General features: G+C 31.2%; 2 protein-coding genes, 1 long non-coding RNA gene and 1 pseudogene across 4 annotated transcripts; 3 read left to right on the top strand and 1 right to left on the bottom strand.

Annotated features, from left to right (window-relative positions):
- Positions 1-8,730: 8,730 nt before the first annotated feature.
- LOC129313853 (protein FAR1-RELATED SEQUENCE 5-like) lies at positions 8,731-9,621 on the top strand. The gene has a single exon (XM_054957254.1). It carries the CDS (start codon positions 8,731-8,733, stop codon positions 9,619-9,621), a length of 891 nt encoding a protein of 296 aa, XP_054813229.1.
- Positions 9,622-30,606: 20,985 nt separating this feature from the next.
- On the top strand, positions 30,607-40,240 carry LOC129313852 (probable LRR receptor-like serine/threonine-protein kinase At1g53430; annotated as a pseudogene).
- A 1,234-nt stretch (positions 40,241-41,474) lies between these two features.
- LOC129312783 (uncharacterized) lies at positions 41,475-45,728 on the bottom strand. 2 transcript variants are annotated; one of them, XR_008593696.1, is made up of 4 exons: positions 45,594-45,728; positions 44,526-44,627; positions 42,581-42,650; positions 41,475-41,587 (listed from the first exon to the last, which is right to left on the bottom strand). It is a non-coding gene; the product is annotated as an uncharacterized LOC129312783 (long non-coding RNA). The 2 variants fall into 2 exon arrangements; XR_008593695.1 differs by lacking the exon at positions 41,475-41,587 and adding an exon at positions 41,953-42,093.
- A 3,423-nt stretch (positions 45,729-49,151) lies between these two features.
- Positions 49,152-51,647, top strand: LOC129313851 (receptor-like protein EIX2). The gene has a single exon (XM_054957253.1). The coding sequence runs from the start codon at positions 49,152-49,154 to the stop codon at positions 51,645-51,647; it is 2,496 nt and encodes an 831-aa protein (XP_054813228.1).
- Positions 51,648-72,089: the final 20,442 nt, after the last annotated feature.

Below are 72,089 nucleotides of genomic sequence, written 5' to 3'. Positions count from 1 at the left end.
ATCTAATTTTGGCAAGAAATTGTTGAATTAGAATTAAGTAGGGTTTTGGGTAATCGAAAGATATTCAAGATTAATTCCAGTGTCCCAACCTTTAAAACTAAAATTAAAATCAATTTAATCGGCAAGTTGAGTGCAATAGAGCAAATGAGGGATTAGAACTCTAGGGTGCTCTCTTAATCATTTCTTGACTTTAGAGTGCTTCAAAATCTTAGTTGCCTACCTTATATTTTTTATTTTTAATTTGAATCATTCACCATTATAAGTTGCTTGTTTGATTTAAATGAAATTGAGAATTTAATACCTTTTTGCTAATTTACTTAATTCTCTATGGGATCGACCTTGATACATTACTATATTGCATATTGACCCATATACTTGTGGTGTTCATTTAGTTTTGGTGTGCATCATAATGACTAATCTATCATGATTACATAATATTATATAATTACAACATGTAACAAATATTCATACATAACTATAAAAAGAGTAATATTTAAATAAAAATGCATTAATTCACAAAACAAAGTGAACATTTATATATAAACCACACATAACTCAGCAAAACAGAAAAAAGCACAAATTTGACTGCTATTTTTTGCATTTTTTAAAACTCAAACCAATGTCTTTTCAGGCTCAGCAAAGAGAAATAAAATAAAATAAAATTGAAAATCTAGAAATTATAATTATTGGAATTGATATTTGTAACTTTTTTCAGTAATTTTATCGGGACCTAACTATTATTAATGTTATCTTTTAAGACTTAAATTATCAGTCTCCCCCTTTTTTTTCCATAGATGAGTTGGAATTGATATTTTTAACTTTTTTCAAAAAATTTGTTGGGACCTAACTATTATTAATTTTGTATTTTAAGACTTAAATTGTCATTCTTCCCTCATTTTTTTCCATATAATTTATTTCAAGCTTCAGAATATTTATGGGTGAAGCAATTAATGGGGGGAAATAATTTTTATAAGAGTTTGAATTGAATTAATTCATTTGAAAAAATCTGGTTTGGATTGGGCATAGGCGTTTTGAATACATCAAGGTAATTTAATTAAAAGTGTGCGTAGAAGTTTCCCCTAACAAAAATTTTAAATCGCAACAACTTAAATTTATAAATGAAACCCTTCAAAGTTCAAATTAATCAAAATGATATATTACAAAGTGGGACCAGTTACGAATGATGAGAGATTGCTAAAGAAGTTTTTTGTTCAGTAATTAATTAGTTTCAAATGATGAAAGGTTTTCCATAGGATTCTTCTCTTCTTAGATTTCTCAACAGTATTGCCATCGCCAACTTCTGAAAGCATGCATAATAACTTGCTATTTTAATTAATTTTCATGCATGATCCAAAGATTGCAATTAAGCAAAAGATCAACATGTCTATTCGTTTGGCATTAGTTCAGTCTCAAACAGAATATTTTTTTTTGAATTCACGGATCATAGTCGGAGAGATAGAATTCCAATCATCAGTCCTATTTCAAGCCATAAACATGCAAGTAATCAAAGAATTTTTTACTAATTTAAAATGTTCCTTTTAAGCGTAAATTCAATTTAAATTAAAAATATTTGTTTCTTTCCCTTCCAAAAATCCGGCATACTCAATGCTCTCACAAAGAAAGAATGGGTTTGTTCTACATTCATCTTTTCTTTGGTCATTGTTTTCACAAATATTTATAAATTTGTCTTTTTCCTTAAAAAATTCCACATATATTGAAAAGCCTCCCAAAGAATGAATAAGATGGCAGGGAACTAAATTCGAATTTTATATTTTCTTTTGTCTTAATGACCTTTTCGATTGAATTATTATACACAAATGCCTATTCTAAACATCACTTCATATGAGTTGTAATAACTTAGGAATTTTAAGTAAAATATATATATATATATATATATATATTATTGTGTTTTCATTGTATTTATATTAATTTTGGGACAATTATGATAAGAGAGAGTGTTAGTATAGTAGAAGTGTGCACATAATTTATCCATCCGGAGTTCGAATCTGTTGAAGCATACACGGAGTTTTTTGAATTATTTTCAGCCTCTGAAATTACCAAAATGCCATCGTCCTATCAGATTTAATTTTCTCTTCTTCCTCTTTGTTTAATCGCGTTTGTGCATCATAGAGAGAGGGAGAGAAAAATCTGGAACCTTGTGTGCAATCTCCGTTTCTTTTGCCATCTCTGACCTCTGATCTTTCTTCTTCATTCCTTGCTGTCGCTGACTAGGGAGACGAGTTGCTGTGAGGTCATCGTCACTGGTCTGCCATGCTCACAGCTCTTTTCTGCTCTGTTCTCATCACTGAATATTTTCTTCCTCCATTCTTTCTGTTCGTGAGTGATGGGCCAGTGAAGAGTTGGTTTGATGTTGTAGGAGGACTGATTTATGAGTTGAGGCTGGTTTAATGCTGTTTTCTCCTTCCCCTGTTCGGTTGAAGGTTCTGTTCTGTGTGTGTTTCGTCAGATACTTGAGGTGAGAAGCTTCGATTTCTTTCCCGTTCCTATGTGCATGTGATTCTAGGTTGAAATGGTGAAATACTGTGAATTATCCTTCTTTTTTCTGCTACCCGTGAATGTTATAGAGTTGGGAATTTGATTTTCTTTGGGTATAAAAAAAATTTATTTATTTGTATTGAAGAATTGAAATTTGAAAGGTTGGATTATTTCAAATATGGATATTAGTAAAATTGGGGAATGAAATTTGAAGAAAGGAAGCTTGGTAACAGTCAAAAAATTCATGCCTATGAGATGTTTGATAAAATGCTTGAAGGAAATGTTTTGTTGAGTGATGAAAGTTAAAGGTGATGATTGTATTATTAAAAAATAAATTGTTATGGAAGCCAATTACCATCCATAAAAGAAGCAAAATTGAAGTACAGAGGTTTGGGAAGCGTATATTGATTAGTATTTTTAGAGCTATTTTGCTATTTATATATATATATATATATATATATTCATCTCTTCGAAGTATTTATAAAATGTTGATGAAATGTTAGAGAAAAGTGGAAGTTGAGATTTATTTGTGATGATGATGATGTGGGTTTGTGTTCTAATTGAGCTTGATTTGATTATTGATTACATTAATAATATTATGAAATTTTTGGAAAGGAAATTAAGGGGGAAGAAGTTGGTATGTGTTTAAGGATTAATGCCCATAAAGTGTTTTGATAAAATGTCTATTAGGAGAGTTTGGCTTGAATTTGAATTTACAAAAATTTCACTAAATCCTTAAAAGACATAGCTAGTCTTAGCATTATCTTGTCAATTGAGCTTGGGGTTGGCCATATAAATTTGACTATGAAGTCATTATATAGTTAGTTGAGTTCTTTGAAAATAATGTACTTTTAGTATTTTGATAAAAAATTTAATATGAGATTATATTTTAATGGAGTATTGAGCTATGGCTTTAATAGATTTTTATGTGTAGAGTCCCAATTTTAAAATTCCAAATAATTATAGTAAAATTTTGATAGTGGTAATGTTGGAAGGAAATTATTGAATTTATTGAAAGTTTATTTAAAATTTCAACATGATTTTTAGGGTGTTTGGAAAAGGAAAAATGTGATCAAAGTTTATATGGGAATTTTGCATTTTGGGAATTTCGGGTAAATGGATAATGTTCCAATTAATTTATATATTAGAAAATTTTATTTATCAAAATATTATTTTTAACAATTTTCATATACTTATATATTTCTCTTGCATTAGCTGCTTTAGTAAACAATTTATGAGATATTAGTTATGAATTTTCATACTTAGAAAGATTATGTTTTTATATGTTCTATGCTAGTTTGATATTGAGAAGAAAAATTATATTTTGAAAAATAATTATTTTCTCACATGTCTAAAAGTAGATTTAAAAAGGAACTTTTATATAGAATACTAGTTATTAACGGCAATCTTGTTAGCCCTTGGTGCGCCATGATTAGTTACTAGCTAGTTTGATTTTTGTGAGCTCTATTCTCATGTCTGTTATTCGTGGGTCTTGTACCTGCATCTGTTTCATGGCTTCAATGACATCTAATTAGTTATCCACGTCTATTTCATGGCTTTGACCATGTCTAGTTAGTTATCCTTATAGATTGTGTGTCCACATTTATTTCGTGAATTCTGGTTATTTACCTTCATAGGCTATATGTTCACGTTTAATTTGTTAATTATTCTGACAAGTCTCTATAAATATGAATTTAATTATTTAATAATTTTATATCCTATTGGTTTTAATTAGTAATGTATTTATAATTACTTATTGCATTTATTTGCTTCCTTGAAATCAAGTTATGACAATATTTGATATGATAATTTAATGGTTCAAGATTTCCTATAAAGTTATATAGAATCCTTTTATTCCAAATTTATTTAAATTTTTATGAAGATCATTGTCTATTTAACTTACATGATTGATTTTAACTTTTCTTTTATTCATGTTTAATTATTTATTATTGAGAGGTTATTCACTGCAAATAATTTCAGTCTCAGATAGTGTAGCTGGCACTAAATCACTTGCTAAACATTGAAGAGTCTATTATTGACTAGAAGTAAAGGAGCTCAGGATTAAGTTTTTTTTTGATGTAAAATTTTAATTATGAAATTTTATTTTGTAAACTTATTTTTAAGTACTTCATATAGTTTCTAGCTAGATCCTTTATTTTTGTTATAAACTATGTCTGTTGGTTGGAAGGAGCTTTGCTCCTAATTGATTTGGTATTTTGATTAAACATTATATTGTAGAATTTTTAGGAGATCCTATTTATAAGGGAGGTTCTGTCAAAATTTCTACAAAAATACTGAAAGTTTATTTATAAGTGCACATTATTAAAAGTGTTAAAAATTTTAAAATAAATATAATTATGTTTTAGAAATAAATATTAAATATTAGATTAAAGTTTCCTTGATTAGGCTTAAGGAATGTATATTTGTGCATATATCATGTGCCAATTACATTTAATTTTTGCAACGTGACATGGGTTCTGGTTAACTCCATTAACTACATGTGTCAGGAGAATCAATAAATAGTCATATACAATTTAGAAATTATGGTCGCTCCATAATTTGTTGTCAACTTCTATATAAAAAATATGAATGACCTTGACAAATCGTTCAAATATGTTTTAGTCATGTTATGTTAACATTAATTTGAAAAGTAAAAGCTACTTAAATTATACTAACTTTTAAGATACACTCCATTATAGATTTTTTTTTTGGCCGGAAACACTCCATTATAAATAGCTCTAATAACAACACACTCTCTGTTCTTAAATATAAGTAAAATTTTCAATAACTCGAATAGTTTAAAAAAAGTTGGGTAAAATCAAAATAATTATGTATGAAATTGAAAAGTTTAGATTAACATGTCCTTATAATTAATCCTTCATTTCTCCTAATTTAATGATATTATCATTTAACGAAGGAAATTAAGTAAATGCTTCTTGAATATTATTATTGTTTTGCTTATAAAAAACAAGAAACTATATGAAAGTTTTGTTTATATATATATATATATATATATATTTTGTTTACCATGTGAAAGTATCATTGATTATTTTTCAATTTCGAAAATAACCCTTTGACAGCCAAAAATGGAGAACCAGTGAAGATTCAATCCAAGCCAGCTGCAGTAGCAGGCAACGGTCGTTTCCATGTGTTTTGTTGATTCGCTACCTGCTGCCACTAATGGTATAGCTGCTACACTTGAAGCTGTACTTCACAACAATCTCTCTCTCTCTCTATCTCTTTCTACAACATATATATATATATATATATATATATATACTCTCTTCAGTCTCATGTATAAATAACTTTGTGCCGGTTTGGATAAGGGAAAAACGCGCGTTTTGAATTCAAAATCGATTTTTTCTGCCAATTTATCCAAACAGTCGAAAATGATCAAAAATCGATTATGAGCCAAAACACGCGTTTTTTCAGAAACTCCCTCCATCAGCTTTTTGCCAAAATTGTCAAAAATATTGGGAAAAATTATAAATACAAGCCTAAGAAAAAATTACAAAGAAAGTACATAATTTAATAAAAATAAATTAAACTCTCTTCTTTTCCTTTTTTTCCTTAATAAAAGTTAAACTTGATATCTTCAAAAAATTAATATCTGGTATTTAAACATTAAATTATATAGTAACTTATATAGTTAAAAATTAATTCTAATTAAATTATCCAAACATCTTCAATTCTATTAAAATTAATTTTAAAAAAATAGTATCCAAACACATTAGGTTATAACATAATCAATTATGATTAAAATCTATCACTTAATCAATTATTTTTATAATTTATTATACCCAACTGAAATCCAAACGGGCACTTTCTAGGAGGAAGTGATGGTCTTTTTATATAACTTACTTTGCATAAAAAGGTTGTTCATTATAAATTACTTTTCTATGAGTAGAGTAAAAGATTATATATATGTATATATATATGAAGAGAAAGTGTTTTTAAAGACCCTTCATTTAATAAGAGTAAATTAGGAAAAAAAAATTCCGGACAAATATCATAGGTTAACTACCTTTTTTTATTCTGATAAGGTAGCTAGAGGTGACTTATATATAAAAGCCAAAGGGAATATTTTGTATATATTCAAGCCTGTCTAATTGGTAGATTGCGCATACATACTAACGTGTTTGCACGACTTGGTGGATTTGAAAAGGGATTAAATTTAGTGAACAAAGTGCTCTGCGGACGCTTCCAAGATGTTTCCAGTGGGAGCCACGGGAAAATTAAAATGGTGATACGAATGGCTGAGCTTTACAAGCCCTACGTGTTTCTTAAGGCTACGTGTGTCTTTTTACTAATTCTGTTTTCATTAATTTCATCGTTATATTATATGTTAATTTGATGGAACTCTATCATAATATACTTGGAATGATTGATGATGTTATGAAAATATAAAATTAACAGATTCGACGACACGAACACACAGAAAAGCTAAAGAAGGCAACAAAGTTGGAGGAAGTTTGGAAGCATTGATTGGACAGAGTACATGATGAATGTCCACATTCCTGGCCTCATCAAGTATGCAATCAAGTAATCTTCCGAGTAGTTCTTAGTTAATATCCCCAAGAATCTCTATGGAATCAATAAAATCACATTGTAGTAGAACTGGACCAACGTAAAATGTGTTATTATTTATGACTTTATGAAAAATATTGTGTGATTTGTAATAAATTTTATATGATATATATTAATTTTGATAATTTTTCCTTAGTTTTTCAGTCTACATTAAAAAAAATCTCAATGAGGATTTTTACATTCAGCATAAGATGTCATCAAAATGATGATAAATGAAATCAGTGTATTCAATTATTATATAAGATTTAAATGATAAATTGGCACCTAAACTAGTCCAATAACATTTGAAACTCTAAATTTATTTTTGGTATAATGTTCTCTTTTAATTTTTCAAAACAATGAAATATTACTCCAATTATTAGCAAATGTTAACTTTAATTGTCAATTCACCAAAAATTATAAAAAAGGACCAAGGAAAATTTCTTAACCTTTTTACCCTTCATTTTTTGGATCCATGAAAGGCAAAAACTTACCTCTTACTTCCTAAATTTAATATCTACTCTAATTCTGTGGGAAACTTATCACTCATCTATCATAACTATCCAAATAGACATCCTCTCTACAAAATCATCAAGAAAATTAAAGATTTCACCATGAATAATTGGGTGGTCATCTTCAACTATGTTTATAAAAAAGTAAATAGATACATCGACGTACTCACTCACCAAGCTTCCTAAGATAATTTTAACATTAAGATTTTAGATAGCCTACCACTAGAGTTTAGAAACCTGATAGTTTTTAATATAGCTTGATTTTTGTCTTTTCACATGGTTTTTCCATGGCCTTATATATTAAAAAAAAAAAAAAAAGCTTACCTCTCGTACTCAACATCCACAATCTCGAACTTCAAAGTGTGCTTACTCATGCCATTGTCAGCCATTAGATTTTTCTAAGCAGAGAGCGCGCGAGTGGCCACATGAGGAAGATGACACGTGTAACTATACTGGTCAAACTAATGGATTTAATAATCAACGTCAGTGAGGTTTAAGGGGAGCTGAGGGTGTCTCCATTTCTCATTTGGTGCATTTCCCTCCACTTCTCAAAACGGCATCGTCTAAGTGGGATAAAAAAAACAAAAGAAAGCCAAATAATGTGTTATTTTCATCTCCACCAGCGCGTGCGAAAACCTCTGTTTTTCTCACTCTCCCAGAACAGAAATGTGCTCACACAGCAGAAAGAAATTCTGACCAAGAAAATATTTCGATTAAGGAAGGATTTTGATTGTAATTTGGTATGGTTCCATTTTTTTCCTATTTGTTGATCATTTCTATCTCTCATTTAAACTTAAAACTTGCTGAACGTGGTTGCCATTCTCTCTCTCTTTCTCCCTTACATTGGTCATTTTCCTCCCTTGTTTTTATGTTTAAATTAATTTTGAAACACATTACTAATTTGCCATGGACTTGTGCTGCACAGAAATTTTTTTGATGACAGTCACAACTACAAGAAAGTAATGCTGACCATTTAACACATTATTATCCCTTAGCTTTGCATAAATGAATGCATCACCAAGCTCTTAGGTTATTTTTAAATTCATTAATAGTTTTTTGTTAACTCTCATGAATAACAGTGTTTATTTATTTTTTTATCTGCTTACTCTTGGTTTTAGTGTTTTTGTTTTTCAGCTTTTCTTGTTAGCTTTAAGTAATGGACACAAGTATGACTCCAACAGTTGGTCTTGAATTTGATGATCTAGAAGAGGCATGGCAATATTGGATTGACTATGGTGGAAGAATAGGATTCAGTGTTAGAAAGCAAAACTCTAATAAGAGCAAGAAGGATGATTCTATCATATATTGCAAATATGTTTGTTCCAAGGAGGGAGTGAAAAAAGCAGATAAAAGAGACTTTAAAACTAAGAAGCCTCGAAAGGAAACAAGAACAGGGTGTGAAGTGAAAATGATAATTAAAAAGGTGAATGAAAGATTTAGAGTTAGTGAACTATTTTTGGACCATAATCACCCTTTAGAGCCCCCAGAGACTATTCATTTATTAGCATCACAAAGGAGATTACCGAAAGCACAAGGCTATGCTTTGGAGGTTGCTGAAGATACGGGGATTAAGCAAAAAGCCTCTTTTAATTTAATGAGCAAATATGCAGGAAGGAGGGCTAATTTGGGGTATACCAAAGAGGAGGTAAAGAGTTATCTAAGATCAAGGAGGCAACGAGACATGATCTATAGTGAAGCTGGGTTTTTACTTCGCTATTTCCAACAACAATTGACAGAAAATCCTTCATTTTTTCATGCTTATCAAATGGACTCAGAAGAGCAGATAACTAATGTGTTTTGGGCTGATGCACATATGTTGATAGATTATGATTGTTTTGGGGATGTCATTTTATTTGATACAACATACTCTACAAATCGTGACAACAGACCACTTGCCATTTTCTCAGGTTTCAACCATTACAGAGAAGTAGTGATATTTGGTGTTGCTTTATTATATGATGAGACTATTGAGTCTTTTAAATGGCTTTTTGAAACCTTTTTACAAGCACATAAGCAAAAAATGCCATTTACTATGTTTACTGACTAAGATGCAGCAATGGCAAGAGCCTTAGAAGAAATAATGCCAAATGTAAAGCATGGCTTATGCACATTCCACATCAATAGAAATGGGGTGAAACATCTTGAAAACTTAATGAAAGATGGCTCTCGTTTTCTGGGTGAGTTTAATTGGTGCATGTATCATTGCAAGGAAGAAACAAGGTTTGAGGAATCTTGGAAAGAATTATTATCAAAATATAATGTAGAAGAAAATCCATGGTTGATGTCTATTTACAAGTTAAAAGAAAAATGGGCAGCATGTTACATGAAGTACTCAAAGACTCTTGGTATGAGAAGTACACAACTTAGTGAAAGTATCAATTCATTTATAAAAAGTTGCACTAATCTTGAATTGAATATTAGTCAATTCTTCAATGTCTTTGAACAAGTTGTTGTGGATAAGCGGTATAATGAATTGCAAAGTGACTTTAACTCACGCCAGAAGTTGCCAAGGTTGATATTGAAGAGTTCGTCTATGCTGCAACAGCTTTCTCAAGTTTACACACCACCAATTTTTGACTTGTTCCAGCATGAGTATGACTTACGTGATGCTATGTGTATAAAAGAGAGGAAAGAAAGAAAAATAGCTGCAGATGATGATGCTCTTGTTATTGATTATGTAATCACAATGGTTGATAAAAAAGGAGAGTGGAGATTGACATTTGAGCCATCAAGAGAAGATAAAGAGGCTGTCATTACTTGTAATTGTAAGAAGTTTGAACAATGGGGAATATTATGCTGTCATGCATTAAGGATATTGTATGACCAAGATGTAAAGCTACTTCCAAAGCAATATGTGTTAAAGAGGTGGACAAAAGAAGCAAGGTGTGGTGTAGTGCATGATAGTAAGGGAAAGGAAATTAAAGTTGATACTAAACTAGAATGCTCGAATCGATATAGGCAATTGTGCCCCATGCTCATAAAATTAGCTAGTGATGCATCTGAATGTCCAGAGGCATTCTCTATGGTTCATCAAGCAGTGCTAGAGCTTAGTAAGAAAGTGTCTCAACTTCTTATTAACCACTCATCAGATAGTGTTAATAATGAAGGAGGTGTTGATGATGATATTGGTAAGAATGATGGTTCAGGCATTGGATTCAAGAAGAGAGAGCGCAAAAAGATTAGTCCAAGTTGGGTCGACAATCCAAGTCAAAAAAGAAAAAAAGTTAAGACTTTAAAAAAATCTACTAACAAGTCTTCACAATGTTCAAAGGTATAATTATTTTACTTTGAATTTTTATTAGCATGATTTTTTTTATGACATTTAACTGATATTGTTGCAGGACACACAAAATATATTAGAAGTGGATAGATCATTATCTTCGGTACAATATGGCTCCCTTGTGTCAAATATGCCAGTGCAAGTGCAAAATGACCCCCCTGTGTCAAATATGCTGGTGCAAGTGCAATGTGGCCCCCTTGTGTCAAATATGCCGGTGCAAGTGCAATGTGGCCCCCCTGTGTCAAATATGCCGGTGCAAGTGCAATGTGGCCCCGTTATGTCAAATATACCGGTGCAAGTGCAAACTGGCCCCCTCGTGCCAAGTATGTCGGTGCAAGTGCAAAATGGCCCCCTCGTACCAAGTATGCCTGTGCAAATGCTATATGGTCCTCCCGTGTCAAGTATGCTAGTGCAAGGGCAATATGGCCCCACCGTGTCAAGGATGCCAGTACAAGGGCAATATGGCCCCACCGTGTCAAGGATGCCGGTACAAGGGCAATATAGCCCCCCCGTGTTAGGTATGCTCGTGCAAGGGCAATATGGTCTGCCTGTGCCAAATACACCAATAACAACACAACATGATCCACTTCAAGTAAGTCAAATGTCATTCACAACATTGATGATGGTAAAGATATTATATTTCAAGTTCTTATTCTCAACTAACTTAAATGTCATTCACAGCATATTTCATACTATTGTCATTTTATTTTTGTGTTTGTAGGATTCATTGAACAACAATGTGAAGTCACTTGAAGCAATTGAATTTAGTCAAGTATTTGAGAAAGGTAAATCATTGTCTAAATGTATTGAAACTTCTATTACAATTCAATTACATTACATTGTTTGAATATAAATTGTTACAATGTTACAAATTCAAATTTGAATGTGAATACAAATCCTCAGTTGTGAAGTCTTCATTTCAGTCCTAGCCTCTTGCTTCAGTCTCCATTCTGTTCTTAGCAGTATACACTTGTGGGCTGGTCCTCTTTTTTGTCATGCTAGCTCCTTACTTTGATGTTTGTTCTTTTGCTATAATGCTGCCCAGACTCATTTTGTATACTTGTAAGCTTGCTTTACTATATACTTGTAAGCTTGCTTCTTCCCATTTTGTAAAGCCCAAACAAATTTCTGTTTTTGAAATCTGCACAATTTATAGAGTGTAAGAGAATTATCCTTAGACAAAGAAGAAAATGAAGCAAGGAAATTCCTAAATGATTAGGTAGTCTCTAGTCAATTTACAGTTGCAGCTGGGCTTGGCAAATTTGTACTGTATGTGCAAAGTTCTAATGCATGTGTAAAGTTGATTTTGACTATGGGCTTGGCAACTTTTGATCTTTAGACCAAGGTGAATAAGAAAAACCTTAGGAATTAAGAAAATACTAAGCACTGTTCCTCAAATATATATATATATATATATATTTTAAAACTGAACCAACTTGTGAGGAAACATCTAGCCTGAATGAAATAAATGTTACAATGAACCATACATGAGAAATCTTCAAAATCACTTAGCATCTCTCTCAACCTCACTCATATTACATAAGAATCAATTGAGTCAGGTCAATCATAAACCACCACCAAGTTACCAAAGTGGAGAAAACAAGAGAAAAATAATATATCCATTGTCATTGCTCCTCATCAATATATAGAACCATAGAGAGGAGAGTTAGTTCTGAGTAGAATTTAAATAACAGGCATAAAAAAACTGCTAGGATATAGTCTATGAAAGAAGCACAAGCCAAATGCATAGAAGGAGAAACAGGGAAAGAGGTATAAAATACTTTCACATAGTAAATATGGCAAAAGAAGGTGATGGAGAAAAAAATGAAAGTAAAGAAGAAAGCAAATCGCCATTGACCTAACCAGCACACAGTCCCAATTACCTTCTTCTTATATTCTTGACATGTGAGATTATCACCATTCTCACCATATTCCAATCATTATTCCCCGATATAAATCAACCTTGTCTATTGGATTAAAAAAGAAAATCAACCTTGTCCTCAATGTTGAGCTAGACACTGAACAACATTAAAAGAAAGACATGCATAACCATGTCTTGCCACCCAAACCAAGCACAGCAAATTCTTTTCCACTGGATCATTGAGAAACTAGTAGAGATCTTTAATGAGTAAAAACTAAGTTACTTAATATCAACTTGCCATACTAAAAATTAAATACTAATCTGGTAACGAGGAAGACACACAGGAGACAAGAAATGTCTTCCACACGTAGCTGCTATGCGTGAATGGACATACCTTGTTTTTCTGTTCAGTACCCTTTCTGCCTTATATTTGGTTTCTTCTCTCTTTTCTTCTGCCACAATATTAAGAAGAAGATTCTGTGTCTCCCTTTACATTTCCTCCCTCTAATCTCTTCTATGTCATCTCTCTTTGCTCTCTATATCAGCTCCTCTCTCTATCAGTCTATTCTCTCATGCCCATGTCTCTTCTCACCTGTCATTTGCCTTTTTTATCCCCCTCTTTAGCTCTGTAATTTCTTCCGTTAAATCTTGGATTTCAAGGTAAACTTTGGATGTCTTGCAAAAACAAAAACAAAACAAAGCAAAAATAAAATGTACCATTGGAGAAGCGAACACCTCATTATCAGAGTAGTTAATTCATCCCTGGTCAAAAGTAAAAATAAATGGCCTCACCAAATTTGACTCATAAAAACTGGCAATGGAGACACCTTGCAGCAGAATAATCATAATTGTAGTAACATTGCCTCAATGCTCTACATCTTTGACGCAGCCTGATTCATAATGATCCTCATTTGAATGATCTCACTATTGATGGATCCCAAATCTTCATCAATTTTGTCCAACAACAACCCCAAAGGATAAACAAAAGAAAAAATTTTCTTAATTGATATAGAAGATTCATCAATTAAACATTCTCCTGTTCAGAATCGTCCTCATTAAGGAGGTCGAAGGGATCAATGAAGAGATAAACAGAGCAAAACACTGACCTAGATGAGGAGATAATTAAGCCGACGGCGAGATCAAAGAGGTCAACAGGGAGAAGACGAGGTGAAGAGAAGTGAGGAAGCTGGAGTTGAAGCTCGATGCTGGTCCAATGGCGTTGGTGAAAGTGGAGTTAGTTGGAAGGTGGCCAGGTGGGGCTCGGAGGACTGAGACGACGATTCGGTTCAGACTTCAGACCGGAGCGTCGAGATCAGTCTCTCATATATCCTTCCCATAGAGCCGACGACCGAGAGCGAGACGAAGGACGAGAGCAGTGTCGAGAGGGAGAGGGTTGCGTCTGAGGGTGTGAGGATAGAGAGCGCCGAGATCAGTCTCTCAAATATCCTGCCCATAGAGCCGACGACCGAGAGCGAAACGAAGGAAGAGAGCAGTGCCAAGAGGGAGAGGGCTGCGTCTGAGGGTGTGAGGATGGACAATGATGCAGACGGTCAGGATCGCAACAAGAAATGAACGATGGAGATTTCACCACTAATCAAAACGACGTCGTTTTGAAGAAATGGAGGAGAAATGCACAGAATGGAAGTGGAGACACCCTTCGCCCGGTTTAAGGGTGGGTCAACATTACACTGATTTGGAAAGTATAAAGGCAACATTGTTCCAACCAAAAAAAAAAGATACCAGACGCTTCTTGCGAAAATGTTTTGGATCATTTTTCCCGTTAACCCTTCTTATTTTTATTGTAAAATATTTTTAACTGTTGCACAAATCTTAAAAAAAATTAATTTTTTTATATTACAAAAAATGATATGTACTATCATTTTTATCCTTGACTTTAAATGATGGTACAACTACATTAATACCTTCACATACACTAATCAAAAAGGTGAAATTGAAAAAAAAAATAGTTTGTAGAAGATGTTCTACATTTTAAACTGTCCTACATTTTCAATCAAAAAATTACTTTTAAAAGATGTTCTACAACTAAGACCAGAGGAAGTATATTCTTAAAGTCAAAACTAATATTATAAAATTTTAAAATTTCACCTATAGTATTATAGCGTTCAAATCAAATATACATGTGGTGGATGACTTTAACCGGAATTAGTTTGTAGAAGACAAAACAAGTTGACATGACTCAAGATCAAATGGCTAGGGACCATGTAAATAAGGGGCTATCCGAGAGGCATGATAAATGATGTCTTTAAACGAGTCGACTTCCCTCTGTTACAATAAAAAAAGTACTACAAATTTAGACTGTTAAATTAAATTTAATAATTTAGGTTTGATAATTTTAAAAAATACAAATTATTCTGTATTGTTAAAACTTAATTTGAACGGTTCAACATAATAGAAAGAAGCCAAGTCCATATTTAAGACTCATACACCCTCCGCTCGTCATTTTCATTCCATTTTATGTATTGCAAACATCTCTCTTCATGTCTCCGCAAAATATTAGCCTTGCAACCAGAATATCATGACTTCATCAAACATATATAATCTCCAATCTCCATTGCCCATCATTATACATCAAATTAAAAATTTTGAAATAGAGGAATTCGTTTTTGAGTCAAAGATTTCTGGCATGTAATATTTTGATGAACATAAAGATCAGAGACGAATGAGTGTTACGTGGATTAAAAAGACAAGTGTTGTGTTGAAAGATGAGAAATTGGCAGCGGCGATGAAAAGAGAAGGGAATGATGTGGAAGGATTTTACCTAAATGCCCCCCTTCTCTCTCTCTGATCCTCATACCCGATTGTTACCGTCAACGGGTTGAGAAAATTTTAGCCCGTTTTCTACTTGCACCCGCCAACTTACAACCTGCTTGACTCGTTTTCCTAGTTCTAAGAAAAATCAAAGTAGATTATTTTTTGCCAAAAGAAGTTAATTTTATTAATATAAAAAAAATTAAGTACACATACTGATAGTCGAAGCCCAAAAAACGCTTTGAAAAAACTAACAATATAACCTAAGCACACCAAAACCTCACACAAACCTAGAAAAACATACAACCTACAAACAGAAACAAACAAAACCAGAAGAAACAAACATTAACCAACACCAACACGGGTTAATGTAGAAGACTTGTAAGAATCTGTTGATTTGCTTTTATTTTCTTCCCCCAACCCCATTTTCCATTAATTAGTTGCAACATCCTTTTAAAAAGTAGCTTTTGCTAAGAAATTTCTGTGGATTCATTTTTTTTTTCATATATGTAAATAAAAAAATGACACTTAAAATGTTATTATACGGCTAAAACAGGACCAGATTTCATTTGCATGCCCTGGGGGCATCTGGTCAGAAGTGTTTGGGCTGTTGTCTAACTTAAAAAGCATAAAAAAAAAAAAAAAACTATTTTGTACGTCCAATTACCTGTGTGGTAGACTTAGAGAATAATGAACAAGGACGGCAAAAAGGAAGTAGTGAACCTTTTAATTAGCGCTCTATAGCGAAAAGGAGCGTCGAAACTGAAAAATAATCAATAATACTTTCACAGGATAAACAAATATATATATATATATATATAAACAAAACTTTCTTGTAGTTTCTTGTTTTTATAAGCAAAAAAATAATAATATTCAAGAAGCATTAACTTAAATTTCTTTAAAATTGAGAAAGGAACTTGTAAATAATTGATATTTAACACTTAAAATTTAATTTAAATTAATTGATCTCTTCTTAGAACCTATTTGTCATTCTACCTATTAATATTCCATCAATTACTATTCTTTTGGCCAAACATCAATTACTATTATACTTATCTTCCAGCAATTAATGTTCCACCAATAAGGTCATTTTCCCACACCGAAATCTTTTTTCCCATTAAGTTTCATTTCATTTCATTTTAATTAAGAAACATCACAATTTAGGAAAGTTGATTAATTCTAATAATTATGTCTGAATTGAAAACATCCTGACTAAAATGTTCTTGTAATTAATTCTTTATTTTCTAATTTAACAATATTATTATTTAATGAAAAGAAATTATAAATGCTTCCTGAAAATTGTTTTGCTTACCAAAAAAAAAAGAAGCTACCTGAAATTTTTCTTATATTTAAAATGGAGGGAGTGCGTTTATTATTTTATTTCGGGGTAAAATATCACCAATTATAATAATTATAATTCCCATGACAACTTTGCATGGAAAGTGATAGGGGAAAAGGCAGATCAATGATTCTTCAATCGTCCCTATGCTATCATGTTGTCCACCACTTCCATTGCTCAGATCAGATCTTCTTGATCCAGCGCGAGTACTTCTGAACGTCAAAATTAAAAAAAAAATCTTTATTTTAAATTATTAGACACTTTTAAATAAAATCTTACATATTAATAAAGCTCATTAAATACACTTTATAACCTTATTTTTTAAAAAAAATGTTAATTTTCAACAATACTTTGAAGAAAGAATATATCAGAAGAGTAATGTTGGAAAAGTATATTTAATAAAATCTTATTTTTATCAAAATGTTTTATATTTTGAGACACTGATTCTTCCCTAAAAACATCTTAAAATTTGAAATGAAAGGAGTATTAAACAGGGATTAATAAATAAGATGGATATAGAATCAAAATTGAGATGAAGTAGAAGAGAACAAACGGTGATAAAGTAATTACAAGATGGACGATTTTGCAGTTCGGATTCTGAAAGTGAGAGCTTGAAAGAGGACGCTAGGTGAAAAGCTTCCCAACAGACGAGAGCCATGAATGATTTTCTTTGAAAGATAAGAGTAATTAGATTATTCGCTTATGAATAAATTAAGAGTTACTATATTAATGGGTTCATGATTTAGGAAACTTCTGTATATTGAATTTATAGCTGGGATAAGATTTGGGCTGGAAAATAATATTTAAGTCTCTAAAGATTGATTTAATAACAACTATGCCTCTCATATTTACAATTTTTTAAATTGTCATTGATAACTCATTTTAAAAAAAAAATTGTTGATAATCTAATTATTGTTCAGTTAATTTTTTTAACTTAACTTTCATTTTTTCTTAAGATTTCTCAATAATATTATCTGTTAACAGCAAAAAAAAAATTAGGATGTATTAATGATTTAGAGGATAAAGGATATATATAGCTGTGTTTATAGATCATTTATCGTAGACTCAACAAGTGAAGAGAATAATTCTTTTTAGCTATTGCAAAAAGTTATGATCTTAGTGTGTTAATAGCAAGGTTTTAAAAATTAAATCGGTCACTGAACTAGTTAAGGTGGTGATTCACGGTTCATTAGTTGAACCGTAGTTGAACCAGTAGTTAATAAATTAATAAATTTTAAATTTTGTATATTAAAATAATACAATGACAAGTATAAATATTTACATGGAATGATATTTACAAACTTTTTAAAGGCTAATAGAAAATAAAATTTAATAAATTTTACTTTATAAAAGAGATAAATAAATTAAAATACAAATTATTATTTATCTACTCCCTCTGTTAAAAAATATAAAGCATTTTTAATCGAATTTCACTCCCAAATAAAATTGTTACCTACTTTTAAACTAACACTATCTTTTATATTTAATCCTATTAAACACTCTATAATAAATATAAAGTCACTATCAATAAGAGCACTTTTGAAAAAAAGACAATGATTACACCTCGAAAAACCAAAAATATCTTACATTTTTGAATGGAGGGAGTATATATTAAGAAAATTTTAATTAAGATTAAAAACATCATCAAAGATCAGTAAAAAAAAAAAATCTACATATTAAACTAGGGGAGATGAAGTAACAAAATTTACATATTCATGGTACTCACATGTAATGCACGTGGATGACCTTTTTTAAAGTGGAATTGCTTTGTACAAGACAAAGTAAGTAGACTTAATCTATTAAGCAGAAGGAGCGTTATACAATAAAAGACAAAGGATATTTTTAAAAGTCCTAACTCTTGGAAAATATGTCAGTGAAGTTATCTTTGTCTCTTAGGTTCAAGGATAAATATGGATTCAAATTTTACTATAATAAAACAATACATTTATCTCAAAACTATTATAAAGAAAACATAATAAATTTGAGAGAATAAAATTTTAAAAAATACTCTCAAAATTTTCTGAAAAAATATTTTGTCAGAATAATCTAAAAAAATGTTGCACTCAAAAAAAATCTTAGAGAAACTTCTTTCAAATTTTTTCGAATGTTTGTGAGAATTTTCTCTTAATAATGTTTTGCCTATAATGCTCTCTTACTATCAGTTGAGTTGCAATGAATTTAATGTCTTAAATTAAAATTTTAAATATATATTATTAAACTATACACTTTTATAAATTTTATATTATTTTTATTTAAAAAATTTAATTTATAAAATAATATATTTTTAATGATTTTAACTTATTTTGAACTTAAAAATAATTCTTAAAAAATATTTTAATAATTTAAGAAATAATTTTATAATAATATTTAATTTAAAATTATTTAAAATTAAATTATATTATTTTATAAAAAAATTAAATTTATATAATTTATTCCTAATTTAAAAATTTGAATTTGAATTTATTTTTAATCATTTAAAATAATTTTATAAAATTATTTAATATAATTTTAAATTATGTTTAAATTTTTATTTTTTAAAAAATAACTTTTAAAAAATACATTTTGTTATCACTAAAAAGCAAAAAGAAAAATTTTGACAACAACATTTTTTTATTTAATAAGTGGCCAAAATGTTTTGCATACAAATAAAAATGATAAATAAAATGTTTTTATTCTTTTTTAAGTTTTTGGATTCTTGTTTATAATTTTTATTTGAGTGTTTTTCTGAATTTTTAATATTTTTGTTATTTTCTAAGCAAGTAATAATTGATAATACGATTGTTCATGAAAACATGCCAAAAGGGACTCCTGATGGGCTTGAAATACATTCACATGCCCAATCTTTTGGGCCAAAACACCACCCCAATTAATTTGCATAATTTGGGATGGTCATCCCTGAAAAAACAACTGGGCCTCTAGTAAGGTACTCTCTACTTGAATTGATATCCTCTCCAGCTTAGAGAGCTCCCCTTATCTATTCAGGCTTAAATGTGACTCCGTCAAATCACCATATGAAAAAAAAAAAAACAAATTGTCCAAAACCATTTATATATATATATATATATATATATATATATATGTATATAAATATTATATAAGGCGAGGCTTATGAATTCGTAACACGTCAATGCATCTTTATTCCCAAAAAAAAAACGTTAACCTTTAAACCATAAGTAGATACTCCCTCCACTAAAAAATATAAGACATTTTTTAAAAGGTTGAATATTTAAAAATATAATATATTTTTAGTATTTTAAGGTGTAATTATTTTATTTTATTTAACAAAAGTGCTCCAAATAAATAAATTACTTTATATTTATTTTAATGTGAAACATTTTATTAAATTGGAATATATATAAAAAGATAATATTAGTTTGTTAGGGATGGAATTTGATTAAAAATATCTTATATTTTTAAAATAAAGAAGTTAAAATTATACGCATATGCCAAAAAAATTAGAGAGAATGATAATAAAGTTCCAAAAGAAGAAATTAATATAATGACAGTTAAGCCTTCGACACAATTTTCCAAACATTGAATTGTAAATATCAATTTAAACAGTTATAAGTAAAAATTTGAATTGCAAACTAATTATTATATTCACATTTTAAATATCTTATTTACAATTGCAACTTTTAAATTTGTAATTGTTTGAATTAATATTTACAACTCATTTTTGAAAAAAAAATTGTTGGAAGCTAACTATCATTAATTTCATCCATTGAGACTTGACTGTCATTTCTCCCAAAAATTTATGCAGTAAGATGCTCCCACTTATTTTGAAAACAAGCTAAAGCGCTTCCATTGAACTCAGTAAATCAATCTTTTAAGGACAGACATATTAGAGAAAAGGGGAAACTTTCCAAAGAACCTTGTCAAAGATGAATCCCTAAAAAGACAAGGGATGCATAGTTGGATGTCTTGTCACAGGACTATTACTCTTTTATTAAGAAGCTAGTATAGTGAAATGTGTAGGACATCCGTTTATATACGCAAGACTCTCCCTAAGTTTTTGGATATGGGATGTAGCATGTATCTCCCCCAACTAATTTGTAACACCCTTGTTATGGGTGGTCCACCGAAAAGGCCTACCGATTAGGTAAACTTGGGCCTGGCTCTAATACTACTTTGTTATGGGATAATTACTCTCATTTTAAAAAGCTAGCTTAGTGGGAGATGCAGCACACCAATTTATATACCTAAAAGCCTTCCCAAGTCTTTTCAATATGGGACGCAATAGTCCACTCTTCAAATCGTGTAGTTTTTGCTATGCTATTTGGGGAGTATGAAAACCAACTGAATTAAAAATTTGAAACAAAAGGAAAAAAGAAAACAAAAAAACCCCGAGCCCATGTAAACTAATCTCTACATATGAAAAATAGAGATAAAAAAAAAACCATGACCAGGAAAAAAGCCATTTAATATTATAAGAATTAAATATATGAAAGAATCAAAACGTACTAGCTGGGTGTGGACCCGTTTAAATCTGGCGATATTTTAAGGATATGTCGTTGATGTGGAAGCTTGATCTTCATATTAAATCGAAGACTTTGAATAATGTGAGGAATGAAGACTTGAATTGCTGACTTAGACAATGCTCATAGAAATCGTTTTTGCATTTCTGAAATACTCAAAGCTGCAAAATAAATATTTTTTCTACTGGGAATGATAAGTTGATGTCATTCTGTACGTTAGTGTTGACTTGAGTAATGAGTTCCTTATCCTTTATTTTAAGAAATCACAAATAATTAATAAGGGATTGATTGTATTCTTGTGGTTTATTTAATCATTTATGCTATATTTTTCAAACATTCAATAATTATTTTTTATTTGTTAATTCTGTGTGGTCCTCTTGGAATCTCCAGGTATATTCTTAAATGACTTTTCGTCGTTCCGGATGTTACTACAGGGTGTTTTGCGCGTTAAATTGGACTGGTCAGATTTTTCTAATTCCTGTAAATATTTTTTGAGATTTATTATATTATCCAAAAATATAAATGTTTTCTTAAACTTCGAATTCATGTAAAATTTTAAAATTCACATATTATAGCATGATAGTATTTATATGTAATATATGTGGACGACTTTTTAACTGGAATTGTTTTGCACATGACAAAACAAGGTGACTTGATCTATCAAACAGGGGGACCATTGTGAAAGCCAAATTTTATATGGCCAAGTTTTATTTGTCTCTTACGTTCTAAGATAAAAAGGCATTCAAATTTCCAGAGAGAATTTGATTTTGGTATCTTGTTACTAGTTTTGCCGAGACATTAGTACACCATGTAGTATAGTATATTTTAATTTAATATCATCATGCTTTTTTAGAGCTTGCAATAAACTCGGTTCTCAAAGTGTTATTTTCCAACATGCGGCTAGTTAATTAGTGTACGCTTGGATTTCAATTTACATTTGGTAAAAGTACATTTTGGGGATCTAACTATTTATTAGATTTAGCAAAAGCACATCTAGATGTGGTTTGGTTGTACTTTTTAAGGCTACTCAAACAAGTCCTTAATCGTCTATCTTGAGTTACTTAATTTCATTTACATTGAGTTCAGTTCAACAGAGAAGTTAAGAGATTTTAAAAAGAGAAGGCTGGGAGGGGAGTTAAGAGATTTTAATAGCAATAATGTGAGAATTTAATATGATTATTAGGGTAAGTAATAAAATTTTCCTTATCAACTTCCTGGTGTGTGAACAAAGGTGGGATCATCCATGCAATAGTGGACATGGAAAATAGAAAAAATATCATTCAAGGACTACTTAAGGTATTTAATATCAAACAAGGATCAAAAGATTCTAAAATATCACTACAAGATTAGGAGATTGATTTGAAAATAATTTTAGATGGAAAAAAACTATGATACCCACGCCTTTCTTTCTTTTTTTAATGGACAAGTAGCTGTTTGTGAATTAACAAATTCCACTTGCTTTTAACAAAAAGACTTTTTTTTTTTGGCTGGAACAAGAAGCCATTTGACAAATTTAAGAATATAAAAGAACTTGGTTGCAAAAAAAGTTAATTGTATATTATGTTTCAACAAATAATCATTTATTAGTTAACAAATACCCATTTACAATTAATAATAAATCATTCACCAATTGAAAATTAAAGTTCAATACTCTAAAAGAACTTAGTTATAGGAAGGAATAAGTGTAAATTATGTTTTAACAAGTAACCATCCGTTAATTAACAAATTCATTTGCATTTAATAAGAAAATATTCACTAGCTGACAAGTTTTAAAAAAGAAAATGAAAAGCAAGGGTATTACAGTCTTTTTTCATCTAAAATTATTTTCAAATCAATCCCTTAGTCTTGTTATGATATTTTAAAGTCTTTTGGTCCTTATTTGACAATAAATTGCTTCTACAGTCCTTGAATGACATTTTCCTTAAAAAATAATGAACAATGATAAGTCAGCAGAGGAATAAAAGCTTCACGCTAATAAAAAAGGAGCATAAAAAATGATAAATAATAAATGATATGTACTCTTACAATAATATATACACCAGGACATCATGGAGGATTGATTCAGACACATTGTTATTAGAGCTATCTATGTGGAGTGAATTTTAAAATTAAAGCAATTACAATAATTTAAGTACATTTTACTTTTCAAATCTTAACATAACATGATAAAAATTTTTTTGATGAAAATTATCGGTCAAGGTCATTCGTATTTTTATTCAAATATGACAACTGGAATTATAAATGAATTGACAACATGCACGTTGTGAAGCGACCATAATTTCTAATTAAATTGAATTATATGACTATTTACTATGTTGTAGATACAAATATGTATTATGAAGTAACAACGAACTCACATATGGAGTTATGTTTAAAATAGTCACTTTCTAGAAGAACTTGATGGTCTTTGATATAAAACATTTGATAAGATATTAATTATATTTTTTTTATATTATTCATATTTAAACTTATTAGTTATGAGAGAGAATGTAATGTAAATTTAAATTTTTTTAGTTAAATACGGAAAAAATTGGAAGTTTATGCTTTTTTTTTTTAACAAAGTTATTGATTAATTAACCACTTTTCCTGAATTCCATGAGGTGATTAGAGGTGCTTTTTAATAGGGATTAGAGATGGTATTAGTTATATTAAGCGTAATTCTTGGTCATGTGATACTTTCCACATCAGCTAATTAAATCCACTTGTGCTTAATTCAAAATTTTAAGGTTCAAATTTATAGGTATTTTCCATTTATTATATACTCCCTCTATTTTAGTTTACAAGACACTTTTGAAGGTAATTCAGTATCTCAAATTATAAGACACTTTAACAAAAGTAAGGTTTCATTAATTATAATGGTTCCAATATTATCCTTCTCCCTTTATTTATAGGGTAGAGAGAGAAGATTATTTTTTTTGTCTTATTTGTAAGTCATCTCATTAAATTTTTGATTGTGAATTTTCCCATTTGATCTCCATTGAATGTTGGGGAGAGAAAATGTGAAGTTAAAATATGTATATTTAATAGGGGTAAAGTTAAAAAATTATTAAATTTCTAGACAGAGTTAATAAGTTTTAAAGTTTTCCTTGATTATGGTGAAATATGTTAGAAGTATCTTATAAATAGGATTAGAGTAGTATGTGCTCTCTCCCTATTTAATGTTTCACAAATAAAGTTATATTAAATGAATGATATTTTTGAAAATTTATATTTGTATTATTGTAAAGTGCACTTAATTAATTACCAAGAAACGTCTTATAATCTTCCTCAAAGTGAGTATTATTTATTAAGCTCAATTCTATCCAAAGTGGGAGGAACTTTCTACATATCAGCTACTCATCTTTAAATTGAACATCCCACCATGCATCCTTTATAAATACCTTGCGATTATTCATTACCATTCACCATACCACACACCAGGGCAGGCTTCCACTTCATTCGCATATAGTATGGATGCGGGAAGCGTACCCCAATTTTTCAAACAAAAGACCATTTTAGTGACTGGATCCACTAGCTTCTTTGGCAAAGGTTCGTATATTCTCTTTATCTCTTGTAACTTAATTGGTCCATACACAAGCATGATCTGTGTATGTGTGCGTTTGCTTATATATATTTATGTGCAGTTTTTATGGAGAAGTTATTAAGGAGTCAATCAGATGTGAAGAAAGTGTACCTTCTTATCAGAGCATCAGATGACAACGTTTGGTAACGACGTACGTCAAATAATCTTCAAGTTCTTCGTCCATATATATCAGAAAGCCACGTGCGCTGTGTGTGTGACCAATATGCATGTATATGTTTTTGGAAATAAATAGATCACAGGAAAGGATTTGTTCAGGGTTCTGCGATAGCAGTTGAGGGAAGATTTTGATTCGTTCATTTCAGAGAAGGTAGCCGCAGTTGCAGGTGACGTCTCTGTCGTGTATTTGGGCCTCAATGGAGTGAAAGATGCAACTTTTTCTAAAGGATTTATAAATTTGAATTTTAAGATTTTAAATTAAGACATTGTATCTTTTACTATTTTTTTCCTTCCTCATTTTTAGGTAGTTATCCCTAACAAGTGATATCAAAATTTGGTTTTGTCCATGTCTAAATTAAAATTAAACATGAATGTTAACACAATGGGAGCTTTGAACGTCTTAAACTTCACAAAGATGTGTGAAAGATGCAACTTTTTGTCTACATATCAACTGGCAAGCAGCTAATTAATGTCAGCTAGCTAGAGGCCTCTGGCGATTTATTTATTTTATTAAAAAAGGTCTGAGGGACTATTTAATTTGGAGCAAGAGAAAAAAATATGATTAAGTTAATATCACGGTTTTTAATTTGAATAAATTAAGCAAATATTCTCTATATTTTATTATATTTACATGCTATCTTCATGGCCTAGCCAATCTAAAACCTTGAATATTAATCTAGGCGTAGACCTAATTAAGCCAAACTTAATTTAGCTTCAAGTGACAGAAAGCTATACCTGTGAATTAGTTGAAGTGGGGGTTGAACGGTCAGTAGTATAATTGTGACCGAACAGGGATTAATGATTAATCCAGTCATGCTTAAAATAGTATTATATAATGACAATATATAACAAACATTCATGTATAACTATAAAAAGAGTAATATTTAAATAAAAAATGAATTAATTTACAAATAAATAGAACATTTATATATAAACCACACATAACTCAGCAAAACAGACAAAAGCACAAATTTGACTGACTGCTATTTTTTCATTTTTTAAAACTCAGAACAATGTCTTTTCAGGCTCAGTAAAGAGAAAAAAATAAAATAAAATAAAATAAAATCCAATCGACCTCATCCAAAACTCTTGACCGGCCTGGTTAGGAGATTGATTCACCGATTCATTAGTCTAACTTGCTAACTAGAGCTGGGCTTTATAATACCATGTTTAGACTTATGTTGATGATAATTAGACATATGCTAAATTAAATATAAAATTTTAAAAATATATTGTTCATCTAATACGAGAGAAATAGAAAGAAAAATATTTAATAAGTGAAATATTGTGAGATAATTTTGAAATAAACTATATTAATGAATCATTATTTTTGAAAAACATATATTATATTATAAAACATCAACTTCTTAAAAAATATCTTATAAAATAGGGTGAGGAGTGTTGAACACTTGTTCTCAAGCTCTTAATTTGTGTGTTGTTTTTGTTTTCAAGTTCTCAAACATCTAACATTTATAAATAGTACTCGTCCAGGTTAATGAGGCATCTGATCTTTTCTTTGCTTCAGGAATCGTTCCAAACCCTTGTAATTAGTATTTCAAAACTCTAACCCTCAAAGAATCTTCATCTTGAGCAACTTTCAACAAAGGTTAAAAATAAGTTTTATTTTGTTTTCCCCAAGCCTTCATCTTTCTTCTCCTTCAGGATTGCATTCCAGGACGTGAGGTGTAGTTTCTGCTTATGCTCATTTGATCCCCAAAGAAAAATCCAGCACAGTTTTTTCCATTTTTACAAGTTATTTCTCCTGTAATAACATAACTTGCATGTAGTGGCTAGGCATTAATTTAGTAAATAATAGATTTGATAAGAATATCACGCCTGGCAATATTTAAGAAACTTCTCTTCCGACAAGAACTGATTTTATTTTGTGTGCTCTTTACTTCTAGCGTGTAGCGAGCCGCTTCTCATCAATTCAAAAAATAAAAAATCAAAAATCAAAATACTTGCTGTAGAGACATATAATGACTAAACGTTTTTGCACGAAGAGTATTGGTCAAGGTCATTCATATTTTTTATATTCAAATATGGCAACTGAAATTATAAATTAATTGAAGTTGACACCATATTATGGAGCAACCATAATTTCTAAATTGAATATGACTATTTATTGATTTCCCTGATACATGTAGTTATTGGAGATAACGAGGGCCCATATGAAGTGATGTTTGGCACAGGCATTTGTGCATACTAATTCAATCGAAAAGGTCATTAAGACAAAAGAAAATATAAAATTCGAATTTGGTTCTTGCCATCCTATTTATTCTTTGGGAGGCTTTTCAATATATGTGGAATTTTTTAGGAAAAAGACAAATTTATATATATTTGGGAAAACAATGACCGAAGAAAAGATAAACGGAGAACAAACCCATTTATTCTATGTGAGAACATTGAGTATGCCGGATTTTTGGAAGGGGGAAGAAAAAATATTTTTAATTTAAATTGAATTTACCCTTAAAAGGAACATTTTTAATTAGTAAAAAATTCTTTGATTACTTGCATGGTTATGGCTTTAAATAGGACTGATGATTTGAATTCTACCTCTCCGACTATGATCCGTGCATTCAAAAAAGTATCTGTTTAAGACTGAACTAATGCCAAACGCATAGATATGTTGATCTTGGATCAAACATGAAAATTAATTAAAATATCAAGTTATTATGCATGCTTTCAGAAGTTGGTGATGGAAATGCTGTTGAGAAATCTACGAAGAGAAGAATCTTATGGAAAACCTTTCATTACATAATGATGATGATGATCACAAAACACAACATTCCTTCACTTGAAACATTATAAGTCAAATCAATCCATTAGGTGATGAGCAAGCTGCAAACATGGAGACTAACCATAAGGTAAGGGCTAACAACTAACCATGATTAACTAATAACTAATCATGATTAACAACTTATATTCCACAAATATATATATATATATATATATTTTAACAAAGCACTGGGTTTAATTTGGATCAAGGTGACTCAAATTCTTATAGTACTTCGGAAGCGAGAATATTTATGAATTACACAACGTATATAATATATCTAATATATGTGGCTGACTTTTAAATAGAACAGATTTGTTGGGGTTTAGTTGGGGGTGGGGGCAAATTGACTTGGTCTATCAAGAAGAAAACAAATTGACTTGACCCATCAAATAGGGGCCTATTGAGAGGCATGATGAAGGATATTTTTAAGAGTCGAAGACCCTGAAATACACTCATTACTCACAATTTATAGCAACGTAGTCTGCTTCTTTAATTATGAATGCACTTCCTCCATTTCATTTTGCAACATATTTTTTAAAATTACGAATATCAATAAAATCAATTAAATACAGTTTAAAATCTTAATTTCTTTAAAAATAAATATAATTTTTCAAAAATTTTCTTTGTTTAATACTGGAGAAAGAAAAAGAAAGATATTTGTTGAGTTAGATAATGATGGATAATTTTGAAATAAACTATATGTTAATGAACCTTTTCCATTCAAAATGCCTGGGAAATTAGATCCGATAATAGCTGCGGGTTGGGTTGAAAAATATGGGGCCCAGTTAGAGGCTCATGATTTGTGACCCGCACTGTCTAACCCAAATTTTTTTGGTTTTTTTCCATAAAAAAAAATTGTTTCAAGTTCAGACCACACTCCCTCATCCATCCGTCCAAGTAAGTCTTTAGGTGCATTAATGATATTAGAAAATGCACAAGTGTCTACTGGAAAGGAATGGATTGATAACACCCTATGTATGTTTACTCTACACCCTCTGTTCTTCATTTTAATTTCATTCCATTTTATGTATTGCAAACTTGCGGCCAGCCAAAACAGTTTTCCTAGCTCTATGGAAAATCAAAAGACTTAGAGAAATTATTGGACAAAGACAAGTCAATAGAGGAAGAAAAGCTTAGTAAGCTGATTAAAAAGGAGCATCAAACTCGAAGAATAGTCAATGATGCTTTAACGTGATAATACATCCATACACCAAGACTGAATATGTGGAGAGGAGTGGTTTCTATATCTCTATTGCTATCAGATCTATCTAGCTATCGAGTGTAACGATATATATATATATATATCATCCATTCTTATCCTTGTAGTCATCGACTTGCACCACTCCTTTAATTTCTACTCCAAACTTTTCGATTAAATGGATATGGATGGGTTGCATGCACTATTTATAAGTTAGGGATAATATGTTCATCTTAATACACTTTTTTTTTTAAAATATTTCATTCTCATTTTTTCTAACAATTATACAGCCCCATATGTTATATTAATTGATATGTTAATGAGTTTTTATTTAAAATATAAAAAATATTTTTGTTTTAAAACCACCATTTAATTTGATTTCTTTATTCGCGTGTCCTATTCTTTTTAAAATGAATATATGTTTTAGACTAGAAAATAAATATATGTAAAAAAACAAAAAAAAGGTTGAACTAAAAATGAAACATGTGAGAAAAACATGTTTTGATTAACAAGCAAAGAGACAAGAAAGAGAGAAATCCTGCAAACATTTTTTTCCATAATTTGTCAGTTGGAATATTTAATATTTTTATTGGTTAGAATAAATGTTGAGTACTTAATATTGTTGATTATTTGCATTTGGTGTTTCCTTTTAATCAGTGTATGATTCTCCTGCATTGACTTGTCTTTCTTCAAATCTACAACAGCAAGTTGAGGTTTCATCGATGACTACACGGTACCCCATTGCCCATTCAAAGGGGAAAAGATATTAATTAAGCAAATAAAAAAAAAGAAGAGCAATTAGACAGACACATTGTTGGAGAAAGAAAAATAACTAACGGGACCATTTATGTTATGGATTAAGTCATGAAGATAAATGGATGTTAGGTCTTGATGAAATGATTAGTTCCGCATGATATGATGAATTAAGATTTAATTTTTTAACAAAAAAAGATGCCCACATTTAATGCTCTATTGTGCCTCAAATAAGATAATACCTACTATATGCAATAAAAATATATAAAAAACATTTTTTCTTACATTCAGGGAAACAAAATATTTTTATCGTATAAAAATTATCGCATTTCTGTTATCATTGTTAAAAAAATAATGATAAGGGAAATGACATTTAAAGATCAAAAGATTAAATTAGCCATATTTAGGATTAATAAATTTTTGAAAATTCAAAATAAAAATCAAATATCTTTTAGTGATTTAATCTAAATAGTGAATTGACACTAATATGTCTTTCTAATAAAATAATAAATCTCACTTGCAAACTATAATATTCAAGAAGTTGCCAATAAAAAAAGTACAAAATAAAAAATATGAGTATAAAAATTAAACATGATTCTGCTTATTCTAGTTCTTAATTCTTAGGCCAAAAAGTTTTTTTTTTTAATATTCCAAAGTAGAAGACTTTTAAGAATTTGTTGACTTGGTATTTAACCCCAATCCCATTTTCCATTAATTAGTTGCAACATCCTTCTTCTTCGTCGAATCATCTTTTGCATCTTCTGCTTCTCCTAACTCTTCCTTCATACCTCTCCAAACAATCAAACCAAAGTTATTTTCTTCAGACAGCAGCAACATAAATGGAGTGTGCAATCTCAAGCTCTAAACTTTTCTCTCTCTTCATACTTGGATGCTTCACTTTGATAGCTTTCACGAGTTATGGATCCAATGCTCAGCTCTTGCCTGAAAATGAAGGTAACTTAATTTCAAATTTGGGGTCATTAGTTAAAGCCCCGTCTTCCCAATATTATTCTCAATTTTCTTTTAATAATAAAGGTATTTTGTACTCATTAAACAAGGCAGTTTTATATTCTTTTACAATTTCTCAACGAAAAATATTATGGAATTGGTATGTTTTCGATTTTTTTTCTGAGAAGGTGAAGCATTACAATTTCTCCACTTGGATCTCGTCCAGATACTCTGTTCAGCTTTTGTCATCATCTTCAATCCTTTATGACCACTCTTCACTTCATGTCCAAGCCTTTTACCATCTTCCTCGTGAAGATGACAAGGAAAGCTGAACAGAGTATCCGGACGAGATTCAATTCTGGAGAGATTTCCAAAGGTTCAAAATCTGAGGTGCTGTTGTCACGGATGCCACGTAAGCAACACTTAACAGAGCTGTGACACATAATAAGCAAGGTTTACTTTATCCATTAATAATAGTGCAGATGAAATTTCTAAACCAACCAAACTTGAGGGATTGACGAGTTAAACTTGGAAGATTGAGTTATAATTAAATTGAAGGTAAAAGAACCAAAAAGTAAATTCCCTTGATTTTATATATCACTTAATTTGTATAATAGCGTGTTTCCAATGCTTTTTAGGGAAAACATGATTTATGCACTCATTATTTGAGCGTTAGTGATACATACCTTTTGTCAGTTAAGCTGTAATGACTTTTCAGTTTTAATATGCAAAAATTAATTTATATTATTTAATTGAACGCACATATTTAACTTAACGTATTTTTTACATGTTCCATATATTTTTACAATATATATATATATATATATTTCATATATTATTATTATGTAAAAATGTTAATAATATATTAACAAACACACCAACCCATATAAATATATAAATTAAGATATATTATTAACATATAAATATATTATTTAATATCAATTAAAATATACTATTACAATAATTATTTGTGTATTATCAATTTATATTATTTACTATTATCATTAAAATATTTTCATATGATAAAAATTCACATAATAAAAAATATTTATTATTATTTTCTATATTATTTCATATTATCTATTTTACTCATAGTAAAGGAAAAATATTTGTGTAATTATGTAGTATAATAATTTTAAAATTTTTTTCATGTGAATCTCTGTACATTATTAATTTTTATTTCTATAAAAATATTTAAGTACATTTTACTAATTTTTTAATTAAAAATATTTGTCACCAATCTGTCACTAATATAAAAGTAGAAATTTGTGACAAATTCAAATATGTAACTAAATTTATAGAATTCGACAAGATTTTATAGCCATCACCACTTTATGTAATAATTGACACTTTTCAATCCGTTACAAAACTTCCGTCATCAATATGTGGGAATTTGAGGAAGTCATCAATATGAGTATCAGTATTTATGTTGAAGGTCAACTACAGTGGGCCCCGTGAAGTACTTGACGTTGCTTTGTGAAGTAGGTTTACAGATGTTTCATGGACCAATATAAAATACAGTTATTGATGAGGTTTTTACTTGATGGTGAATATTAAAAAAAAAAAAAAGAAGCTGATCTTTTGTTGGATGCAGTGAAAGTTCTAGAAGCAATAACATCGAAGATAGAGAACTGGAATTGGAACGTGAACCGAAGTTCTTGCATGGATGCAAACTTCAATCAGAGTTTTAACTGCAATTGCACTTTCCAAAGTCAAAGTGGAACCATTTGCCATGTTACAAGCATGTATGTGTGTGTACATATATATATATATATATATATATGATCTACGTTTTTAATAATCTGGATTAGGAAACTTTGATTCATCGGTAGGCTGTAATAAGTTTTTAATAATTTAATCATGTTTAGCAAGATTTCGTATTGTCCATTTTGATATGGCATAGAGTGGGGAAAGCATGCATGTTAGTTCCAGCTCGAGAACAGGAGCCTTTTCATTCCAAACCCGATTATTTCTTCACACTCAATCTTTATTAATTAATTAGACTGAGGCCAAGACCCGAAAGCTTGTCATTATTTTTTAATTTTTTTATTTTTAAAAATTAAACATGTAAGTATAATATTACATATATATGCTCTATATTAAAATATTCTAAAATTTGAAATAAGTGGTACATATCTTAATTTTAAAGTATAAAAATAAATTTAAATATTTAAAGTTTATTTAAGGTTTAAAATAATTTTTATATAAAAAAATTTCAATTTCAAAAATCACAAAAAAAAAAAAGGGTTTAAAAGAGTAGTTCGATGGACCCGACCGGCATTTAAAGCTCTATATATGTTAGGCTTCATGATCATGTCATGTCACCTAGTGCAGTGTACATTAAAGTGCATGAACCATGCATGCCCCCTTTCTTCTTTATTATTCAAACACACATTGGTGCTAATTTTAACAGATTTTTTTTTTTTTTTTATGACAGCCGGCTGGGGGCGTTGCTCAATCCGGAGGGGCCTTTCAATCTATCCAGAGTTTTACTAGGTGAATTTGGGAACTTTACCCATCTACAAGAACTGTAAGTGATTAATTTTTGCAATTCTAATTTTTGGTTTATATATGCATAATATATGCTCCCTTGGTCAAAATTTCATTTGCTCTTATTGAACATTTTAATTTAAAATCTGGAACATATACATCTTATTTTTTGGTTGACTCCCTTATATATTTAAGCCTACAATTATTTAACATTAATTACGAAAATAAATTTGTTAAAACTTATATAATAAAATAAGATTTCAATTATGGTCTCTAAGAAACAACATGATATGTTCTTTAATTTTGCAATCTCATAAAGTTAGTTAATTTTAATATTTTAAATTATAAAAAATAATAGTAAGTATAGTTTTGCCCCCACTAATTTAGTTTTCTGGGTTCGTGATTGGTATGCTTGACAATTTGATGTTTGAAATGTAACTTCGATACATCGCAGTGATTTGTCAAGCACTGATTTGTATGGATCAATCCCAGGGAGCTTTGCCAGACTTCCTCTTGTTACACTGTAAGTGATCAAAATGTGTCAATATCCAAACACTATAACAAAACATCACATTCTCTTGGAATGATTCATCTATATAATCTTGAATTGCTTGACTAAATGCATCTATACAATCCATGCAACTTTGATATTTTCAACATATCTCTGTTAATTATTGGTTTTCGTCCATGCATCTATACAATCTTGAAGTATTTGACAAAATGCATTATCCATATCTTAAACTTATGTTTCAGATATCTTCATAGAAATAAAATCACTGGTCCAATCCCAAGGGAAATTGGCAATATTACAACTTTGGAGGAGTTGTAAGTGTAATTCAATACGCTTTGAGTTATTGAAACTTGTTTTGTATCGGAAAATCGTTTTATGGTTTTGCTGCATTGTGCAGAGTATTATACAATAATCAGTTAGAAGGAACTCTTCCTTCAAGTCTTGGAAAATTGAAGCAGTTACTTAGATTGTAAGAATAATTTATGTACAAATGATTTTCTTTTTATCGTAGTTATTAATTAAATTGTAACCAACATAAGTCTTGTTAAAGGTAGGTTTTCATATTGGTTTTGGACGTGTTTTCTATCTACAAATTTGAAGGTATCTTTCTGGAAATAATATCTGAGGGACAATACCTGAAAGTTTTGGCAATTTGAAGAGCCTAAAATTTACGTGAGTGATATAATATGATTAACTTACTCAGGCCTTTCAGTACAACATATGTGTATATGAATGAGAATTTGATGTTTGAAATGTGGGAATTTGAGTCTGAAACATAACTTGGACACGTTGCAGTGATTTATCTGACAACTATCTGAATGGCTCAATCCCAAATAGCTTTGCTAGACTCCCTCTTATTTCACTGTAAGTAATCGAGAAAGAAGGATGACAATAAAGTCTTAAAAGAAAAGATTTATGATAATTAGGTTTATTATCAAAAAGAATTTTTTGGAAAATAGATTTTGAACATTAATTCAGACCATTGTACACAGAAATTCTAATTGCAAACCAAGAGTTTTGTTTAGAATTTAAATGTCTTTTTGTAATTGAAATTTCTAAATTTATAACTATTTGAATCAATATTTTTAGGTTATTTTTCAGCAAATTTTATCAAGAACCTAACTGTCATTATCCTAATCGAAACTTGTGAATATCCAAACCTTATTTTCTTCATCTATGTTTTGCATGCATGCATCTATACAAGCTTCAACTTTGGACGAATGCATTATTCATCTCTTAAATTATGCTTCAGGGACCTTTCAAGTAATCGAATAAGTGGTCCAATTCCAAAAGAAATTGGTAATATTACAACTTTGAAGTCTCTGTAAGTGAAATCAGTAGGCTTTCAGTTTTTCAAATTTGGTGCTCTTTTGAGAAATGGCTTTATATATGGTTTTGCTTTTTTTTTTTTTTTTGCAGAAATTTGGAAGATAATCTATTAGAAGGACCTCTTCCTTCTAGTATCGAAAAACTGAAGCAGTTGAACACATTGTAAGAATATTTTATGCACAAATTAATGATTTTCTTTTATCTTATAGTTGGATTGTAACTAACACAAGTCATGTTATAGATAGGTCTTCATATTGCTTTTGATGTGCTTTCTGTTTATAAATTTGCAGGGTTCTTTCTGGGAATAACTTGTCAGGAACAATACCTGAAAGTTATGGCAATCTAAAGAAACTGGGAGGATTGTGAGTGATATAATATGATTCCTCCATTCTCTATGTATTGTGTTAAACCGTTAATTTTATGAATTCTAAAATCGCTCTTGATATTGTCTGCAGTTATTTAGATGGGAACAATTTGTCAGGTAAATTACCCAATTTTATTGGGAATTGGATTGGACTCCAAACATTGTGAGTGTATTATACTCTAACTCATCAACATACTTGTTGAAAAATAAACTAGCTCACTGGATTTTGATCCTTTCATGAGAGAGAACAAAAAATAACAACTAATTTTAATTATCTAAAATTCTTGCGTTAAATTAACCCAAACAAATAAAAAGGTTAAATGGGCTAGGCTTTTTGCAATATTTTCATTGTTTTGCTTACCATTTTTTCTTTCTAAATTCGTTTTTCTGACAAATTTATTTTTGAGGTATTTGCAAGGAACGTCTATGGAAGGCCCAATTCCCCCGGCCATTTCTGAGCTAATAAATTTGACTGATTTGTGAGTATACTTATTCCTTTGTAAACCGTTTGCACACTATTGAATAATGGCTGTAAAATTAATTTAAGATCTTCAAATAAAAATACTTTTCCTGTTATTGGAGATGCTTTATTGTTGTTGTTTTGAATTTCTAATTCAGGAGAATATCTGATTTGCTTGGACCAACGACAATGAGATTTCCTAATTTGGAGAAGTTGACATCCTTGCAATATTTGTAAGTTGAGAAACATTTTCTGCTATGATATTGAAAATGAGCAATTTCTATTAAAGTTTATTGTTTCATACTTTGTTTTACTCTCAGGGTGTTGAGAAACTGCTCCATCAATGGCTCCATTCCAAATTACATTGGTAAATTTGAAAGCTTACAAGCTCTGTAAGTTGCTTCATCCTCATCTATTGCCAATCCAGAATCCTCCAAAGAGCATCTTCAATTTAACTTCAATTGACAACTTAATTAATTCCTGATTTAGACATAATTATTAATTGGTACGATTATTTTCTCTTTATTCTTCCGTTATGGTCATGAGGCGATATTTAATTTGTGTTACATATGGATGACAGAGACTTGAGCTTCAACAAGTTGATTGGTGAAATCCCAAACAACATCAATGACTTGGACTATATATCTTACATGTAATGGGGCATTCACTATACAAATACCTATAACTTAATTACTCTTTTTTTAATTGAATTTTTTATTAATCATGCATGCAGGTTTTTCACTGAAAATTCTCTAGGCGGAAAAATTCCTGAATGGATACTGCAAAAGAAGTACAACTTGTTAGTACAACATTTTTTGTTTTAATTTCTTTCTCATTACAATATGGTTCAATAACATTATTTGAAATTAATTAATTACTGTAAACCCTATTAACAAAACTTCTTTAGCAACCTCTCATCATTTTGTGTAATAATTTTGCTCTACTTTCTCTTTCAGGGATTTATCTTACAACAATTTTTCAGAGTCATCTGTCAGTATTCCTAATTGCCAGCACGGTACCATGTAAGCTCCCCCCCTTTCTCTCTCTTTGCTTCCCACCTCAGTTTTTTTATTCTCAAAGCTAAGCCATTATTTGTGTTACACAGAAACTTGGGTTCAAGCATGTCATCTTCAGCAAGCACCTCGTATAATTATGCTTATGGCCATCCTGTTTTGATTGTTCCAAACCAGTTTTAAATAATCTATTGAAATTTCTATTCATGTTTGCAGACAAACTTGCCTAAAAAGGGGCCTTCCTTGCGAAGAAAAACCCAAGTGTAAGTGTTTAAATTGTGATGGTTGTTCAAATTTGTTTTCATGCATGCTTGCGAGTTTCAGCCAAAAACTAAATCAGCTACAGAAACAAACTCATCGTGAAATTTTCTTGACTACGTATGTAGATTATTCATTGTTCATAAATTGTGGAGGACCAGAAATGAAATATAAGGAGAATACCTACGAGGACGACACCAATCCAGATGGCATCTCATACTTTTATTCTCGTGGTAAATGGGCCTATAGCAGTACAGGAGTATTCTCCCAAAGTTCTAATGATGATTACATAGCAAAAAACACATCTTCTCTCAACATTACTGGTCCAATCTACCAGACAGCTCGCCTTTCGCCTTTGTCTCTCAAGTATCATGGCCTCTGTATGCTTAATGGAAATTACACTGTCAAACTTCACTTTGCTGAGATTATGTTTTTTCAAGGCCACAATTTCAGTAGGTTTGAAAGGCGAATCTTTGATGTTTCAATTCAAGTAAGTCTCACCATGTTGCATCTAATTTCTTTTCTGGTTTATTAGATAATCCAATTAAGAGAAATAAATATTGTGGGATGTCTCACCTATCAAGTAAGCTCACCACTATGACTAAACACAATCCATACCCGTGGTCCCGAAATATCAAGTGAATATCATCAATCTCTCTTTCTCTCTCATAAATGAATTGGATTATTAAATTATTACTGTTATATATAATGCTTCATCACGCTTTTCAATTGTTTTTTCTATGTTAGCAAAATTTTTGAGGGGTTGAAAGTTATGTGTCTATATCTTGATAGGGTAAGAAACGTTTGAGTGATTTCGACATTGTGGAGCAAGCTGGCGGTGTTGGTAAGAGCATTGTAAAGGACTTTAATGCTGTTGTGAATGATAACACCTTGGAGATCCATTTATATTGGGATGGGAAAGGAACTACTATTCCTGATTATGATGTATATGGACCTCTCATATCTGCAATTTCAATCACCCCAAGTAAGTCAAATCTCATATTTGAGCTAAATGATGACACTTTTGATTTTGATACATATGAATAATAAGCATTTCTGCATTATTTGTTGTAGACTTTAAAATTCCTTCAGAAAGGCTTTCTATTGGAGCTATTATAGGAATTGTGGCCGGATCATGCATGTTCCTCATACTAATACTGTTCATCCTTCGGAAGATAGGTTTCCTAGGCGGCAAAGATTCAAAAGACAAACGTAAGATCACAATCTAAAATAGTAAACACTAATTATGACATGGAAGTCAAATGCATAATCATTGATTTTTGTATATTAATGTGATTACTGTTTGTTGTAATTTCAATCAGTTCTACTTTCATTTATGTAACATTTGATGCAGAATTCCTAGATCTTAAAACGGGTTATTTCTCTTTCAAAAAATCAAAGATGCCACCAATAACTTTGCCCTAAAAATAAGATTGGTGAAGGAGGTTTTGGACCAGTGTACAAGGTAATATTTGACCTATCATATTTATATTTAATTAACTAGAATTAATAACTCATCTTTAAGATGTATTGATTTTTATGCTTAAATAAGATTGATGATGAAAATTGAGACTAAGCAATTAATTGAATTGTAGGGTGTACTATCAAATGGTGTTGTGATAGCTGTGAAGCAACTTTCCTCCAAATCAAAGCAAGGGAATTGTGAATTTGTTAATGAAATTGGAACCATATCTGCTTTACAGCATCCAAACCTTGTCAAGCTTTATGGTTGCTGCGTTGAAGGAAACCAGTTGTTGCTTATATATGAGTACATGGAGAACAACTATCTTGCTAGTGCTCTTTTTGGTAAGAATATTCAGATTCTCTACAATAAAATATTACCATATATAGTATGTATGTTATAAGAAACTTCAATTTGCAAGTTCTTTTTGAACTAATTGATACAAATGTTAGGTGGTCAAGGGCTAAAGCTACACTTGGACTGGCCTACAAGAATGAAAATATGTGCAGGGATAGCAAGAGGGTTAGTTTATCTTCATGAGGAATCAAGGTTGAAGATTGTGCATAGGGATATCAAGGCAACAAATGTCTTACTTGACAAGGATTTGAATGCCAAGATATCAGATTTTGGCTTAGCAAAGCTTGATGAAGAAGAAAATACTCATATTAGCACAAGAATAGCAGGAACAGTGTTAGTATTCTATTACATCTTTTTACGATAGCAATTCTCAATGTTGGTATAGTATTAATATTGATAGGTTTTTCCTCCTTAGAATTTGCTTGCATATCACTTGTTTTATGACTTGGTTTAACTATTAACATTATTACATGTTCTCTTATCAGCGGTTATATGGCTCCTGAATATGCAATGCGAGGATATTTGACTGACAAAGCAGATGTTTATAGCTTTGGAATTGTTGCTCTAGAGATTGCCAGTGGAAAAAGTAACACGAGTTATAGGCCAAAAGAGAAGTTTGTTTATCTTCTTGATTGGGTTAGTTACACGACTTACACTTAGTATCAGTGTTCAATATACACACACTTGATTAAAAAAAATAAAGCATTTTTAATATAAGATAAATTGACAAATTTTTCTAAATATTTTTAATTTGTCTATAATATTGTTAGTCCTTCAAATATACAAATATTTTCTATACAAGTCCCTCATATTCCAAATGCTTAACTCCATTTGGTTAGGACAAATCACTGCTATATAATTTTTTAAGTCAATCTACTTACATCATTATCTCTTTTTCAAGTAGAGAAAAATAATGTGATACATTTTCATAAATTCATGGTTTGATTCAATTTCTAAGAACTACATTCTTTCATGCAATTGAAGGCTTATGTTCTTCAAGAGCAAGGAAACCTTTTCGAGCTAGTGGATCCAAGTCTTGGTTCAAACTACTCCTTAGAAGAAGCCATGAGAATGCTAGAGTTGGCACTCTTATGCACTAACCCATCTCCAACTCTCAGACCACCTATGTCCTCTGTGGTTAGCATGCTTGAAGGGAAATTGCCAATTGAAGCACCAATGATCACACGCAGAGAGGGTGAACAAGATGCAAGATTCAAAGCCTTTGAGATACTATCACAAGACAGCCATAGCCAAGCCTTTAATTCATCCACAATCTCATAGGTACGTGAGGAGCAAATACTTTTGAAGTAATGGATGGTTGAATAATGGATTGATTCCTCCATTTCTCTTCCATGTTTCTCTTCATCTAGTAGGTTTTTTTACTACTCCAACTATGCATCGTTAATTTGATCAGATTGTAGGTTAGAAAATTAATTTGCATGAAATTGCAATAATATATCTTTCATAAAGAAGTAGTTATTGTTAGAAGGAGAGTTATAAACATGCACATGCAAGTCAGGAAAGATAACATGATGTGTGAAGAATTTTCATGGACTAATAATTAGTTATTATTCTATTTTGTAGTTTAAATGTACTGTATAATTGACGCGACACAGCCTTGCATTTGTGCTTGTCTTGCTTTATTAGATTTCCTAATGCGGAATGCTAAATTCATGCATACTTTGTTTTAAGGTCTTGAAAATATTTATAGAGTAAGATATCTTTATTAGTTTAAGATATAGAAAACATTTTAATATAAATTTAAAATTAGACAAAACACTAAAAAAGGGAATATAAAACAGTTATTTTTACTAATATTTAATGGTTATGAACTGTTGAGTAATTTGGTGCTGAATATTCTTGAACCTTTTATTCAATGATTAAAAACTGTTGAATATTATTTCTTTAGTCAATAGTTTTTTTCCCGAAACCAATGAATAAACATTTGCATTATTGGATTTGAATTTATAAGTGAGTATATTCAATGGTTATTCATTAAAAACCATTGAATAGTTCATTGTTATTCAATGATTCTATATATAAAACCATTGAATATTATGTAACTATTCAATAGTTATATGTATATAACCTCTGACTAGTTTACATTGTACAATTTGTAAGAATATTCAACGATTTTTTTGAATAACCATTGAATATTATTGTCACGTTCCAAAAATAAAGGGTGACCAATACGATGCAAACTATATCATGCATTCTCATAAGCCTTAAAATAAAAATTCATTTTTGTTTTCTAAAAAAAAACAATCTGATCATATAAAAATTCTAACACTTTTAATATTAACTGTTAGAATAAGACTTCAATATTTTTGTAAAAATTTTGGTAAAACCTCCCTTGTATATAGAATTTCTTGAAAATTCTACAATAAAATTTTTCACAAAATATAGTATCAATCAGGAGCTTAGCTGCTTCCAGCCAGCAGCAGTATATATAGATCAAAATAAAATTCTAACACTAATCTATGTGGAGTACTAATCTTTCTTTTAAATCAAAAAAACATACAACGTATATATTTACATCAAAAGTAATAGTACCAATCAAAATTTTCACCCAGTGTAGCTATATTGCCCTTCAGAGGTCGATGGTGGGATCAACGTCAGCTAACAAATCTAAGACCAAAATAAGTTTTCCAGTGAATAGCATTCCCCAAAGTAAAATTTCTAAAATTTAAATTAATAAACTCTAATAATGATGTAAACTAATTAAAAATAATTCAAAAAATAAATTTGTAGGTCTATGAGTCGTAAACATAATAGTAAAATGAGAATAAATTGGAAGTAATTTATTTTATCATACTTAAAGAAAACAATTTATTCGCACAAAAATCATACTGATATAATTGCCAGCCAAAATCATATAAATTTTGAAAACACATATTAGTCAACATCAAGAATTTTGAGAACTCAACAAAATAGGTAACAAATGTGGACACACAGTCCACGAGAATAAATAACTAAATGCAGCTTACATTATGAAAACAAACGTGGACACACAGTCCACGAGGGTAAGTAACCAAATGTAGCCGAAGCCACGAAACAAATGTGGACACAAAGTCCACGAGGGTAAGGCTAACCAAATGCAGCTCGAAGCCACGAAACAAACGCGAGTACAAGGCCTGCGAATAACAAACGTGAGAACAAAGCTCACGAAAATCAAACTAGCTAGTTATTAACCACAGTGCGCTACGGGCTAACAAAACTACCATTAGCAGTAGTGTTCTGTTTAGAGTCTTCTTAAAAATCATGTTTCAAACATGTGAGAAGAATAATTACTTCTGAAATACAATTTGTATTTTCATTACGAAACTCGCATAAATCATTTCAAATTTCAATGTGGTACTTGTCGAAAATAATATTCCGTAAATAATGTATAAACTTGCATTAATTAAATAACCAAAATTTTTTAGAGATTTATAAACAACTAATTTCATAATCTTTGAAATATATTTCTTAAGGAAATAAATGCACATATCATCATCTAATTATCCATCATTAATATTCCAGGAGTTCTAAAACTAACGTAATTCTTAAGAGTAAAATATTTCAATAAAAATTTATTGAAAATGAAAATAAAAATAAGATAAGGGGATGCTATTTACTTACTTACTGGAGTTTTGAATTCTCAAAATATTCTTTCTTCACCTTCTATCAAGATCCTCTTCTTTCACAGGTCCTATAAAGATATTAGTAAACATAATTTAATAAATCATCTTTTTAATTTACAAAGACTTCCTTCCACTCCTAATATAATTTCCATCGACCATTATCATTTAAAATTCAAAATCGAAATTCATGCTTTAAAATTATTTCAAACATTCCAATAAGCATCTCATTGATGTCAATATTTAAGTAGAATATCAAAGCTATCCTCTTCCAACCTTTTCTTAATAATTTCCTTAACATCAATCAATCCAAATAAGATTGGTTTAGCTCCAACATTATAACCCATATATGTACATGTGTGTGTATATTATTATCAAGTTTTAAAATAGATTTCTATCCCAAATTTGAGCCTTCTCCCCTTACAACAACATGACAGCAACAGCAACAGAGGGCATAAATTTTGCAACTTCAACAAACCCATCACATACGTGCAGACTAAGAGAAAATGAACTATGGAGATCCCTCACCTTATCAACGCCAATGACCGAGAGAAAAAGAGAAGATGTTGAAGTTTATGGCTAAACATGGGAGAAGAAAAATAGCACTGTTACCACGCACAGCAAAGAAAAGACGTTTGACTCCACACCATGCATACGAGCTCACAGCAACAGTCCCCCAATTCTGACATTTTATGACTTGTCAACCCAGAACAACGCAAACAGTGTAGAAGACAAAAAGAGCAACAGAAACAGGGGCATAAAGCAGTGAAGAAGGTGACGAGGCTCAAAATGAACTAGGGAGGGAAGGACTCGCGAGCTAAATCTTCCATCTCTGGCAAACTCAACTCCTCACATACCAACGATGCAAACGTGACAAAGAAGACAATGGTAGAAGGCTCGAGTGAATCCACACCAAGAAACGAAGGAAGAGGAATAGCAGTGAACTTGTGGTAGCTTGAGACCTACGCCAGCGATGATATGATGATGGAGAATAGTGGCGGACGGCAGCACAGACAGCAGAGATTGGAGATCAAAACACACACTTTCTCTCTAAGGTTTCTAGAGAAGTCAACACTAGAGTAGAACACCAGCCAAGCAGATTTTTATTTCTCTCTCTTCTCTATAAACCAACTTAGTTTGCTGAAGAATATACATGTTTCTATCTCAAGCATATTTTATTGCTTTTATTATTGTTAAAAGGGTAAAATGGTAATTTCATACAGGCAAAAGAAATAAAACTTCTCCATTATGCTCCAGAATTGGTTCGAACTTGGGACCTACTGAATAAGTGGTTACATAATAGCCACTAAACTAACTTTTCTTCTTGCTAAACATGTTTTCAAAATTAATATAACTACTGTTAAACACCAACTTATATATATAAATACACACACACACATACTTATTATTATTATTATTATTATTATTATTATTATTATTATTATTATTATTATTATGGGCTATTACAATTATGACCAAACCTTTTAAAATAAGGGGTTACATTTCTAACAACCCCCTATATTATAAACTACAAATTTCATTCCAACATCCAAAAATAAATTCCAGCCAATAATAATCACACATAACATGAATATACAATGAATTCCTACATAAGCTATATACAATTTGAGGTTGCTTAAGAATTAGTAGTTAAAATGTAAAACTCAAAATCCCAAAAATTGGCTAAGATATTCCTATCATTTATGTGAACTTTAAATGTAGACCATTATTTCTTCATTATTACTGCTGTTGGTTGTTAAAACTAAACCATGCTTGGAAAATATTATGTGCTAACTCTTCAAGGACTTTTTTCATTTAAGCATGAGTATATACATGTGTCACAGTATATGTTCTCGTAGTATTATATGCAATAATAACAAAAAATTAAAATCATGTTTATTAATAAAAACTAATATAATGATAAATGGGAAGAAAATATATATTACATCATTTGAAAGAGTCCTAGTCGGAGCATGCTAGATTATGTCCTTCATAAATTTCATGACAGCGTACCCATAATCCCTAGCTTTGTCTGCTTGGTTTGGGCACTACAATCACACAGGGGATAAAAAAACCAAACAGTTAATGATATTACATAACCTATGGTGACGTTGTAACAAAATTAATGATAAATACATATGCCTTGACAACTGTCTATAATGCTACTATATCAAACCGACTGCTACCCTTTACTAGTTGTCAGAATTGTTGATCTAACATTAGTGCGACATATGATAATGGCCCTAATGTAAAATAGAAGACTTTGTATGAGAAGTATTCATACAAAAAAAATTACATACATATATGCACAAAATTTCATCAACTTAATGATTAATCATTTCTACTATATGTAGTCAATTAGAGGTATGGCCACTACGAATAAGGTCAAGGTACTATACCCTCCCTAAAGTTAGATTGATTACAAGTAATATCCAGTGTCTCCTATGACAAAGATTACAATTAAGAAGTCAAATAAATAATGAAATTTTGAATAAATTAAAGTGAAGCATCATAAAGTGACTTATTATTCACAATAAGGCACTGTGAATATTGTGTTCTTATCGGCACCATGTTGCTGGAAGTATTTTAAAAGCTTTTGAGATATTTCTAGTTCTTGCTAAGGTGTCACGTCCCGAATAATGGGAGTGACCAGCATATGATATGTGTACAAACCCACATCCCTTGAGCCTCAAGAAAAAAATTTTTCTTTAAAAAATTGTAATTATATTTGCATTGGTATTAGGACATTCTTAATGTTTTTCTTCAAATAAAAGTCTTAATATTTTTGTAAATATTTGGGCAGAACCCCTTTTGTAAATAGGAACCCCCAAAAACTCTACTATAAAATTCTCAAACAAAAATCACTATAATTAGGGCCTCTCCTCCTTTTCCAACCAACAGACAAAATATATAGTATAATAATAACTCTAACTATAGTATATATGGAGCACTTAAGCACATTCTTCATGACATAATAAATAAATTTCATATTTACATTAATAATAAATATTTACATGACAAATCTCCATCCAGCTTAGCGAAAATCCATCATTGGTAGGCAGGACGTACAACGCCAGTTGCACTATCTGAGACCAAAATACTTTCTAGCGAATAACATCCCGACCATCAAATTTTACAAGATAAAATTTAATAATTTACAACAGTTATGTAAATTAACGATAAAGCAATTCAATATAATAAAATTTGTAAATTTAGATTAATAATACCAAAAATATTTAAACAACTTCAATAATAAGAATATTTAAATCTATAATAACAAAGCAACTTTAACATTTGATCTTGACAAGTCAAAATAATTAAATAATAAATAAAAATAACAATGTTTATTAATTGAAAACCATTAAATAGGAAATCATTAATTAATTTAAAAAATCATATTTCCGGGGATTTATCAGAATAATTTACAAATGTAGACACACAATTTACGAGGGTAACTAACCAAATGTGACTTACACCACAAAGATAAATATGGACATACTGTTCACGAGGGTAAATAACCAAATGCAGCCGGAGCCACGAAACAAACGTGAACACATAATTCATAAGGATAAATAACCAAATTCAGTCAGAGCCACGAAACAAACGTGGATATTGACCTATAAATAATAAACATGAGGACAGAACTCACGAAAATCAAACTAGCAAGTCATTAACCATGGCGCTCCAAGGGCTAATAGAACTGCCGTTAGCAACCAATGTTCTGAATAAAATTCCCTTCAAATCCATGTTCAAACATGTGAGAAAATCATCAATATAAAAATACAGTTCTCATTTTTAAAGTCAAACTCACATGAATAGCTTTGAGCATTAAAAACTTGCAAAATAAAATTTCATGACTACCATCCATGTTTGGCATTTATTTACTAATAAAAAATAATTAAAGTTGATAAAAGTAATCTCGTCAATTTTGAAAGTATCCTTTGTAAGGAAAATACATACACAAGCCATAACTCCAATATCATTCAACCTCTCTTTAAAATTTTTCAGGATAAAAATAATTTAACTAACAAAGTATTAAATACGTAATATAATTGTTATTAAATGATAAAAATAATAATAATGTTGGAAATAGAATTTTATTGCTAAATCAGCTGGAACGCTATCCACTTACCTAATAGATTTCCAAGCATATAACTTACTTTCAAATTGGCCCTTTTTGCAACAACTTGAGGTCCTTAAATTTCTATTGTCCAATTAATACTATAGTCATTTTCCTATATAAACTTTACAATCTAAAATTCACAACTTAAATTTATTTAAGGATAAGAATAAATAAATAAATTTTATTTCTTTATTTTCTAACATTTTTTCAAACATTGCATCAATTGTTATTCCTTAAAAATTCCAAACACTAACATATCAATAGCAATCTAGTTCATGAATTTTCAATCAAAATACCTATTCTACAAATCTCTAATTTTTGCCTCAACTTTCATTAAAAATGTTTTTTTCAATAATATTTTGTCTAACAACAATACAACCATCACTAGTGTCTTGCCATAATAGTTTAGATTCTTCTAACACACATTTTCCCAAATACCTTACAAGCACTATTGTTTAAACCATGATACCAAATTCTCCTCTTCTCCAATCCCCTTATGATATATAATAAGATTTAAGTAGACCCCCTACAACTTTAATAAACATCCTTCTCACATTAACACATCATAATCCATCCAAATAATTCAAAGTTTCCCAAACATTATAGTTTATAACACAAAGCTTTCTCATATAACTTTGGCCTTAACTAGATACTCCCTTAAAATGCAATCTCTTATTAAGCTCAATGTACATTATTTCCAAATCCCACAATAAAACTTTTAACATTCAAATTCTTACCTAACAATTTCTCAACAATCATATGACTCCAAAGAATTCAATTCTCTACACATTACTTTTATAATTAAATTCCTTGTCAACCTTCAAGTTAAAACTCAACAAAATAATATTTGTCTCAGTCATGCTTGTCACCATAACAAATAGAATTTCAAAATATTCAAAATCAAACAAAAGTTCTCATAACAGGAATTTTGTCAAACACCTTTCTTGCATGAATTCTTAAACTCAAGCCAAGCTTATTCCTTTTCAATTTTATCTCTAAAAAGCTTCCCAATGACTATTGGAACTAAATAAACCCCCCTAATTTTCATTCCCTGTATAATAATCAATCCACATCAGAAAAAGAATATCATTTGCCCCATTCAATCTTGCCTCTCTTTTACATTGAATGTCAGAAAATTATGGATTCAAGCAAAACTCATCTATTAAAGCTGTAACTAATTCCTTTCATATTTCAGTCACCAAACGACCAGCACAAAGAAAGAAGAGAGAAAAAAAAATCAATCTTCCCATACCCGAACAACAGTGTCCGAACAGGGGAGAGAGAGCAGGTCCTATCGTCGAACAAGGAAGAGGAAAAAAAATGAGCTACGCACCAGCGCACGAACAACAGAAACAAAGATGAAGGAGAGCTTTATCATTGGACTGGAACACGAACAGAGGAGGAAAACGGAGGATTTGCGAGCTCCGTCAAATTGGTAACAACAGAAGCAAAAATAAGAAGTTGGTTGAGCAAAAATGAGCAAAAACTAGTAAACCCACATCCACTCACACAAGACAGACAGCAACGTCGAACTAGCAGGAAGCAAAACGCATCGCACGAACAGGGGATGAATAGGGGACGAAGAACTCACAGTTGACGGTGCGACGAACAGCAGACCAACGATCAGCAACAGTGAATAAATGGCCACGCGAAGTAGGACGAAGAACGCCGGCGATCACGCTAGAAACGGAGATCAGAGGCAAGCGTTCTGGAGCTCTCTCCCCCCCCCCCCCGGGTGTGTCCTCCAAAACGTGAAATGGAAGAAGAATGGGAAAAAAAATCTGACGAGCTGTGTTTTTATTTCTCAAAAGAGAGGCATTATGGTAATTTCACAAAACTGAAACCAAAATAAAAATCCTTCCTTTTGCATTAGCAAGAACGAATTCATGACCTGATGTAGATAAATTATCAATGCTACTCCCACTAGACTATCAATTCTTCTTGGTAAAATATTTTCAAAATTAATACAAATACAATTAAAAAACATCATTATTTATTTTAATTTTTTTTATTTAAAATTCCTGAGTTATTACATTAGAACTCATGATGTTGTGGCCATGAGGAGAAATCACATGGGGACTAACAAGTATAAGCCTTTTCTCTATATATCAATAGAAAAATTTCAAAAAATTCAAACACATTGTATATATAAATAATTATGTAAAATAAGGGAAAAACTAAATACAATTTCCATTAAACAATTGAGCAATTATATATATATATATATATATCAATAAATTCAAGCACATAGCATAGAGCATTTCCCTTTAGCCAATTATACAATGGTGAACCTAGAATTTGAAGAAAAATATTATCAGCATATTGACATGAATTGAGCATTTTAATTTCCAAGCTTAATGCCCTCTTCTACAAATTCAGCAATAAATTATATATCAATAATTTTAGAACAAAATTCACAAAATTATATATCAATAAATTTCCAAGCTTAATGCCCTCTTCTCACGAGCAGCATTGCTGCGAATGGGCTGGAGTTCAATGTGACAACATCACTAGTAGAGTCACAGAGCTTAGTCTCTCTTGTTCTCCTGAACTCTCTGCTAATACTTGTGAGTATGACAAAGTAAACTGTCTGGCAGGTGAACTTCACTTATCTTCACTTCAACTTGAATTTCTGAATTACTTGGATTTGAGCAATCATGACTTCCAAGCTGTCACCCTCAATGATTGTCCTCATTCATGTGAAAATATTAATTCTTCCAATCTTCTTTATCTTGATTTATCATATAATGAGGATCTCCATTTTGATCATCTTCATTGGCTTTCTATTTTTCCCTCCTTGGAACATGTTAACCTTAGTGGCATTAATCTTCAAGGAAAAGTTGACTGGATTCAACTACCAACTCTGCTTCCTTCAATCAAAGAGTTACGCTTTGATAGCTGTCAACTTAGAAACATCAATCCATTTCTCCAGTATGTCAATCTTACTTCACTTGAATTCATTGGCCTTTCTGATAACAGCTTTAGCTCTCTCTTGCCTGTTTGGTTATTCAATCTTAGTGATCTTACTTTTATTGACTTGAGCTATAATAATTTTCAAGACCAGTTCCCAAAGGGGTTACTAAACCTTCAAAAATTACAAACCTTGTATTTAAAGCACAACAAACTCTTCGGATCCATTCCAGTTTGGTTAGGCCAACTTGAACATCTACAAGAAGTTGATGTTACTGAAAATTTATTTTCTGGTCCTATTCCCTCAACTTTGGGAAATTTAACATCCTTGACTCACCTTCATGTCTCCTCAAATCATTTAGAGGGTAGTCTTCCAGAAAGTCTTGGGCAACTCTTGAACTTGGGCGTATTAGAATTTGATGATAATCACTTAACAGGCCATGTCTGTGAAAGAAATTTTGCCAATCTCTCAAAGCTGACTGTTCTATCCATGGGATCTCCAGGCTTGATCTTTGAATTTGACTCTCTTTGGATTCCTCCTTTTCAACTTGAACAAGTTGGTTTGTCATACATGGTGGGTCCTAACCTTCCTACATGGCTATATACCCAAACATCTCTTGCATTATTACAAATTACTTACTCAAGCTTTTCATTGGAATCCCAAGACAAATTTTGGGACCTTGTGGCCCAAGTGCCACGCTTGTACTTAACGTACAACACAATTGTTGCGGACATCTCTAATATGTTACTGAACTCTACAGACGTAAGGTTATATTCAAATCAAATCCGAGGAACCCTCCCTCGATTGTCACCCAATGTTGTCTGGTTCAATGCTAAAAACAACTCTTTCCATGGATCCCTTTCTCCATTATTATGTCAAAACATGAATGAAAGAAGCCAGTTAATATATTTGGTCTTGTCTGATAATTTTTTGTCGGGTGAGCTAACAGATTGTTGGACGAATTGGAAATCATTAGCTATTATTAGTCTCAGCAACAATAATCTAGCAGGAACAATCCCCAGATCATTGAGCTTTTTGTCAAATCTTACAGTTTTGCATCTCAACAAAAATAACTTACTTGGGGAGTTACCTTTATCATTGAAAAATTGCCAGAACCTGCAAGACCTTGATGTTGGAGAAAATAAATTATCAGGGTACATACCATATTGGATAGGACATAATGCAAGGGTTCTCCGATTAAGATCCAATCAATTTAGTGGAACTATTCCCCCACAAATTTGCCAATTAACTACACTCATAGTATTGGATTTTGCGGAGAACAACATATTTGGTTCAATACCGCCTCGCCTACATAATATGAAAGCCATGGCATTCCCTCGTTCTTCAGAGCCTTCTAGCATTTGCATCACAAGTCAAGGCGTTGTTTACAAAATCATTGACAGTGCTATGTTGCATATAAAAGGCCAAGAATGGTTCTATGAAGGAAACTTGAGATTGATGCGTAGTATTGATCTATCCAGTAACAACTTATCTGGAATGATACCTCCAGATCTATACAGCCTCTTTGAATTGCTTTCTTTGAACTTGTCTCATAATCGATTTGAAGGGAACATACCAAAAGAGATTGGCAACTTGAAACAGTTGGAGTCTCTTGATCTTGCAAACAATCTACTTTCAGGTGAAATTCCTCAAAGTATAGCTCAATTGTCTTTCTTGGAAGTCTTGGACCTTTCTTTCAATAATTTCTCAGGAAAGATCCCATTAGGGACCCAACTTCAAGGGTTTGCTGCACAAAGTTATACTGGAAATCCAGAACTATGCGGAGTTCCACTGCCAAAGAATTGTGCAGATCAAAATGACATGAAACCTGTTGAAGAAAATGACAATCAAGAAAATGAATTTCTGCCTTCATTCTACATGGGGCTGGGAGTGGGATTTGCCATAGCTTTTTGGGGAGTCTGTGGTGCCATTTTTTTCAATAGGAATTTCAGGTGTACTTACTTCAGATTCTTCTATCACATCAGAGACAAGCTTTATGTGTTGATGGTCCTCAAGATGAATCGTTTCCGTTGAAAGTCTTGTTGGCATTTTGGTGAGTGAACAAAAACTACTCATTTATGTTTTAACTAAGCTTTTTTTTAGAAGAAAAATATAATGTTGATTGTTTTTGTAATAATCCATATTATAATAATAAAGCTAGATTAAATAATAAGATAATTTTATTGTATTTTTAAAAATTTTCTTATAATAACAACAACAACATGCATTGGTGGTTTTGTGAAAATTTTGTTGGTTCTTATTATTAAAGTTTTGCACTAGAGATTTTTATTTTTATTTTTCTTCTGTTATTGGAAACTACCATTTTGCCCCTTAAAAAAAAGAAGAAAGAAATGAAAAAAAATGAAATGGCAGATATATATCAGGCTTCCTCCTCGCCTCTGTTTTTTCGAAAATTCTAGACCAGCCAAGAGAGGGAGAACGAGAGCGAGCGAGCGAGCTCAGACCTTCCTGTCTCGACTTTCCTCTGTTTCTTCCGCCGCCTACTGTCATCGCCGGTGACTGTGAGTGAACTTTCCTCCCCCTCCTTTACTGTGTTGCTATGTGTAAATGTCAGAGTTCATTTTTCCTAATGCGCGTCACTGGTGCTTGCTGCCATAGAGGTTTTGTCAATTCTGCTGTCGTCCTTCATTCTCCTCTGTTAGTTTCGGCTACGTGTTTCTATATCATGCGGTGGGAGTGATTTTTGTCATGGTTAGAGGTTCAGTTTGCTAGTTCTCCCATTTCCCTGTGCGCGACAGTGAGCAGCTCTCTTTCCCCTGTTCTCGACATTTTTCTGGTTGGAGGGAACTTTGAGTTTCTTATTCCATATCTGCCATGGTGGACCTGAGGTGAAGATCTTTGAATCCTTATTTTTCTTCTTTTCTATCTGGTTGAATTTGGTGATTGAGAGAAGCTTCGAACTCAAGACCCCTGTTATTCTCCATCCTTTTCGTTCTCCTTCCCTGTTGTTTTGTCCGTCGAAAATATCCAAGTTTGCCGTGGATTCACCGCTGATGAGGCTGGAGTCATGATCCTGTGCTTCTCTTTCTCCTCTGTTCATGTGCGCTGTGGGATGCTGTCATCGAAGCCTCTCCTTCATCATCTTCCCCTGTTTCGAGGCTGTTCTGGTGACAGGGGCTTTGACTCCTCCTGATCGTTTCTCTTTGCTTCATTGGTGAGCTAAGTTCTATCCTCTCTTCCCCTATCATCGAATCTATGTGTGTGTTGTGAATAGGTAGGAAGTTCGGTCTTTGATTAAATCTTTTCTGCCTTCTACGTGTCTATATGCAATGAACTGGAATTGCTTTGCTTTAATTGCTGTTGGACGTTGAATAAAAGGGAAATTTAGGGCTTCCTTTTTGTTAGTTTTGAGGAATACATAAGAAGTTTGATGATGTGGTTTGAATGTTAATGCTATTAAGGTGTTCATGAAAATGTGTAGAAAGGTTGAAATGGAGTAATTAAGTATGTTACAAGGTTTAAAATCTAATACTATGGATTTAGGTTCTGTGGTATGAATTTTAATTTGTTCTTGATAAAGAAACGTGTTTAGGAGGCATAGAGAATTTGTTTGTATGTTTGGATTTTTGTTAAGAGATTTAAAAAGTACTTGGCTAATATTTCAAAGATCAAGTTTGTTTGTTCTTATGGTAACTTTTGTGTGCTTGTGAAATGTTTGATAGAATGTGTGATGAGGGAAGTTTATGAAAATTAGACATACATGAGTGATAGGTAATGCTGATTAAATCACATGAGTAGTCTATTTTCTATATGAAGACTTGAAAATTTTAAGTACTATCTATATATGTGTTTATTGAAGATTTATTAATTAAACTTAATACGGGTTTTTATTTGTGAAATGTCGATGTCGATGTTATCCTTTCCCATTCTTTAAATTTGTTTGTATTGAAGATTTTGAATTTATGAAGTGAATAAAGGAGATAACAAAAATGATCGTTTGGGCGCTAGGGAAATAAGGTGCAGACCATATCACAAAAGGGGTTAATTAGGAGCAAGTTATATGTTTCAAAATGTCTCAAGTAAGTGGATAACGTCCCAACTGATATTTCATTGAAATTTCTTTTATTTGAATATTACATTTTTATGCAAATTATTTTTACGACAATAATGTGATTATGAGACATTTTGTTGATTAAATTACTTTATTTTGTGAAATTATCTTACCATAATTGATCATTTTAGTTAATCAGTAAATAGAAGTTTGAATTCTAATTGTGGAATTTTATTTTTCTGGAAATTATTTTTATAGCATTAATGCGATTATTGAATATTTGTTCATTAACATTACTCTATTTTGATAAATTAGCTTTACCAAATTTAAAATGTTATTTGATCAATGAAATTAAGTTTGAACTTTGACTATGATATTTTTATTCTATTAAACATTGGAGAGATACAGAAAATGACTTATGCGAGTTTGAAGTTGAAATTTTTTCAATAAATGCAAGCATGAGTGTAACAGCCCTCCTGGGTCACCACTGCCTCTCCAGGGTCTTTTCCCAGGCGCTGGACAACACACATGTCACCACATGATTGCCGGCTTTCCCACTGGTGGTACAGTGGTTATTCCTCACCCCACCCTCACGGGGGTCTTTTGGAACCTCCCCAGACTCGAACCTCCAACCTCTACCACCTTAATGAAGTTGAGGCGAAGTCTGGTACCATTGGGTCAACTTGACTCAATGGTACCAGACTTCGCCTCAACTTCATTAAGGTGGTAGAGGTTGGAGGTTCGAGTCTGGGGAGGTTCCAAAAGACCCCCGTGAGGGTGGGGTGAGGAATAACCACTGTACCACCAGTGGGAAAGCCGGCAATCATGTGGTGACATGTGTGTTGTCCAGCGCCTGGGAAAAGACCCTGGAGAGGCAGTGGTGACCCAGGAGGGCTGTTACATAAAAGGCGCCTTTTATGTAACAGCCCTCCTGGGTCACCACTGCCTCTCCAGGGTCTTTTCCCAAGCGCTGGACACTTCCCTCTCACAAGGTAATGCCGGCTTTAGCCCAGGTGGTACTGAGCATATTCCTCACCCCACCCTCACGAGGGTCTTTTGGAACCTCCCCAGACTCGAACCTCCAACCTCTACCACCTTAACGAAGTTGAGGCAAAGTCTGGTACCACTGAGTAATGTAACACCCTCAAATTTACAGACCGATTTTTCACAAATTATTAAAACCATTATCATGGTAGAAAAATTTCTACCACGATACATCCAAGACAATATACCACAGGTCTTAAAATATCTAAAAAAAACAATTAGAACCATGAGGGACAGACATGATCCTCATAGCATGTTATTCAAATCAGATTATAAATCAAGAGGGACAGACATAATCCTCTTGGTCATATAAATACTTTTAATAAAAAGGATTAGAGTTTACATGCTTCACAAAGAAGATATGTCCTAAGTTGGCACAAGATACATTGTATAATCTAAAATAAGAGGCAACGTAAAAGATGGTGTCTCATACACCACAGTTACACCTCTGGTGCTTTCTCGGCCGGACTCGCTCCTGTAAAAATATTAACCACGGGGAATGAGACTTAAAAGTCCCAGTAACCAAAAATTAATATGTAATGATGCATGCGGATGTAACTAATCATGCGATTGCTAAGTGGGCACACAAAACATTTAACCGAACAATACTTTCAAACAAACCGAACAAGTATTTAATTTGCATGACTGCACCTTATATCCTCCTTTCGCCATGCTCGGACGCCAAATCACCCGGCCAAAGGTGAGTTGGACCAAGCGACACGCCACTCATTGGGTCCAATGAGGGCTTACCACGTGGTAAAATTAACCGAACAGAAATTCCCATTAACACCATACATTAAAATACCCTGACAAGTCATGCATCATTCAAATATCCAAACAGGAATATATCCGAACAATAATATCTCATCATGATAAACAAAGATAAATTTTTAACCCACTTGGCAATAATTTCAAACAAGTATATACAGTATTTATTTTAATAATTCATAATTTTTCCAAACAACAAAACAACACATAACCATTCACAAACACACTCATCACAACACATTAATAATGGTTACCTTGTGTCTTGAATAACAAGTTCCCCTTCACAACTCCTTTTTCACCACTATCTTTGTCAATATAATCTACATAATTATTTCACAATACTATATATTAATTTTACATTAAAATAAATAACTCTAATTTAAATAGTTAGAAAGTCTTAGATCTATAATCCATATTAACACTAATTTAAGATTTATGCCTCATTTAACTTCCCAAATTTTTTTCTAAAATTCTCGTACCCTAATGAACTATTTTTTTTATCCTCAATTCACTTCTAGTATCACAATTTCATCCTTCTACATTCTAAAAATTCATCCAAAAATAAATTAAAAATTTTAGAATTATCCTGAAGCCTCAAATCACCTTTCTATAACCTCAAAAATACCTATTCATACTTAAATAAATATTTAATAATCATAGTTTATCCCTACGTCTCAGATTCCACATAAATTCAACCATATAGATCTAGATTTTAACTCAAAAATTCTTAAACATGAGTTTCAACCTCAAAAAAATATTTTGTAATATTTTTTATATCCCTAAGAATTTTAACCTATATTTTTAATCCATCATATCATCAGATTAACTATCCTATAGAAAAATCCTAATCAAAATATTTACTCTATCCTACAAAATAATCATATCACTAGAAAGCTAATATTATTTAGAAAATAACTATAAAATTAATTTTGTAATTAAATAAATTTTTAAATGCTAATCTAAACAGGAAAGTTAGAACATACCTGAAGAAAAAGAAAATAATCTCCCCTTGCGAGAAAACGCCGAGCAACGTGAGAGGAAGAGAGAAAAATAATATAAAAATGGGATTGTGAGTCCCAAAATTATATTAAAAAAAACTATAGGTTTGAATTTAATTATTCAAACCTTTGGGCCAAAAGTTGCAATTTTCTCTAAATTGCATCTTAGCCTCTCATGCTTCCTAATGCACACACCCCCTCCTTTTTATACATGAAGGCACCTCTTCTCTTCCCTCATCTAACCAATGTGGGACTTAGAAACAACAACCTTCCACCCCCTTTTTTTTTTTTCCTTCTACCTTCTCTTTTTTTTTTAACACACACATAAAAAAAATTATTTATGTATTATATCTTAACTAAATATTGCTTATGTGGTTTTAAATTTAAATTTTTAAATTCATAATTAAATACCTAATCATAATATTATTTCTAAATAACCTCAAATAATATAAATTCCTATTATTATCATTTTTTTCCTCAAAACCTAAATTCCACAATTTCTTTATTATATAAAAAATCAGGATGTTACAATTCTCCCCTCCTTTTAGAAATTTTGTCCTCAAAATTTAATAGATAAGCATAAAACTATGTACCTAAGCAAATAAATGTGGATAATCTCGCCTCATACTCTCCTCGGTTTCCCAAGTAGCATCACCTAGGGCTCCACCCTTCCAAATCACCTTCACGAGTCGGATGGTCTTATTGCGCAGTTGTTTGTCCTTAAAGTCCTCAATTCGCTCCGGTTCGGATCTAAAGGTCAAATTCTCCCTCAATTCTACTTCTTCAGGTTCAATAACATGGGAGGGATCCGGGTTGTACTTCTTCAACTGTGATACGTGGAACACATTATGGATACCTGCAATCTGTGGAGGTAATGCAACTCTATATGCAGTAGATCCAATTCGCTCCAAGATCTCATACGGGCCCATAAATCTAGGTGTCAATTTCTTTGCCTTAATGGATCTACCAATGCCTGTCACTGGAGAGACCTTCAAAAATACATGATCTCCTACTTCAAACTCTAACGGCCGTCTCCTCTTATCAGCATAGCTCTTCTGTCGGCTCTGAGCGGTTAGCAATTTTTGCTTAATCATTGCAATCTTCTGGGTGTTTGCTCTACAATTTCTGGACCAATGATACTCCTCTCACTTAATTCTGTCCAACATAAAGGCGATCTACACTTCCTTCCATACAAGGCCTCATAAGGCGCCATCCCAATACTAGAATGATAGCTGTTATTATAAGCAAATTCAGCTAATGGCAAATGATTATCCCAACTACCTGGTAGTTCAATGGCACAAGCTCTCAACATGTCCTCCAAAGTCTGGATCGTCCTCTCTGTTTGTCCATCTGTTTGGGGGTGGTATGCGGTGCTAAAACTCAGTCTGGTACCCATAGCCTTCTGTAGCGCACCCCAAAAGTTTGAAGTGAACCTTGGGTCACGATCTGACACAATTCTAGAGGGTATACCATGAAGTCTAACTATCTCCTTAATGTATATCTCAGCAAATTTCTCTAATGTAGAGGTAAACTTGATCGCCAAAAAGTGAGCTGATTTGGTGAGTCGGTCTACTATCACCCAAATAGCATCCTTACTCGAGGGTGTTCTTGGCAGTCCAGTGATGAAATCCATAGAAATATCATCCCATTTCCACTTTGGAATATCTAACGGTTGCAGTGTTCCAGCTGGCTTCTGATGTTCTATCTTTATCTTCTGACACGTTAAACATCTAGAAACAAATTCAGTTACATCTTTCTTCATTCCTGGCCACCACCAACCTCGCTTCAAATCATGGTACATTTTAGTTATACCGGGATGAATTGTATATTTGCTCCTATGAGCTTCTTCTAAAAGGATATTCCTCAATCTTGGATCATTAGGTACACAAACTCTACCTTTATACTTCATCACTGTGTCCTCAGAGATGGTAAAATTTGGGGCCTTACCTACCACTATCTCCTTCCTTATATTCCTTAAGTAGTCATCATTTTGCTGTGAGACTCTGAGATCTTCCCAGAATTTGCTCTCAAAGTCTGCTACCTGGAGTGCGGCCATTTGATGTTCAATCACATCTACTGGAACATCATGAAAACTGTTCCATAAATGATATTCATGAACCATCAAATGTGCAGCATGAATAGTCTTTCTACTTAAGGCATCAGCTACCACGTTAGCCTTACCCGGATGGTAATGTAATTCAAAGTCATAATCCTTTAGAAATTCCATCCATCGTCGCTGCCTCATATTAAGCTCTTTTTGATCAAATAAATACTTCAGGCTCTTATGGTCACTGAAGATTTGAAACTTAGATCCATACAAGTAGTGTCTCCATATCTTTAGAGCAAACACAACTGCAGCTAACTCCAAATCATGAGTAGGGTAATTTTCCTCGTGTGGTCTCAACTGTCTGGAGGAATAGGCAACCACTCGGTCATTTTGCATCAAAACACATCCTAAACCCTTTAAAGAAGCATCAGTGTACAGAGTGTACGGCACCACAGGGTCAGGAATAGTCAATACTGGAGTAGTGGTTAACCTCTTTTTCAATTCTTGGAAAGCAGCTTCACATTTGTCAGTCCAAATAAATGGGGCATCCTTCTTAGTTAGCTTAGTTAAGGGCATCGCAATTTGCGAAAATCCCTTAATAAAGCGACGATAATAACCTGCTAGACCTAAAAGCTTCGTATCTCTGTAACAGATTTTGGCTGTTCCCACTTCATCACTGCATCAATCTTACTAGGATCCACCGCAACTCCATCTCTGGACACAACATGGCCCAAAAACTTTACTTCTTGGAGCCAAAATTCACACTTGCTTAATTTGGCATAAAGCTTATGTTCCCTCAAAACTTGCAAGACGATTCTTAAATGTTCACCATGAGCCTCCTCATCCTTTGAATAAATAAGAATGTCATCAATAAACACTACTACAAACTTATCTAAATAGGGTCGAAAGATCCTATTCATGTAATCCATGAATACCGCAGGAGCATTCGTAAGTCCAAACGGCATCACCATGAATTCATAATGCCCATATCTCGTCCGAAATGCTGTCTTAGGTATATCCTCTGCTCTCACTCTCAATTGGTGGTACCCTGACCTTAAGTCAATCTTTGAGAAAACTGCGGATCCCACAAGCTGATCCAGCAAATCATCGATTCTCGGAAGTGGATATTTGTTCTTGATGGTTACTTTGTTCAATTGTCTATAATCAATGCACAATCGGAGGCTTCCGTCCTTCTTCTTTACAAAAAGGACTGGAGATCCCCAAGGTGAAACACTCGGTCTGATGAAACCCTTCTCAAGTAGCTCTTCGATTTGCTTTTTCAGTTCCGCTAACTCTGAAGGGGACATCCGATAAGGAGCCTTAGAAATTGGCCCTGTACCGGTACCAATTCAATTGGGAACTCTACCAATATTAACCACGGGGAATGAGACTTAAAAGTCCCAGTAACCAAAAATTAATATGTAATGATGCATGCGGATGTAACTAATCATGCGATTGCTAAGTGGGCACACAAAACATTTAACCGAACAATACTTTCAAACAAACCGAACAAGTATTTAATTTGCATGACTGCACCTTATATCCTCCTTTCGCCATGCTCGGACGCCAAATCACCCGGCCAAAGGTGAGTTGGACCAAGCGACACGCCACTCATTGGGTCCAATGAGGGCTTACCACGTGGTAACAATTAACCGAACAGAAATTCCATTAACACCATACATTAAAATACCCTGACAAGTCATGCATCATTCAAATATCCAAACAGGAATATATCCGAACAATAATATCTCATCATGATAAACAAAGATAAATTTTTAACCCACTTGGCAATAATTTCAAACAAGTATATACAGTATTTATTTTTAATAATTCATAATTTTTCCAAACAAACAAAAACAACACATAACCATTCACAAACACACTCATCACAACACATTAATAATGGTTACCTTGTGTCTTGAATAACAAGTTCCCCTTCACAACTCCTTTTTCACCACTATCTTGGTCAATATAATCTACATAATTTATTTCACAATACTATATATTAATTTTATATTAAAATAAATAACTCTAATTTAAATAGTTAGAAAGTCTTAGATCTATAATCCATATTAACACTATTTAAGATTTATGCCTCATTTAACTTCCCAAATTTTTTTCTAAAATTCTCGTACCCTAATGAACTATTTTTTTTTATCCTCAATTCACTTCTAGTATCACAATTTATCCTTCTACATTCTAAAAATTCATCCAAAAATAAATTAAAAATTTTAGAATTATCCTGAAGCCTCAAATCACCTTTCTATAACCTCAAAAATACCTATTCATACTTAAATAAATATTTAATAATCATAGTTTATCCCTACGTCTCAGATTCCACATAAATTCAACCATATAGATCTAGATTTTAACTCAAAAATTCTTAAACATGAGTTTCAACCTTAAAAAAATATTTTGTAATATTTTTTTATATCCCTAAGAATTTTAACCTATATTTTTAATCCATCATATCATCAGATTAACTATCCTATAGAAAAATCCTAATCAAAATATTTACTCTATCCTACAAAATAATCATATCACTAGAAAGCTAATATTATTTAGAAAAAAACTATAAAATTAATTTTGTAATTAAATAAATTTTTAAATGTTAATCTAAACAGGAAAGTTAGAACATACCTGAAGAAAAAGAAAATAATCTCCCCTTGCGAGAAAACGCCGAGCAACGTGAGAGGAAGAGAGAAAAATAATATAAAAATGGGATTGTGAGTCCCAAAATTATATTAAAAAAAACTATAGGTTTGAATTTAATTATTCAAACCTTTGGGCCAAAAGTTGCAATTTTCTCTAAATTGCATCTTAGCCTCTCATGCTTCCTAATGCACACACCCCCTCCTTTTTATACATGAAGGCACCTCTTCTCTTCCCTCATCTAACCAATGTGGGACTTAGAAACAACAACCTTCCACCCCCTTTTTTTTTTTTTCCTTCTACCTTCTCTTTTTTTTTTAACACACACATAAAAAAAATTATTTATGTATTATCTCTTAACTAAATATTGCTTATGTGGTTTTAAATTTAAATTTTTAAATTCATAATTAAATACCTAATCATAATATTATTTCTAAATAACCTCAAATAATATAAATTCCTATTATTATCATTTTTTTCCTCAAAACCTAAATTCCAAATTTCTTTATTATATGAAAAAATTAGGATGTTACAATGAGCATTGGATATAAAATTTGATTCTGAAAAGTTTTAATGCTTAAAAGTATTCATGCGAATTTGATATTGAGAAGAGAAAAGTTTATTTTAAAAGTGATGATTTTCTCGCATGTTTGAAAAAAATGAATTTTAAGGGGACTTTATACAGAACACTGGTTGCTAACGGCAGTTCCGTTAGCCCTTGGCGCGCCATGGTACACCTAGCTAGCAGGGTGTGTATAGGAGGTGCTAGCCCCGTGCGATGGCCAACGCATGTGGAACGGAGGGATGGTTATTCGTGAGCATCGTACTCACGTTTGTTTCGTGGCTTCGGCTGCGTTTGGATACTTACCCTCGTGGATTGTGTGTCCACGTTTGTATTCGTGGCATAAGCCGCGTTCGGTTATTTACCTTCGTGGATTGTGTGTCCATGTTTGTCTATCGTTCTAATAAGTCCCTAAAAATTTGTGAATTTGACTATTTGGTGATTTTATATTTCATTGGTTTTTATTTAGTAAATTATTTACAAGTATTTATTTCATTTATGTGACTTCTTAAAAATCAAGTGATATTACCATTTGCTATGTTAGTTCAATGATTCAAGATTTTATTCAAAATTTTATAGAATCATTTTATTTTGAAGTTTATACATTTTTTTATGGAAATTTTTGTTTCATTAACTTACATATCTATTTTGAATTTTTTATTTTATTTATATTCAATTATTTATTGTTGGGACGTTATTCACTGGAAAATATATTTTTGGCCTCAGGTAGCATAAATTGAACTTGTATATCAAAGTGTTACTTGAGACATTCTATCACTAAAGTGGAGTGGAAGAATTATTTCAAACAAGTTTTACTTGATGAAAATTTGAACCCTGTATTCATTTCAGGGAATGGTCCTAACTGCTCCATGTATAATGTAGGTAGGATTCTCATCTTTCTTAAAAGATTGTATATATGTTAGTACGGAGCGAGATCCTTTATTTTGATTATTATTGTTCTTTGTCATTCATTTCAGGAAGTCTTATTTACATGAAAGTTCTATTAAAAATTTTATAAATAATAATAATAATAATAATAATAGCAAAAATCATATGCCTGTAGTTTGGCATGGATGAAAGTATATTTGTTCAAGGCTTAAGGGATATGGGTTTTACACACATATTCCGTGCCGGTCATGCCTTAAATTTTTGGGGCGTGACAGTTTTAATTTTTTTCCCATAAATATTTACATTATAAAATAACTATGTTAAGAAGACATACTCTAGATCCTGTACTTATAATATTTTGGAGTTTTAGTGCCCTTGAAATTAATTATTCGTAATGTGTGTATGTATATATATATATATATATAATGCAGCAGGTTATTGTTATGCATATTTTAATAGGTCACCTCGAGTCTTGATAACGAACTCTGCAAAGGAGGACGAAGTGGTGTTACGTTATCGAAGAGATGCATATTACAAGTGAAGATGTCAATCTTTTACTTACTTTCTGAGTTAGTTTTGACTCGCTTCAATAATTATTTTGTACTCTAGATTGTAGTTCATGGGTTTTGTAATGATTTAAACTTGTAGAATTTGACGGATTTTATATAATGATTTCAGTAATTTTTTGTAATACACTCTGTGTAAATATATTGATTTAATTTCTTAAAATCCATTGTCATTATTCATTAGTCATGGTTGGTTCTGTATACATTGTTTTTCATTCGCCTATTGTGTGGATATAGGAAGCGTACTCCACTTTTTCAACCAAAAGACCATTTTAGTCACTGGATCCACTGGTTTCTTAGCCAAAGTTCGTATTCTCTCTCTCTCTCTAGATATATATATATATATATATATATCTTGTAACATAATTGGTCCATACACAAGCATGATCTGTGCATGTGTGTGTTTGCTTATATATATTTGTGTGCAGTCAATCAGATGTGAAGAAAGTGTATCTTCTTATCAGAGCATCAGATGGCAATGCAGCAGCACAATGTTTCCGTAATGACGTACGTCAAATAATCTTCAAGTTCTTCGTCCATATATATCAGAAAGCCATTTGTAGTGTACATATATGGCTAATTAATATGCATGTATATGTTATTGAGGATAAATAGATCATAGCAAAGCAAAGGATTTGTTCAACGTTCTGCGAGAGCAGCTGGGGGAAGATTTTGATTCGTTCATATCAGAGAAGGCAGCTGCAGTTGCAGGTGACGTCTCTGTCGTGAACTTGGGCCTCAAGGATGCAAATCTTCAAAACCTGTTGGACGAAATACAAGTTATTGTCAACTTGGCTGCAATTAAGTACCAAATTTTATGAACGGTAACTTCCTTAATTATGACAATCTAGTAATTAGAAAATGACGGCAACTTCCTCCTGACAATCCAGTGATTAAAATATGTTGGGTTGTCTATGAATGTATGAGTGAATTTAAGATAATGTAAGAAGTCTTACATTAAATAATAAAGTTAAGTTTAATAATTAATACTCTTTCCATACATTAAAAAATGTAAGACAATTGATTTTTTTATTAGAAGACGAAATTCAATTAAAAATGTCTTACATTTTTTAATGAAGGGAGTATATAATAAAGAAAAAGAATTTATAAAATTGAATTTTAAAGTTTTGGGTTGAGACGTGGTATACTTCTACTTCTTTTTTTTCCTTCCTCATTTCTAGATAGTTATCCTTAACAAGTGATATTAAAGTTTGATTTTGTCCATTTCTAAATTAAAATTACCTTAAACTATATAATGACGAGACGTGATTGGCCTTGTATTAAAAAAAAAAAAAGACATTGCACTTTTTATTTGTGTCACATCCCAATCATGCATTATATATAAAAAAGAAATAATCATTCTTATATGACAAATCAGTTAATGATGAAGATAATTTACATTAAAGTTATTAAAATTAATTTATAAAAAACTTTAATTTATTATCATATTATAATGCATGCATGTATGTTTGTCATGCAGATTTGACATCGCCATGATCGTTAACACAATGGGAGCTTTGAACGTCTTAAACTTCACAAAGAGGTGTCGAAAGATGTAACTTCTTCTCCACGTATCAACTGGTAAGCATGCTAATTTAATTAATGTCAGCTAGCTAGAGTCACGTGGCTATTTATTTATTTAAAAAAAAAAGGTCTGAGGGGCTATTCAATTTTGAGCAGGATTAAAAAACTTAATCATATTAAGTTTATAAAAAAGTCAATCATATTACTATTTAATTTATTAAGAAAAAATATGATTAAGTTAACATTACGGTTTTTAATTAGAATAAAATAAACAAATATTCTCTATGTTGGTGAAAATAAACAAATATTCTCTATATTTTATTATATTTACATGCTATCTTCATGGCCTAGCCAATCTAAAACCTCGAATGTAAACATAGGCGTAGACATAATTAAGCCAAACTTAATTTAGCTTGAAGTGACTGAAAAAGCTATACCCGTGAATTAGTTGAAGTGGTGGTTGAAATTAAAGGTTAGTAGTCTAATTGTGACCGAACTGGGATTAATGTGATGACTCTCTATATTTTTATATATTTTGAAGAGTTTTATTGATCTTTTAGAGAGTCATCTAGTTATTTTTGTTTATTTATCTTGTGTTTAGTGTTTATTTTGGTATTAGTTAGCTTATCTTGTAAATATTATGTTTTGATTTTGTTTTATAATATTTTCTTTTATTAATTTGAGTCATTTTGGATTTTAGGAAACTCTACAAGAGCTTGGAAGAGGCGAAGAAGAAGAGATATAATGAATTCAATGAAGAAATTGAATTGTTATGATCACCCGCTACAACAGCCGCCACAGTGGGTCAGTATTAGAAAGCAAATTTTAAACCAAAAATAGAGTCTGCTACAGCAAGTTTCATACTAGAAACGCACAGCATCAGCTTTTCTATTTGATAAAAGAGGGAAACTAGGGTTTTTCAAAAGAGGCTTCATTTTTTATGTTCTCTTAAGGTCTAAAGGCAATTTTGGAGAGTTTGGGGCAATTTTGAAGCTTAGGAGCAATATAACTCATCACCATTCACGTTTCCATTGAGTTTTTCTTCACTTTTCTCCTTCTTTCTCCTATGCATTTGATTTAGTCCCATTATTCTACTATTTTGAGATTGTATTTAACTATTTGTGGCTGAACCTTGATTATCTAGAGTCCTATGAACTCATTTGTTCCGGTTGTATCTTGATTTACCAATTACTTTATGATTAATAGATGTTTTATATTTTAATTTCAATTTATATTTGTGTTGCTTGATGATTGGCCACCATTAAGTGATAATTTGGAGGAATAGAATGAACTTGGGAGAGGAATTTCTATTTGGACAATTGGAATTGAATGGTTAGGATTAACTATAGTTAATTTGCCTCTAGGAAAAGAATGTACCTAAAAGACCTAAATGGCTAGAAGAGATTTGAACTTAATGCTCTTTATCTAATTTTGGCAAGAAATTGTTGAATTAGAGTTAAGTAGGATTTTGGGTAATTGAAAGATATTCAAGATTAATTCTAATATCCCAATCTTTAAAACTGAAATTAAAATCAATTTAATCGATAAGTTTGAGTGCAATGGAGCAAATGAGGAATTAGAACTCTAGGGTGCTTTCTTAATCATTTCTTGACTTTAGAGTGCTTCAAAATCTTAGTTACCTACCTTACATTTTTTATTTTTAATTTAAATCATTCACCATTATAAATTGCTTGCTTGACTTAAATGAAATTGAGAATTTAATACCTATTTGCTAATTTACTTAATTCTCTGTGGGATCGACCTTGACACATTACTATATTGCATATTGACCCATATACTTGCGGTGTTCATTTAGTTTTGGTGTGCATCATAATGACTAATCCATCGTGATTCCATAATATTATATAATTATAACATGTAACAAATATTCATATATAACTATAAAAAGAGTAATATTTAAATAAAAATGCAGTAATTCACAAAACAAAGTGAACATTTACATATAAACCACACATAACTCAGCAAAACAGAAAAAAGCACAAATTTGACTGCTATTTTTTGCATTTTTTAAAACTCAAACCAATGTCTTTTCAGGCTCAGCAAAGAAAAGAAAAATAAAATAAAATTGAAAATCTAGAAATTATAATTATTGGAATTGATATTTGTAACTTTTTTCAGTAATTTTATCGGACCTAACTATTATTAATGTTATCTTTTAAGACTTAAATTATCAGTCTCCCCCTTTTTTTTCCATAGACGAGTTGGAATTGATATTTTTAACTTTTTTTAAAAAATTATTGGGACCTAACTATTATTAATTTTGTATTTTAAGACTTAAATTGTCATTCTCCCTCATTTTTTTCCATATAATTTATTTCAAGCTTCAGAATATTTATGGGTGAAGCAATTAATGGGGGGAAATAGTTTTTATAAGAGTTTGAATTGAATTAATTCATTTGAAAAAATCTGGTTTGGATTGGGCATAGACGTTTTGAATACATCAAGGTAATTTAATAAAAGTGTGCGTAGAAGTTTCCCCTAACAAAAATTTTAAATTGCAACAACTTAAATTTATAAATGAAACCCTTCAAAGTTGAAATTAATCAAAATGATATATTACAAAGTGGCGCCAGTTACGAATGATGAGAGATTGCTAAAGAAGTTTTTTGTTCAGTAATTAATTAGTTTCAAATGATGAAAGGTTTTCCATAAGATTCTTCTCTTCTTAGATTTCTCAACAGTATTGCCATCACCAACTTCTGAAAGCATGCATAATAACTTGCTATTTTAATTAATTTTCATGCTTGATCCAAAGATTGCAATTAAGCAAAAGATCAACATGTCTATTCGTTTGGCATTAGTTCAGTCTCAAACAGAATATTTTTTTTGAATGCACGGATCATAGTCGGAGAGATAGAATTCCAATCATCAGTCCTATTTCAAGCCATAACCATGCAAGTAATCAAAGAATTTTTTACTAATTTAAAATGTTCCTTTTAAGGGTAAATTCAATTTAAATTAAAAATATTTGTTTCTTTCCCTTCCAAAAATCCGGCATACTCAATGCTCTCACAAAGAAAGAATGGGTTTGTTCTACATTCATCTTTTCTTTGGTCATTGTTTTCACAAATATTTATAAATTTGTCTTTTTCCTTAAAAAATTCCACATATATTGAAAAGCCTCCCACAGAATGAATAGGATGGCAGGGAACTAAATTCGAATTTTATATTTTCTTTTGTCTTAATGACCTTTTCGATTGAATTATTATACACAAATGCCTATTCTAAACATCACTTCATATGAGTTGTAATAACCTAGGAATTTTAAGTAAAATATATATATATATATATATTATTGTGTTTTCATCGTATTTATATTAATTTTGGGATAATTATTATAAGAGAGAGTGTTAGTATAGTAGAAGTGTGCACATAATTTATCCATCCGGAGTTCGAATCTGTTGAAGCATACACGGAGCTTTTTGAATTATTTTCAGCCTCTGAAATTACCAAAATGCCATCATCCTATCAGATTTAATTTTCTCTTCTTCCTCTTTGTTTAATCGCGTTTGTGCATCATAGAGAGAGGGAGAGAAAAATCTGGAACCTTGTGTGTGCAATCTCCGTTTCTTTTGCCATCTCTGACCTCTGATCTTCTCTCTTCATTCCTTGCTGTCGCTGACTTGGGAGACGAGTTGCTGTGAGGTCATCGTCGCTGGTCTGCCATGCTCACAGCTCTTTTCTGCTCTGTTTCTCATCACTGAATATTTTCTTCCTCCATTCTTTCTGTTCGTGAGTGATGGGCCAGTGAAGAGTTGGTTTGATGTTGTAGGAGGACTGATTTATGAGTTGAGGCTGGTTTAAATGCTGCTTTCTCCTTCCCCTGTTCGGTTGAAGGTTCTGTTCTGTGTGTGTTTCGTCAGATACTTGAGGGAGAAGCTTCGATTTCTTTCCCGTTGCAATGTGCATGTGATTCTAGGTTGAAATGGTGAAATATTGTGAATTATCCTTCTTTTTTCTGCTACCCGTGAATGTTATAGGGTTGGGAATTTGATTTTCTTTGGGTATAAAAAAAATTTATTTATTTGTGTTGAAGAATTGAAATTTGAAAGGCTGTATTATTCAAATATGGATATTAGTAAAATTTGGGAAATGAAATTTGAAGAAAGGAAGCTTGGTAACAGTCAAAAATTCATGCCTATGAGATGTTGATAAAATGCTTGAAAGGAAATGTTTTGTTGAGTGATGAAAGTTAAAGGTGATGATTGTATTATTAGAAAATAAATTGTTATGGAAGCCAATTACCATCCATAAAAGAAGCAGAAATTGAAGTACAGAGGTTTGGGAAGCATATATTGATTGGTATTTTTAGAGCTATTTTGCTATTTATATATATATTCATCTCTTTGAAGGATTTATAAAATGTTGATGAAATGTTAGAGAAAAGTGGAAGTTGAGATTTATTTGTGATGATGATGATGTGGGTTTGTGTTCCATGGAGCTTGATTTGATTATTGATTACATTAATAATATTATGAAATTTTTGGAAAGGAAATTAAGGGGGAAGAAGTTGGTATGTGTTTAAGGATTAATGTTCATAAAGTATTTGATAAAATGTCTATTAGGAGAGTTTGGCTTGAATTTGAATTTACAAAAATTTCACTAAATCCTTAAAAGACATAACTAGTCTTAGCATTATCTTGTCAATTGAGCTTGGGGTTGGCCATATAAATTTGATCATGACTATGGAATTATGAGTTATTATATGTTAGTTGAGTTCTTCGAAAATAATGTACTTTTAGTATTTTGATAAAAAAAATTTAATATGAGAATATTTTAATGGAGTATTGAGCTATGGCTTTAATAGATTTTATGTGTAGAGTCCCAATTTTAAAATTCCAAATAATTATAGTAAAATTTTAATAGTGGTAATGTTGGAAGGAAATTATTGAATTTATTGAAAGTTTATTTAAAATTTCAACATGATTTTTAGGGTGTTTTGGAAAAGGAAAATGTGATCAAAGTTTATATGGGAATTTTGCATTTTGGAAATTTCGGGTAAAATGGATAATGTTCCAATTAATTTATATATTAGAACATTTTATTTATCAAAATATTATTTTTAACAATTTTCATATACTATATATTTTCTCTTGCATTAGCTGCTTTAGTAAACAATTTATGAGATATTAGTTATGAATTTTCATACTTGGAAAGATTAATGTTTTTATATGTTCTATGCTAGTTTGATATTGAGAAAAAAATTATATTTTGAAAAATGATTATTTTCTCACATGTCTAAAAGTAGATTTAAAAAGGGACTTTTATATAGAATACTAGTTATTAACGGCAATCCTGTTAGCCCTTGGTGCGCCATGATTAGTTACTAGCTAGTTTGATTTTTGTGAGCTCTATTCTCATGTCTGTTATTCATGGGTCTTGTACCTGCATCTGTTTTCATGGCTTCAACGACATCTAATTAGTTATCCACGTCTATTTTATGGCTTCGACCATGTCTAGTTAGTTATCCTTGTAGATTGTGTGTCCACATCTGTTTCGTGAATTCTGGTTATTTACCTTCATAGGTTGTATGTTCACATTTAATTTATTAATTATTCTGACAAGTCCCTATAAATATGAATTTGATTATTTAATAATTTTATATCCTATTGGTTTTAATTAGTAATGTATTTATAATTACTTATTGTATTATTTGCTTCTTTGAAATCAAGTGATAACAATATTTGATATGATAATTTAATGGTTCAAAATTTCCTTTAAAGTTATATAAAATCTTTTTATTCCAAATTTATTTAAATTTTTATGAAGATCATTGTCTATTTAACTTACATGATTGATTTTAACTTTTCTTTTATTCATGTTTAATTATTTATTATTGAGAGGTTATTCACTGCAAATAATTTTAGTCTCAGATAGTGTAGCTGGCACTAAATCACTTGCTAAACATTGAAGAGTTTATTATTGACTAGAAGTAAAGGAGCTCGAGATTAAGTTTTCTTTTGATGTAAAGTTTTAATTATGAATTTTTTTTGTAAACTTATTTTTAAGTACTTCATATAGTTTCTAGCTAGATCCTTTATTTTTGTTATAAACTATATCTGTTGGTTGGAAGGAGCTTTACTCCTAATTGATTTGGTATTTTGATTAAAACATTATATTGTAGAATTTTTAGAAGATCCTATTTATAAGGAAGGTTCTGTCAATTTCTACAAAAATACTGAAAGTTTATTTATATGTGCACATTATTAAAAGTGTTAAAAATTTTAAAATAAATCTAATTATGTTTTAGAAATAAATATTAAATATTAGATTAAAGTTTCCTTGATTAGGCTTAAGGAATGTATATTTGTGCATATATCATGTGCCAATTACATTTAATTTTTGCAACGTGACATGGGTTCTGGTTAACTCCATTAACTACATGTGTCAGGAGAATCAATAAATAGTCATATACAATTTAGAAATTATGGTCGCTCCATAATTTGTTGTCAACTTCTATATAAAAAAATATGAATGACCTTGACAAATGTTCTTCGTTCAAATATGTTTTAGTCATGTTATGTTAACATTAATTTGAAAAGTAAAAGCTACTTAAATTATACTAACTTTTAAGATACGCTCCATTATAGATTTTTTTTTGGCCGGAAACACTCCATTATAAATAGCTCTAATAACAACACACTCTCTGTTCCTAAATATAAGTAAAATTTTCAATAACTCGAATAGTTTAAAAAAAGTTGGGTAAAATCAAAATAATTATGTATGAAATTGAAAAGTTTAGATTAACATGTCCTTATAATTAATCCTTCATTTCTCCTAATTTAATGATTATCATTTAACGAAGGAAATTAAGTAAATGCTTCTTGATATTGTTATTGTTTTTCTTATAAAAAACAAGAAACTATATGAAAGTTTTGTTTATATATATAATATATATATTTTGTTTACCATGTGAAAGTATCATTGATTATTTTCAATTTCGAAAATAACCCTTTGACAGCCAAAAATGGAGAACCAGTGAAGATTCAATCCAAGCCAGCTGCAGTAGCAGGCAACGGTCGTTTCCATGTGTTTTTGTTGATTCACTACCTGCTGCCACTAATGGTATAGCTGCTACACTTGAAGCTGTACTTCACAACAATCTCTCTCTCTCTCTCTATCTCTTTCTACAACATATATATATATATATACTCTCTTCAATCTCATGTATAAGTAACTTTGTGCCTGTTTGGATAGGGAAAAAAACGCGCGTTTTGAATTCAAAATCGATTTTTTCTCTGCCAATTTATCCAAACAGTCGAAATGATCAAAAATTAATTATGAGCCAAAACGCGCGTTTTTCAAAAGCTCCCTCCATCACTTTTTTGACAAAATTGTCAAAAATATGGGGAAAAATTACAAATACAGGCCTAAGAAAAAATTACAAAGAAAGC

Source organism: Prosopis cineraria, unplaced genomic scaffold (assembly GCF_029017545.1).
Source record: "Prosopis cineraria cultivar Desert tree isolate PC_DT_omini unplaced genomic scaffold, ASM2901754v1 PC6, whole genome shotgun sequence".
Taxonomy (NCBI): domain Eukaryota; kingdom Viridiplantae; phylum Streptophyta; class Magnoliopsida; order Fabales; family Fabaceae; genus Prosopis; species Prosopis cineraria.
This window is presented reverse-complemented; position numbering and strand designations above follow the sequence as displayed.

Bases quoted from the DNA above. Each gene is read 5' to 3' on its own strand.
- LOC129313853 (XM_054957254.1), top strand. From the start codon at position 8,731: ATGGACACAAGTATGACTCCAACAGTTGGTCTTGAATTTGATGATCTA.
- LOC129313851 (XM_054957253.1), top strand. From the start codon at position 49,152: ATGCCCTCTTCTCACGAGCAGCATTGCTGCGAATGGGCTGGAGTTCAA.